We start from the raw sequence: 72,089 nt of genomic DNA, 5'->3' as shown, positions 1-72,089 counted from the left end.
TCGAGACGACCAAGCTCGATGCGCAAGCCGCATACGTCTGCTAGAGCTATATCCAGGCCCTATGATTTTTAGATCACTGGCACTATGGGTGCCAGGACCGGAGTCGCCCTCATCCACCAAGTGGATCAAGGAGGCCCACCACCTAGACTCTACATCGCAACATTTTGTGTTTTCCTATAAAAAGTAAAGAACCTTCTCTAATAAACGTAAATATAACCTTTTGGTTTTATAGTCTCAACTTTCCTACACTTCAATACCAGAAGGATTTCTTGGTTTTATTTAATGACCTTCTTGAATGTCATTCACTTAGAAAGGTAGTAATACAATCTGTGATATTAAGGCAAATTATTAGTCATATTAAAGTGCAAAAGGCCCTATAGGAGTCAAAGCATGACTTTTATGGTTATACTGTAATTTGCAAGATCTGAGATTTATGCAAGTGTACAATTAGAGAAGAGCCAATTAAATAGATTTTCACATTCAGAATAGTACGATTAGCAGTAGCACTTCAATTTTTTCATGTTTGATCAGCTTGCTAGGTGGTTATCACTAAGCATGTTGGAACGATGAGCATAACCTAACTTAGTTCAGTACGTGTTGCTGCAAATTAGTTCAGTACGTACGAAGCTGTTGCTAATTTCAATGCCTGGCTGTTGCAAGTTTCTAATGAAAAAGTATTTCAGGTCAAAGGTCAGGGAATATACACTTTTGTTATCATGGTTGTTTCCTTATAGTGAACAACTTTGATCACCACTTCAGCAGCTACTATCTATAAGAAGACATTAGCTAAGTAGATATAGGCAAAGAAAGCATGTAGGCAAAACCAGAATTAAAAACATCCTTCTCAATGGAGCTCGTGCAGTTCAGAAGACCCTAATCATCGATGAGGGACCCCTCCGATTATAGCATGGCGTGACAATTGCCGTCAATGACGACACCCAAAGTACCTTGCATAATCCATCGATCCAGTTTGGAACAATCAAGCACATACCTTGCAAAGTGATGTGGATCTGAAGCAGAGGTGGGAAGGTAAAGGCTCAGGTGAGGTGGAATGAGACGTTGATATAGACGTGCACGCATGAGAATAAGGCGGTGCCCAGGATGGATCTCCATCGGAGGAGGCCGGATCCGCTGGGGAGGAGGTCGCTGTAGTACCTGCCATCTGTGCGATGAATCACGGGGCTGGCAGGTAGGGGAAGGGGATAGGAGGGAGCGGGTGGGCTAGAGCGCAGATGGCGGGTGCCCCCGACGACGGCTGGGAAGGATGGTGGAGGAGGTGGATGAGGATGGCGGCGGCGGCGTCTGCGGTTGCGCCTCGTCCGCAGCCGTGCTGGTGGTGGTCGATGCGAGAGCCGGATGGCGTCGGCCAGAATCAGGCAGGGGCGACAAAGATTTAGAGGAGAGAGAGAATGGAGGCGATGAGCGATGGGAGGAAGGGCCACCGGCGATTGGGGTGGCCTCAGATCCGCCCTCCGTGGCCGCCTATTTCATGGGACGAACACCCGTGCTCACCGTCGGGCTCGCCTTCGGCCGCTGCCTCGCCGACATTCACGACGTAGAGCCCCTTCCTCCGATCCCATTTGCCAGGGAGGCAGCGCCATCCTTCATCGTAGAGAACGAGTCCACACTGAGATCCCAAACAGATCGTGATTGCGCCTCCCCAAACCGCAGCGGCACATCCCACTCCATCAACGACCAACCTATATGAGGCGGAGGGTCAGTGTAGGACGCGAGCGCCGTCACCATGGACGTGGGGGACGCCGTAGGTGGGAAGGAGGCGGCGACGGCGTCTGTGTCAAGAAGATCGCACGATGGTGGCGGCGTTTACTCGAGGGGATCGAGAGGAGCTGCGTTTGGTGCCGGGTGGATTCTTTGGTGCGTGTGTGGGGTTGGAGATTGTGATAGGTGATCAGGTGAGGGCGTGCCATACCTGAATCGATAGCCTTACCATACCTGGTGGTAATTTAAATTTATTATCATATTCGATATTTCCCGAGTTATGGCCTTACCATACCTGGGTTGATAGCCTTTGGGGTAATTTACATTTATTACCATATAATTACCATATTCAAAATTTCCTGAGTTATGACCTTACCATACCTGGATTGATTTATTACTATACGTGGATTAATTATGATTTATTACTATATGATTTATTACTATACGTGGATAGCCTTACCATACCTGGTGATAATTTAAATTTATTATCATATTCGATATTTCCTAATTTATGGCCTTACCATGCCTGGATTGATAGCCTTTGGGGTAATTTAAATTTATTACCATATAATTACCATATTCAAAATTTCCTGAGTTATGACCTTACCATACCTGGATTGATTTATTACTATACGTGGATTAATTATGATTGATTACCATAAATACGTTGGGTATTGCCGGTCAGACGAGAAAAGAGAAAAACCGGTGGGAGGGGCTGGTGGGAGGTGGGATGAAGAAAAACCGGTTGAAAATAAACCGGTTGAAAATAAACCGGTTGAAAATAAACCGGTTGAAAATAAACCGGTTGAAAGTGGGGGGGACTATTCAACCAATTCGTCCATTAAGAGTAGAGTTGACCAAAAAGCCCCCCCCCCCTCCCCCGCGCTTTATATATAACGGAACCATCACCACAACACTCGAGATGACGATACAAATGCACTCCACCACCACACTCAACACACACACCCAAGGCGAGATACAAAGGTGCCGAGCACCGAAACTCCACCCGACGACGACCAAACAACCTAATGATAAGCAAAGGAGAACTGCTTGGGACGACGAAGATCACCATAAAGATGAGCAATCCGCCGAGGAGCGGTGAGACGGTCACGGCCGGAGCGAGGACTCCAATACGATGCCTTCGGGAAGGATACGGCCAAAGGTAGCCGCCACCGTCTGATCTCGAAGGTCATGTTTTCACCCGGAGTGGCACCAAAGGAGTGGGAGCACCACGACGGAGCATACAAGGAGAAGAACGATGTCCATGGACGCCACCTCTGTCGGCCAGTACATAGACTGGGCAAGTGGTGTACCCCGGTGCTCCTACCCCTCCATCGCATCCCCTCCCTAACCACTTATCAGCGACCCACTCCTGCCTAACACGCCCAACACAGAGACAGAGCCACCGGGTGGTGTTTGAGGAGCCAAATGTACATCCTCGTATTTTCTTGCGCTGTGCCGCAGTCTTACCATGGACACAGGCCGGGTCCTATCGTGGCGGACGATGGGCAACATTCTGCTCGAGCGCGGCAAGGACGTGCTAGAAGCAGCCGTTCGGAGGAAGGCCTCGACGAGACGGCTGGCGTTGGCCTCGAGATGTTGACAACTGCCCCAGATCGATAATGTTGCCAACTGCATCTTCAAGGACTCACAGTAGGTCACCCTTTACGGAGGACATGGCGAGCGTTCTGCGCGTGTCTGCCAATCGATCGATCTCGTGGATCTGCAGGATGTTCATTACGTAACTTTGTGTACGTTACTTTTTTATGCTTTACCAATTGGTTGATGAAATGCATCAAATTTGGCTCTGTAGCAGAAAATAGAAAACAAAAGGAGCTAGCTTTCCTGATTGATTGTGAGCATTGGATTTGGCGCATGGCTGGTGTTTGCAGGATATGGGAGCATTGAATTTTGTGACAATTCAGCAAACACCAACAGAAAGTGCATTGAACGTCTCTATCATGGTGCTGTCCCACCCCGGTTTTGACCCTTCCGACTCAAATTTGCCTACCTTTTTCAAGTCCACGTAATATTTTGAAATTCGGTTACTTTTTTCTAATACGTGAAGCTTTTTAAAATTTGTGTACTTTTTTTAAATCTGCGTACTTTTTCCAAGTTCATGTACTTTTTCAAATATGCGTATTTTTTAATAGTTCATTTAGTTTTTTTAAGTTCATTTAATTTTTCAAAATTGATGTACCATTTCATATTCGAGTACATTTTTTTGAAAGAGTTCATGCATTTGAAAAATTTATGCGAACTTCAAAAAAACGTGGATATGGACTTCTTTTACGCAAAAATATGTGGATTTCAAAAATTATTTCAACCTGAAATAAGTACGTGAATTTCAAACAAAGTTCATGGATTATAAAAGGCACACGGATTTGAAAACAAATGTGGACTTTGAAAAGCATGTGGATTTGAAATAATTATGCGAATTTCAAAAACAGTTCAGGGCTTTGAAAAATACTTGGATTGATAAAATTACACAAACTTGGAAAAAATACGGGGATTTGGAATAAGTACGTAAATGTTAGAAAATCACGGATTTGAAAAAAGTATGCGAATTTCAGAATAGTTCGCTGATTTGAGAAAAGTATGTTTATTTATAGAAAAATACGTGACCTTGAAAAAACTATGCGGAGTTGAAAAGTGCATGTGAATTCCAAAAAGTTCATGGATATAAGAAAATTACAGGAATATGAGTGAGCACCGGTCAAAACAGGGGTGGGTCAACACCAAAACCGGTCAAAACTGAGTCCAGGGACGAATCTTGCCTGGTTTCGGTAGTTGGGGGTGCAAGTTGCCCGGTTTTGATGTTGAGGGACCAAATCTCGACTTCACCAAGAGTTGGGGGACGAAAAGCATACTTTTCTCTTTTGTCAATTTATTCAGTTTATGTGTACATTCCTGTAAGATAACGGTTGCATACAATATGTCACAAGGATATCTTTGCGCAAGATCATAATGAACACATCTTCTGGAGATGATCTTCATGTAAGTCATATACTACCACATGAGTGATTGATATTTTTTTGTAAGTTTGGTTAAATTAGAGGTACTTTAACTTCAGACAAAGCTTATATATAGATCAAAAAAGACTAGAGGGAGTATGTTAGAAAGGAATACTAGACTAGCAAAACAGGTATTTTTATTTGTCCGGTTCATCCGTAGGCTGTGCATAGGACGTCATATACTCTCGTACATCTCACTTGTGGGTAAAAGCAAGCAGAGGCTGCACCGGGTTCTGTTACCATGCGTTAGAACTTCCCATGTCCAACTCAGTGAAGTGAATAATTCTATGCATACACAGGAAATCACGTCAATGGGGCAAGGTTTTCTCTCAACTGATGACTTGGCTTCTCCTTTGAACGAAGGATTTTGTGTCGTACGATGTACCCTAAAAAGTCTCGGAAGAAGATACATGTAGGACCGGAGTTCATAGGCCCAGCAAATGCCCATAAGGCCTCAGATCCCCTGTTCCGGGCAACGACGACACCGCGATGGCGTTCTCCTTCCTGAAGTCGTTGCTTGGGCATGCTCGAGTGGTGGTGGAGTTGGCGGCGGTTCGATGACGGCATGAGTTGGCATGGCTTCATCTTCTGCAGCTTGCTCAGTCCAGGTGCAGATGGCCCCTGCCGCTAGTGTGTGGGTATCGGTGTTGTTCTCGATGCTGGTGGTATGCGTTGGGTTTTGGCGGCTCCTACCGTTGACCGATGTATGGTGCTGCCCTTTCCGGCCTTCTATGTGGTTCAGCGCCTTTGTTCGATATCTCAAGTCCGGCGTTCCGTCTCGTCGCTGTCGACGATGGTGCTTGGGTGGTCGGGCTCCCGTTGCTTGTGGGTCTACTCCTGTTGTCTCTCCTTGGGCAGCTTGGCATCTTGATTTGGGTTCTAAGGAACCACTCTGCCGCTCGCCGGTGCAACACCCATCGAGCCTTGGTGAAAGGATAGTGGTCCTTTACGGCGGCAGACACAAATCTTTGTTGCCCATGTTTGGTTCTTTGGTGTCAGTCAGCGACCACAATAGTTGCACGGTGGTGCCCTCCTCCCGTGGCTTTAGCAGGTTAGTTGGTGTAGGCGTGGTAGCGGTCGTTGGCAACGACGTGGTGTGCTCTTGGCCGCTGTTGGTCGCCTTGGAGTTGTTCTACTTAGCATCTTGTATCTCCTTCTTCCAGATTTCCCCTTTCTCTTGTATGCTCCTGCCATATAATCCTTGTCGGTTGATGGCTTTGTTAATTCAAAGTCCGACTAGGTTCGAGCTCTTCTCGGGCTCGGCCAGCGCCTTTTCTTCAAAAAAAAAAAGTTTTATAGCCTAATTCTATTGGAAGGTAGCATTAAATGGTTTATCTTCATTTTTTTCCATCTCAATAATTTACAAGTGGTATGGTAGGTCGTTGTAATTTCTGTGGTCATTTTACTCACTATATATATCAGTGTGAATTATTTTGGCCAGAAAGAATTGTAGGAAACCTCAAATAGCTTCCAAATATTTCCATATGCTTTTTATGAAGCCATGAATCTTTGGTCTTGTCCTAAATATTTGTTCACGTGTTATACTTGGTCGTGTTGACCATGTTTCTTTTGGAAGTACTTGGTGTCTGATGAAATTTTGCCAGGCCTTGGTATGGGATGTATTTTTATAATATCCCACCTAATTATATAGGAATACGTTTCATGGACTTGGAAGAGGAGATGAACATGGCAGTGTATGTGATAGTCACACATAGTAATCACTTCTCGATTGCACAAGGCAAACTGTACTGAGCTTAGTCACTGATACGCTGCGTACAACACGCATACGCATACAATTAATAGGCCATGTACATACTCGTACACGAGTCATGCTGCTGGCCGGATGTTAAAGGAGCCGGAACCTGGTGCGTGCTCTTGCAATTAATATCTTCTTTAGTTTTCTTTTTTTTGAAATTAATATCTTTTTTTTGAGATAAATTAATATCTTCTTTAGTTCAGAGCACGAGAAACCGAAGTCGACTAACGCCAGGAATCTCAAGGTGTGTGTATCTACGGCGTCCTGCAAGAGGCCGTACCTTGTGTTAATGGGCTAATTGTAACTGGGCCCTTCAATCCTTCGGCCTTTCTTTTAAACAAATAAATAGTACTGGCTAGCCAATGTGCGCGTTCAGTTCAGAACTTGAGATACACCGGGAGTCAGAGTAATTACGTTTGGCTTAGTCCCACACGGAAAGATTAACAGGATTGGCTCTCCAAAGATGAGTATATAGCTAGAGGGTAGGGCGACCTTTAAACATACTTACCTGGACGGGGTCTATGAGCGATCAAGAAGGCTCATGGCCTAGATCAATGGTTCACATTGCACATAGTGAGTGCGTTGATCTATCCTCTTTTTTGGGAGAGTGGATGTCATAATTTGTGATAGAGGGGGTACGCGTCTGCGCGGCCCCTGCCAAATTATGAAATTAAATATTATTGGCCAACTAAAAGAAATATTGTGTTGGATCTTTTTTCATTAAAAACTCTGGTCGTATTTAGTATTTATAACAGATAAAAGAGGGTAGAAAACGAGTACATAGTCTTTGAAAATGTTGATCTCCTAAGAATAAGAATATATTGATAGATTTGGCTTCATGCTAATGCCTAGACGAACAAGCAAGTAGATTGAAGATTTATGCCAAAGAAAATCAACATTTTGACTGGTCTGTGCATGAGATTGAGGGGTAAAAAGCAAGCCGCTAGATTAGTAGTTTTTTACCATAATGAGCAGAAATTTTTGTTAGAGAAAGAAGAGACATGGTGGCCCGGTCAATAAAAATCTTAGCCTGTTTGTAGATTACTATCATTCGCACCAGAAATTTACAGCCGACGGGGCTATGGTAAAAACAAGATACAGGTGAGTTCAGAGGCTTAGAGTTAGAGATTTGAGGTCTTACAAAAGACTAGTACACAGACATGTGCAGGTACCAGCAAAGTTTCAGCATGTTTGATTCATGAGAACCCATCCAAAAAATTACCAGAGTCCAGAGCAATGGCACCGTTTCATAGATCAGAGTGGCCAGCATTGGCAGATCTAATCATGAGCGAACTGTTGTGAGTTGGATGGTGACACAATAGGCAGTGTTAGTTTAACTGATGCATCATAAGTCTCGAAAATTGAGCATGGTCGACGCAGAATATTAGTATCAGTAGTGCTAACTCACCTTGGCTTAACCAGCTGGAAGGTTTCCATCCTGAAACATTTTGTGGGCATGGTAGATTTTCCTCTGAATGTCCTAGAAATATTTCAGCTGAATCTAGACGACAGTGGTCTCTCCAACAGTTCATACATGCATCAGGAAGTGTGACACATTACAGGATTAACACAGACAGCTAATGAGTTTACCCGCGTCGACCAAGAAATTTTTTAGGTCTCTCAAATTGTTTTGAGAGGTAGTGAAGACATGTAAAAGGCTCCATTGGAAGTTCCATATTATTTAAGGTACGGTCGACTGCCCAGATTGTTATCTTTGTTCACCGGGGCACGGTGCATGTCAGAACTAATGACCCCCAATTTCAACAATTTTCACTGAGAGATACATACAAAATATTTGAGCCGAACCTTGGTCATGTGTCCCTGGTGCTTTAGGATCCCCATGTAAAGTTTACCTTTTTTCGAGCTTCATTACTTGCTGAGTAAATCTGTGCTTTGTGCATATGAACGGTGTGGTTACTCTATGTCATGACACAGTGGCATGTCTATTCTATAAATAATGATACATTTTGTTAGCTGGTGTTTGTGACTGACAAATCACGTCTTGAAGAATCTCGTGTGCCCATCAACATCGCGCTTTCCATGACATACTCCATTGAACATGAGTGGTGTCCACAACACCCAACTCGTCAGTCTGAGCAAGGCTAAAGAAATCATGTTGCTAGTAGAACATGAAAGTAAAGCGGATGTGCGAATTCCGATGACTTCCAAGCCTAAGCAACAAATGTACATGTGTTGCAAACTCTGTTGCCTCAAGGTATTGATGACATATGTTCATAGTCTCTAGATGAACGAGAATTTGAAGGCTATGGAACTACGAACATACGCTTATAGTTTGCCCATTATGAGTGTGAGGGCATCTCACTGCTTACCATTTTATCGGCTGGTGAGTCTATGTGTGTCTTCAATTTCAGCACATGTACTCGCTCCTTGTCAACTAGAAGTGGTTGCATTTTACATAGTTCGGTGAGCATTGATTTTTCTTTTCAAGTATATTAGGGGTCTACTTCAGCACCCTCCCCCCCCCCTCCCCGCCCCGCCTGTTGATGTCTGAGCCACACTAGCAAGGCCTACAAACCCGTAACAAAGGGGAGCCTGGTGGCTGCGAAAGCTAGGGTTCCCATGTGTCGCTCGTGGAAGCGACGCAAGGGGGTGGGGGCATAGACTATTCAATAGTTTATAATGGCTATGGCACACATTGTCGGTTTTGTGATCATGGCATAGTATTGTTGTGAATTGTCTGTTCAAACAATAGGTGAAGAGTAGGAAAGGTATTCATACTAACTTCGGTGATCAGCTTCAATCTTTGTTCGAAAGAACTTCCATAGAAAATGTTTACTTCTTATGAAATGTTTCGATTCAGAGGACTGTAAGTCTTAATAGTTCGACCACGCCTTCCAGGTTGGGGACCAAGTTAATCCCTTGATGAAGAGGATGGTTCACAGTCCTAAGTCCGTGTTTGCGCATTGTGCTTTGTCATGCCGACGATGTTTCTTCCAGAAGTTTTTGTGTGAAAATTTGTCGCACCGAAATATCTATAGGTACGAAATATATTTTCACAATATGCTTCCTATAAGTTATATTATTTTATCATGGAATCAGAGGAGGAAATAAACGTGAAATTGTCTATGGCAGTCACAAAATAGTAATCACTTATTCACAAAAAAACACATAGTAAGGGCACCTCCAACGGCGACCCTCAAATTTTCTCCAACATCAGTTCACGGACAGGGGGACTAGTCAGCGGACATGGATGCGGGAGCGGGCCATGCAATGTTGCCCGCATATATTTCAACCATTCTTTGAACTAACCGGACGAAATACATGCAAACACGGCGGATTACATACAAAACGAATGACATTCATGCAAACATGGCGGATTTTCATTAGATTTCGAACATTTAGAACAAAAAACCGTTCCGACCCGATCCTAAACCTATCCTACGACGGCGTCCAGCGTCCAAGCCCTTGTCGTCCTCCATCCTCTGTCTCCATGAGCACTGGCGATAAGAGCCATGAAGTGAAGTTGCGGTCTCCGGCGAGGAACGGTAGAACACATGAGACGAACTGGCCCACATGGGACACAAGGCCCTGCCGCCTCCCGTGGCCTACTCATTCTCGGAGGAGTCCACGCCTTGTCCGTCATCGATGGACTTGAGGTCCACTATCGATATGGTGGCACCCCCACTGGGCCGCCTGATAGTTCATCGGCGGTGCATATGAGGCGCAGCTGGCAGTGTTCCCGTCCGCGATCGCTTGCAGCTGCGCCTCCGCGGCAGCCGCTTCTTGGAGAGCGGTGGCTTGAGCATAGACGTCCACGTAGATTGTAGGTTGCTCTGCGTCAAAGTGGGGTTCGCCTCAGCCACGGCCTCCTCGCTCGTGTGCTCACCGTCGATCTGGCCCTCCGCTAGCCAGTGCTGCTCCAGGAGGAACTGGTTGTACCATTGTTCCTCCCGCGCCTGCTGGAACCCCGACATAGGTGTTGGCGCAGACTGGTCCTCCGCCATGTCGACATTGTAGTGCACCTGCACTTGCTCCATGGTGAAGACAACGTGCATAGACACTGACTCTGGTGTGGTGTCGTCGAAGTCCATCTTCTTCGTGGGGTTGTCCTTGTCATCGGAGATCTCGGGCAAGTTGGTCGACGATCCGCCTGGCACGGCGGTTCTGCCAGGTGGCTGCAAGGGCGGCCACCTCGCGCTTCATCTCCACGAAAAGGCTCTCCCACAAAGCTTCGCCACCTACAGTCATAGCAGACGCGGTGCAAGGGAGGAGGATGTGGAGCGACTTGTGTTGTGGAGTGGAGCTAGCCGGGTGTGGCCGCCTTTAAATAGCGGATTCCGTTGAGTCCAGGCATTCGGGTGTGTCAATGTGCGGTGCCGAAGTGGGTTTCTAGGCCGGCGAGCCTTCTTAATGGTGGCGCACAGATGGACGGGGTATTGAACGGGTGTGGTAGATATCCGTCCCGTCATGTTCCGTCCAGTAGCGTGTCGCCCGCATTGACAGGCGCAAACACTGGGGACATGGTGTGGGTGGCGTCCTCAGTCAGCACACCGCTTTCGTGGCGGAGCTAGTGAGAGGTGGCGTCCGCTCTGGGCTGACTTCAATGTGAAGCGGCTGCTCTACAGCGGCATGAATGCGGGCAGCTGATGCCGGGTGGGAATGCGCGCGGGCGAGGGGGTGGTTTTGGGTGGGCTAGGGTGGTCAGAAGCGGGCATGTCTGTTGTCCGGATGCCGGCAAAGTCTTTTATGTTTGTGCCGGTTTGCGGGAGAAAGTGTGTCCGAACTACGTGCTGCGGACCGATGCAGGACCACATTGGATATCACAATACTTCCAAACCACATGGTTCAGACGTAAGCGGAGGGTTTGAGGTTCGACGTTGGAGATGCCCTAATCACCTAGTGAGTCCACAAGGCAAATCGTATTGAGCTTAGTCACTAATACATGACCTACTACTTGTGTACATACAATTACGAGGCCATGTGCAGTCATGCATGCTACTGGCCGGATGCCAAAGGAGCCACCACCTGGTGCGTGGTCTTGTGATGTTTTGATCCTATCGGAACAGCTTGATCCGGCAAGCAGACACAAGGATGGCTATCGATCAAGTTGAGCTAGCTAGCAAAGTTCAACATGACAAGACATTTGGACGTGATCAAAATTTTAGTTTTAATTTATATCATACCCCAGCGCATCTCGAAAACACCTGCAATGAGCAGCAACAGTTAACGACGCAGTTCAGAGCAACGACAAGGCTAGGAACCGTTGGGTGTCCCTACGACATCCTGCAAGAGGCTGCCTTTTTCTTTTGGAAAACATTTGGGTTAATTCGGATGATTTATTGTCTCTGTAAACTGCGTCCTGTGCGCACCACGTGTCCCCTGCGGGGCCACCACCACTCCATCCCAGCCTTATCTACTCGTTGTGTGTCTTTTGCATCTGTTTTCTTCTTTTCCCCTTTTCATCCTCACGTGAGACTGCCAGAGAAGAGAATAGGCCATCCATCCCATGGCGAGCACCACCAACAAATCTGGGAACCGGAAGTGGACGCCGTCGACGGCCTTATAATGCTACTCTGCTCCGACACCGTCCCTGTTGCAAACATTGGGTGAAGCAGCCATCCTACTGTCATGACTCGCAGGAATCGCAGCCGCTATTGATGCAAGCAGGCGAACACTACAAGAAATATGTCAACTAGTGCCCTTCTGTCAGTGACTCTGAAAGAATTGGTCATAGATCTATGATCATTTGAGACCAATTGGTTAAAAGCTGTTCGGGGGGCTCCAAACACTAAACCATTTGCGACCATTTTGGTTAGAAAGGTCGTAATTTCCTTACATGAAATGGTCATAAAGAAAATAACGCTGGTCCGCTGCCTTATCTCTAGTTGTTAACGACCAATATAGATGGTCATAGCCTTGTAAATTGTGGTGGGCTGTGATGACTAGGCGCCATCTCATCAGTTTTGCCTATGTGTCATGTCCATGTGCCAATTTTTGCCCCAGGTTGTGAAGCAACCTATATTTCTGTCATTCCCAAAATTCCAAAAAAAACTCATAAATTCTTTGGGCCATATCTTCATCAAATATGTAAAAAAATCTTCCCTGCCTAGTTCAAAAATAATTAAAAAATATTCATTTTCCTATTCTGTTCAGAAAAACACTTTGGGAAGGAAGTACCACTTTGGCATGTCCAAATGGTATCTATTTTCTACAGTGCTTTCCTATGCCCAAATAACTATCCTCAACCAAATGCCAGTTCAATCCATTCATTATTTTAAGCCCAGCTTCAACATTCGTATTTATGTCCAGTGTGGTACTTTGCAAAGCAAGTACCACAAAGGCTCCTCTTTTTGAGCTGAAAATTTGTGAAGAGGGTCTTCTTAGTAACTGATCATCCTCAGCCAAAACTCACACCCATTATCCATGTGCATTTCCCGTGCCGCTAATCAAACACTTGGCTGCTTATTCATGTTGGAGCATCGATCGGTCTCCTCGTGAGAATCTTATGTTGTGATTTTCTTCCTAGCACCTACCTGGGGAGTGCCCAACCCACTAGACATGCATAGGCCGCCCAGAACACATGGCAACGCCACGGTCATGCGGTGACCACGTGGCGGGCATGCGAGTTTACGCGCTCTAGAGTTGGGGCCCTCGGCCATCGTCTAAAACTCGACGTATCGCCACCAAACCATGTATTTATAATTAAATAGGTACTTATGTAACTAGAAATGGTTTTTGGAAAAAATAAAGAGCAAACTATGAGGCACCTACAGTTCAAATTTGACCCGCTTCCTACTGAATCGACGGAAATTTGTCTTTTTCACCAGAGGTGGATCAAAACTTTTGACACCCAACCATTTTTTCAATTGTGCATTAAATATGGCTTAGTATTTTATAAAATTGATTTGGTCCAATTTTACAACAAATATATGGTAGGTCCTTCACAAAAAAACTCATTTCGGGCACTCGGGAAATGGAAAATGAATTTTCCGTACAAAGAAAATGAAAACTCCCTTTGGCAACATTGTTTGGAATTCCAAGATGCACCCTTGTGCACAATATGAGATCATTTGAACAAAGTATGTCATGAATGTGGCCATAAGATTGATCATTTGGCTTGAAAGCCCTGAATCTTCACGCATGATAGCTCATTTCTGAGAACACCTTTTAAAATAATTGCTGTATTACAAGTTTATTATTTTTTCTGGAAACTTGGTCACATATGATGACACAATGCAAAGGTTTTCCAATTTTTTGAATTTTTTTGAATTTTTTATGCCCGTTTCAAAATGCGGTCAAAACGGCGGGCTTGACCGTTCCTAACTAGTGGTTGAATCTTGGAAAACTTTTGACGTTTCTATGATGAATAGATACTTATGTACCTAGAAATGATTTTTGGAAAAAATAAAGAGCAAACTATGAGGCAACTGCAGTTCAAATTTGACCCGCTTCCTACTAAATCGGCGGGAATTTGTCTTTTTCACCATAGGTGGATCAAATCTTTTGACACCCAACCATTTTATCTATTGTGCATTAAATATGGCCTAGTATTTTAGAAAATTGATTTGGTCCATTTTTGCCACAAATATATGGTAGGTCCTTCACAAAAAAAACTCATTTCGGGCACTCAGAAAATGGAAAATGGATTTTCCGTGCAAAGAAAATGAAAACTCCCTTAGGCAACATTATTTGGAATTCCAAGATGCACCCTTGTGCACAATATGAGATCATTTCTCTGAATTTTTCATGTGAAAAAGTAGAAGAAAAACAAAAGAATGCCGAGATAGATTCTTTTTTGAAACATAATTTGTCTTTTTGATAAGAGGTGGATCGAAAGCATTTTACATCTAAAGATTTGGTCAACTGTACATAAAATGATGTCTTATAGTTTTGGAAAATGGAGTGGTGCTGTAAACATTTTTGGCACTCCGAAAATAGAAAGCAATCCCCCCCTTAAAAACTCATTTCCCATAACAATTTTTAAAAGATATTTGTCTTATTCCAATTCCAAGTTTGTTAGTTTTCCTAAAAACTATGTCACATTTGGTGACACAATGAGAATGTTTCTTTTTGAATTTCTCATATCATAAAACTGTTTATACGATTCAACACCTTTTTTTGAAAAAATATGGTTCAACACCTTATTTTAAGTCGATTACGACCAATTTAGAAGGTCATAACGTGTACTGGGTTTCTGATTGGTCCATAGACATGTCACGCGGATCGTGCTCAAACGCCGTCGGATGCTCTCGGATCCGGCAGCCCTTTCTCCCTCACCCCCTCCCCCTCTTTGTCTCAAAAAAAAGAAAAAGGAAAAATAAAACTCCCTCACCCTCTCACCCCACGAACCCTAGCGCTCCAGATCCGCCACCCACCTCACGCGCCCACCCACCTCACTCTCCCCGCGCCGCCGCCCCCAACCCCACTCCCTCCCTCTGGATCTCGACGCGCCGCCGCTCCCACCCCACTCCTCCGGTGTTCCCCTCACACTCTCATCCGCCTCCCGTCCCCTCGGCGGCGGCGCCTTCCCCATCGTGCTCCCGATCCAGATCCCTCCTCTCCCCATCTCATATCCTCTCCCCTCTCCCCACTCTCAGATCCAACTGGCCCGAGACGGAGGCCGTCATGGACATGGTCGCCACCATCGACCGCGAGTGGGGGTCCTGGTCCTCTCCCTTGTCATCCTAGGCGGCGGCATCTGCGAGCGGTTCCTGGAGTGGCCGGTCATCGCGCTGGAGGCGCTGCTCCCGGCGCTATCCCTCGCGGGGCTCGCGGGGTCCCTCTGCCGTGTCTTCATCGTCTTCTCCTTCGTCGTCACCAACCGCGTCCGGACCTCCCCCAAAGCCACACTCCTCCTTCCTCGTCCCCATCTCCTCGCCACCAGCATCCAGTCCCAGGTCGCCAGCATCCAGTCCAACGACTTGTAGTGACATCAAGGCCAAAGCTGAGCGGAGATGGAAGGATACGACTTTGCCACCGGCGAGGCTTAGGGTCTTCGTCTCCGGACAACCTCACGCCCCCCCCCCCCCCCCCCCCCCCCCTCCCGGCGGTAAGTGAGGCGACAGTGCCTCCCTTCCTGGTGCCCCGGCCAAGTTCACCCTTTGCTCGCCGTGGCCGCCGCTAAGTAGACCCCCGGCGGCGACGACGAGGTAAGCCAAACTGTAGCCAAGTACAGTATGATTTATTCTCCGCGTACATGAGATTAATCCTCAATTAAGCATTGCCATCTTGAGATTATGGCTTTGAAATTGTCTGATTTGATCTGATGCTTGGATCTACTGACGGATGTGAAGTGTGGCACTGCCCATACAGATTCTGTTGTGCCTAGCAGCTAAATTAGAAGACATTTGTGTGATTTGGTCTGCAGTAACATACTGTATTAGTTATGCTTGGATCTACTGACGGATGTTCCCTATTCCCTGTTCTTCATTGTTTTGACAAAATATCTGGAATTAATTTGCATTGTAGTTGTTGGTAATCTTGTTAATGGGCATATGCTCTTGCATAGAAGTTACAATAATGTAGGAAGTCAACATTCCTTTTGTGTGAGGATCTCCTGAAGTGAACATGACACCTTTTAATTACAACATTTTCTTGACCGTGGATACATCTAGTTGCAGCTTAATCAACAACACTGCCTATCTGTTTCTCCATACATCTGGGATGCAATTAGATCGACTAGGAAAGTTGGGGTCATTTTTTGATCCCTCTGATACCCTTATACGGCAGCAGAGTATGTATGTTCAGTTTGGTTCAGGCCACTTGTTCTTATCAGTTAATACTTAATACCACTTAATTGACAGAGTTGGCTATAGCAGTCACAAGTGTTCTGAACTTTGTACTTTACCATTGTGTTTGGAGAGTTTTCAAGTGTTTCGGTAGGTGCTTACTGCTAGCTGAGTGGACTAACAGTTTAACTAATACATCAGAAAGGTTGCTACTGCATTTACGTTGGTGGCAGTTGCATTGATCGATGGTGCAGCCATATACCCCTGCCAGTACCTGATTGTTCTCATTCATTATTGTGCAGTAGCGCCTTCTTGTTCATATCCATTTTTTTCAATTAATGCCAACATGTACAAAATACCCCTGCCAGAAACTAAGAATGTTCATAGTAATTTGAAAAGTATCTCATGCTTGATTCTTATACACTTGCATACACATCCCTCCTCCTCCTCTTCTCTTCTTCTTCCTCCTCTCGTCTCCCCCAATCCGATGTGTGCGTGCATTTATTTTTGTAGGTTCGTGAAGAGGCCAATCTGGTGTTGTGAAAGAAGGGGGCTGGCCATGGAGAAGATCCCACGGCGAGCTCCTCAGGGTAGGTTATCCCACAGACCTCCTCAATTGGGATGTGAAGATGCAGAACTTCTGTTTGTTCGGGAGCTACTTTATTATGTCAAATGCACCAGATACGTACAATTTCTTTTAGGATCTTGTGGCTGGGCTAGAGCAAAAAACAGAGTTGCATATGATTTCTAGGTACTAGTAGTCTAAAATGTTGGCATATCTAGTGTACTGCAGGAACCTGTTGTAATCCCCCCCCCTAGATGGGGGATTAGTTCAGCTGTTATGCAACCAAGAACCCTTCATATATACTGCATGTTGTTGTTTACTGAAACCAAATAAATTATCCACATGAAACAGAGCTTAAAATTTGCGCCGAAGATCACCATACTAGTATGAGGTGCCTTTTGCATTTCTCTATTTGTGCTGGTATTAATATGGCATGCATTGTCTGTGTTTAAATTTTGTGCTGCTGCTTCAGATCACCAAGGATTGCTCGTACCTTTTTATGTCTTGTGTACTAGCGTTAAAATCTTACAGCAAAATACATCTTTATTTTGAATAACAGTATATGAGATTAGCAAGAAATTATATGGTTTGAAATATTTTGGCACTGACCTTGTTCTCAATTATTTTGTAGACTGCTTTCAATGGGGGGAGAAGCTTAGAGAACTTCAATTAAATAGAAGAACTATCCATGATTTCATTGCTGTGAAGGTGATTGAGTTGGTGTTCTATACGAGTTCCTTATTTACTTTGATGGTTCTTGATACGTGAACTGTTTCATAGGGCATAGTTATCCATGTTGCATTCCAATTACTTATTTGACTAGATGCTTCAAATGATGAGGCTAGTTGATTATCCATGTTGCATGTGAATGGGTTGAGTAGATAGAATTGGAGTGAGCAGATCACTGTAGGACTAAGGAAAAGTCAGAAAGTATGTGTAGGGAAATATAATCGTTCTTGCTCACTTTGCAAACATGACGAGTACTAGAAATTGTCCCCTTTCACTAATATTTGCTATATGCTGATGTTTATATGTCTTTTGCTTGATCTATTATGATTCATGCACACAGGTTGGCTAGAAATAGCCCTGGTTATAGATATTTTTTATTATGTTATACATTAATGTATGCTGTTATTATTTGTATGTGTGATGCTTTCAGCCTGTTTTACTGTTTCCTCCTCGATTGATCTATTCATGTAATGTTCTGTTCTTGTAGGAATTCAAGTTGTCGCACCTGGAGAACTTGCCCATCAGAGGGAGCAATGAAGACATTGTTAAAATAGTACCATATGTGCTCCTACGTGTTGAACAATGTTATGTAGTAGTGAGATAAGGCAAATTATGTAGACATTGTATTCCTGTGTAATGAAATTTTGTATTCCCTGTGTACATGTTGCTTTAATGCCTGATTGTGAAAATTACTCAATTGCCATGATAGTACCGGGCCTGAATAGGCCACGAGACATACCAAGGTGGTACAAACGTGGTTTGGGGTGAAAAGGCCATGGACCAAACAATATTTTTTTGGAAGGACGAAAACTAATAAGAAATGCATTATAAGAGGCCATGGCCTAGAAATAAAAAGGCTAAAATGTGGGCTTGGCCCATGTAGTTGACCAAATTAATAAGGAAAAATATTCTAAAAAGGCTAAATTGTTGGGCTCGGCCCATGTAAAACACCGAATCAGACCGGGCTGATTCTTGTGCCACATCAGCTTGCCACGCTGGATGCCTACGTGTTCTGGGAAGGTTGCTAGTGACCAAAATTTTGGTCGAAGAACCAACGACCTTTTACAGAAAGTCGTTAATTTCAATTTACGACCGCCAGGCTTTGACCTTCTGTTTTTGGTCACAAAAAGGTCACAAATGAACAAATATGACCTTTCAGCGGCCAATAGTGAGGGTCACAAGTTGACATATTTCTTGTAGTGGAAGGTCGACACCGGCAACACTACGGCGCGGTTGCAGCAAGGTCGGCAGGAGGGCATCTCTGGCCAGCACGGCTGTAAGGTTCCCGCTCGCCACTGCCACACCATGCCGCAATCCATGTGTTTTGCAGCAGCACCATTGCTGTGACGGACCATCTCCCTCAACTCCGGCCGTCGTCACCGGCGGTGTTGCGTTGCAACGCGACTGGCGCTACCAGTGAAAGAGGCTCCGGTGAGCATGCCTGACGCTGCAGCTTTTTTACAAACACACCACTGCTACTCTAAGGGTGGTCGTGCGGCTGGTCGGAACGGTGCGTTGGGCCATCTCCCTCAACTCCGGCGGAAGCATAGACGACGCTGCAATGGAGCTTCACCAGACTCCATCGGTGCTGCGTTGGAGCTCTACCGGGTTGCAATGGAGCTTCGCCGGAGGCTGGACTCTGTCGGTGCTGCACCGGAGCTTTGCCGGACTCTGTCAGTGCTCCATTGGAGCTTCGCTGGGGCAGCAATGGAACTTCGCCGGACTCCGTCGATGCTGCGTTGGAGCTATAACACGCTGCACTGTGCTGCAGTGGAGCTTTACTGGGGTTGCTAGTAGCGCTGCGTTGAAGCTGGTCTGCTGTCGTGGCGTTGGTGCATCGAATGGCCATCAACACGTTGATCTGACAGCTGGGTAGACGGACGATTTCATAGACAAATCATCCGGCTGATTCGTATCATGCGCCTTCTCTTTTTCCGAGAAGATCGTGTAAGAGGCTGGCTTTGTATTAATGGGCTAGATGCAACCCAAGCCTGAATCCGTCGGCCAATGTGTTCGGTTGAGAACTTAAGATAGACCAGGACCGCAGATCAATTAAGTTTGTTTTAGTCCCACACGGAAAGATTAAAAATATTGGCTTGGGGAAGACGATTATATAACTGGAGGCTAGGGCTACTTTTGAGCATACTTACCTGGACGGGGTCCATGGGTGATCAATAAGGCTCATGGCCTACATCAATCGTTCACATTGCACCTAGTGAGCACGTTGATCTACCAATCTCCTCTTCATGGAAGAGTAGACGTTGTAATTTGTGTTAGAGGGGGTATGCGTCTGCGCGGCCCCTACCAATATAAATGAAATTATAACTTTGTGTTGAATCTTCTAGTTATCAAATTCAGCTTTTGTGTTTCATTTTGTTTATCCTCGGTACAATCTTTGTTTTGAATACAATCTAAGCCATTAAACTTAGTTATATGAAATTTTATGATGAGGTAGCAGATAGCCTGCGCAGGTACCATGAATTTTCAGCCTGTTTGGTTCATGAATTCCGGAGAATTATCAAATTCCAGAGCATCGTTCATGAAACCGAGGAGCCAACATTGGAGGTTTATGTTGAGCGAACTGTTGTGAGTTGGGCCCTGAAAATTTTAGGAGAGTACGGCCACACAATAAGAGATGTTTGTTAATTTTTCAGAGTTGATGCATGATAAGTCTCTAAAAATTAGCATAGTTAAATGCCTGCTCGCCGAAACACAACTATCAATGGTGCTAACTTAGAAAATGGCCCTGGCTTATATAACTAGAAAGGATTCATTGGGCCTGAAACATTTTGTGGGCGTACTATATTTTCCTCTGACTGTCTTGTAAATATTTCAGCTAACCTGAGGCAGATGAGTCCCTCAAGCAATTCATACATGCAGTAGCTGATGCTTCATATCAGGGTCAGCACCAAGAAGAGTTCAACTCTGGAAATGTTGGGTGGCATAGACATGTAAAAGGCTCCATTAGAAGTTTCATACTCCCTCCGTCTTGAATTACTTGTCATAGAAATGGATGTATCTAGACGAATTTTCTAGATACATCCATTTCTACGACAAGTAATTTGGGACGAAGAAAGTATTATTGAAGGCACAATTGATTGCCTGAATTATTATCCTTGTTCACTGGGCTGACGAATTTTCACCAAATGACACAAAGAAAATCTTTGAGCCAAACTTTGGTCACGCGCCCCGCTGCTTTCGAGCCTCCTGTAAGGTTTACCTTATTCCTAGCATCAATAGTTGCTGAGCAAACGTGTGCTTTGAGCTTATGAACAGTGTAGCTGCTCTGCATCATGACACATTGACATGTCTAGTCTATAAATCATGATACAATTTCTTTGCCGGTGTTTTGCTCTCCACAATTCGTGTCGGGAAGAATATTGTGTGTCCACCAACATCGTGTATTCCTTCATTTTGGACAAGAATGTCGTCTACAATACCCAACTTGGTCATTCTGAACAAGGCTAAATGTACCAAGTTGCTCGTGGTACATAAAAATGAAGCTGAATAGTGGATCACTATGCCTTCCAACTCTAAGAAACAAACCTCATGTGGTCCAATCTCCCACCCCTCAACGTAGTGATGATGTATGTTCATGATCTCTAGAGGATATAAATGTGTGGCCTGGCGATTGTGAGCGTGAAGGCACCTCAATGCTTTTTTTATTGTTTTTACAAAAGGAGGATGACCCCCGACCTCTGCATCTGGACGGTGCATGCAACTACTTTATTAATTGTTCACACAAGACCTTACAAAGTAATACAACAGTAAGACTAAAGCCACCATCTAGGCGACATTTGTCGCTACTCCTATCCAATTGGTAAAGGGATGTTGATAGTCTGGGCCCAATACCAAACAGACCTCGCAGTCAAACCTAACATCTCGCACTGCTGTGAAAATCAATGGTGAGATCGGCCCTTACTTCCCCACCCTCTGTGGGGTTAGACAAGGCGACCCCTTCTCCCCATTCTTATTCAATATGGTGGTGGACGCGCTTGCCACCATCTTGGATAAGGCTAAGACTGCGGGGCATATTTGTGGGATCACCCCCCACCTGGCCGGCGGCTCCGGGATCTCCCTCCTCTAGTACGCCGACGACACCATTATCATAGTCGAAGGCCCGGATTCGGACATCTCTAACCTTAAGTTCCTCCTCTGCTTCCAACAAATGTCTGGACTCAAGATCAACTTCGACAAGAGCGATGTGATGGTGATGGGCTACTCTCCTGCCGAGTCTCTGAACATTGCCAACCGGCTCAACTGCCGCTTGGGCTCCTTCCCCACGACCTACTTGGGAATTAGCAACGCTCGGCTTACCGTCGCTGACCTGTGTTCGACTGTTGCCAAGTTGCAATCGTGCATTGAGCCATGACAGGGTAGGTGGCTGTCTAAGGCGGCCTGGACAAGCCTCATCAACTCCTCCCTCCCAAGCCTCCTCTTGTTTCTCATGAGCTTCTACAGCCTTCACGAGACTCTGCACCATGAGATCGCCAAGATCCAATCCCGCTTCTATTGGGTAGGCGACAATAATAAACAGAAATACCATATGGTCAGCTGGCCTGACATCTGCAAGCCTCGAGAACAAGGTGCCCTCGGTATCATGTGCTCTAAACGCATGAATATTGCTCTCCTATCCCGCTGGCTCTAGCGCATCTCGCAAGGTCACGGTGGCCTCTGGTTAGACATCATCTGAAACAAGTACCTGCGTGGGCAACCCCTAGCCTTCTGTCAGCGCACTAGCAGTTGCTAGTTCTGGCAGTCGGTCGTCCAACTTCTCCAAGTCCTCTGCATTGGGACCTCCCTCTCGGTTGGATCTGGGGCTGCAACTTTGTTCTGGTTTGACCGGTGGGCCGGTGACACCCCCTTCGCGACGCGCTCCCCCGACCTCTTCTCCATCCCTGCCGACCCCCAGATCTCGGTTCAGAGGGCCCTTATTGACTTAGGGTGCCTCACATTCCGTAGGCCATTTGGGCCTATGGATACTGCCGCTTGGCGTGAGTTGCTTGATTGCGTCACTCTCCATGAGCCGACATTGGACGCTGGCCCGGATTAGGTGAGGTGGCGCCTTGAGCCGTCAGGCCAATTCTCCACCAAGTCCCTGTACCAGGCCATTGCCCCCTCCACCGCGCCTCCCCACTTACGGCGGTGTGGTCCATCCGCCTTCCACTAAAAGTTCTGATCTTCATGTGGCAGTGGATTCACGGACGGACCCGTCCGGGTCGAGGTCCGCAAGCGCAATGGCCCGGGTTCTGGCCTATGCCCTCTTTGCCGTGTCCCCGAAGACTCGAATCACATCTTCTTCTCATGTGTGTCCGTTCAACTTGTCTGGAGCTGCTTTAGGGAGGTGGTGGGTGGGAATTGGTGCCACACTAACTTCCCCGACCTATTTGCCGAACTCCAGAACTCCCCTACCCTCTCGCCACATTAGGTGGCTTGAGATTGGGGCTATCGCGTGGACTCTCTAGATGATCCACAACAAGCTTGTGATCCAGCGCACTCCTCTTCGACAGGCTACTGACGCTCTTTTCAAACTGTCTGGTTACTTGCAGCTTTGGCGGTCGCTTAACCGCCCTCAGGACCGGGACACCATCTCCGCCTTCATCGCCGACCTTCACTCGATGGTCGCCCGTCTGTCGCCGCCGCCCCCTCCGCCACCCCCGGAGCCAGACTAGACGCCCGCTGTGCGCTCCGGCGCGCTCCGTCGCCCTCTTTTTTTTCCTTTTATTTGGGCTTGTTGAGCTGTGCCCTCAGCAGAACCTTCTGTACTTCCTCTTGTGTAACTTGGGTGTGTGTGTGTGTGTGTGTGTGAACTAGTCCATGTTTGTGCGCTCCCTAGCAGTTTGCTTTATTTATAAAGTGGGGCGGAAGCCTTTTTTGATAAACTAACATCTAAGACCTAAGGTCCCATCCAGGACGCCTGCCGGGTATGGGTCATCCACCGGTCCGGCGCACTCCTCAACCAGGACGCGTGCCGGGTATGAGGCCGCCGCAGCCACCTGCCACCAATCCATCTTCAGAGTTGTACTGCTGCATCTACCTTGCCCGGTCTAGCTGCCGTCGATGCCACCACGACGCCAGACCACGTCACTCTCCTACGCGAGTCCATCTCCGTGCATCGGACGCCGAGTCATTAGAGCGCCATGCCGCCGAGACCCGCCGCCATAAATGAGTGAGATGACTGATACGTCTTCGTCGTATCTACTTTTTCAAACACTTTTGCCCTTGTTTTGGACTCTAACTTGCATGATTTGAATGGAACTAACCCGGACTGACGCTGTTTTCAGCAGAATTGCCATGGTGTTATTTATGTGCAGAAAAAAAGTTCTCGGAATAGCCTGAAACTCCACGGAGATTATTTTTGGAAATAATAAAAAATACTGGCAAAAGAATCAAGGCCAAGGGGCCCACACCCTAGCCACGAGGGTGGGGGAAGCGCCTGCCGCCCTGGGCGCGCCCCCTGCCTCGTCGGCCCCTGGAGTTCCACCGACCTCAACTCCAACTCCACATATTCGTGTCCGGGGAGAAAAAAATAAAGGAGAAAGATTCATCATGTTTTACGATACGGAGCCGCCGCCAAGCCCTAAAGTCTCTCGGGGGGGGGGGGGGGGCTGATCTGGAGTCCGTTCGGGGCTCCGGAGAGGGGAATTCGTCGCCATTGTCATCATCAACCATCCTCCATCCCCAATTTCATGATGCTCACCGCCGTGCGTGAGTAATTCTATCGTAGGCTTGCTGGACGATGATGGGTTGGATGAGATTTATCATGTAACCGAGTTAGTTTTGTTAGGGTTTGATCACTAGTATCCACCATGTTCTGAGATTGATGTTGCTATGACTTTGCTATGCTTAATGCTTGTCACTTGGGCCCGAGTGCTATGATTTCAGATCTGAACCTATTATATTTTCATGAATACATGTGAGTTCTTGATCCTATTTTGCAAGTCTATAGTCACCTGCTATGTGTTATGATCCGGCAACCCCGAAGTGACAATAATCAGGACCACTCCCAGGGATGACCGTAGTTTGAGGAGTTCATGTATTCACTATGTGTTAATGCTTTGGTCCGTTACTCTATTAAAAGGAGGCCTTAATATCCCTTAGTTTCCAATAGGACCCCGCTGCCACGGGAGGGTAGGACAAAAGATGTCATGCAAGTTCTTTTCCATAAGCACGTATGACTATATTCGGAATACATGCCTACATTACATTGATGAATTGGAGCTAGTTCTGTGTCACCCTATGTTATGACTGTTATATGATGAACCACATCCGGCATAATTCTCTATCACCGATCCATTGCCTACGAGCTTTTCACATATTGTTCTTCGCTTATTTACTTTTCTGTTGCTATTGTTACAATCACTATAAAACACCAAAAATATTACTTTTGCTACTGTTACCTTTTGCCACCGTTACCACTACTATCATATTACTTTGCTACTAAATACTTTGCTGCAGATATTAAGTTATCCAGGTGTGGTTGAATTGATAACTCAGCTGCTAATACTTGAGAATATTCTTTGGCTCCCCTTGTGTCGAATCAATAAATTTGGGTTGAATACTCTACCCTCGAAAACTGTTGCGATCCCCTATACTTGTGGGTTATCCAGACTATTTTCTGGCGTCGTTGCCGGGGAGCATAGCTCTATTCTTTGAGTCACTTTGGATTTATATCTATATGGTCACTATGAAGAACTTCAAAGACGCGAAAACAAAAATTTATCCCTCAACTATGAGGGGAGGTAAGGAACTGCCATCTAACTCTGCACTTGATTCACCTTCTATTTTGAGTAAGCTTGCGACACCTAAATCTGCTTCTGCTATTAATTCTGATATGTCGCATATTATTGATGATGCCACTTCTGCTATGCATGATACTTATGATGAACCTACTTCTATGCTTGATACTACTGTGCCACTTGGTGAATTTCTTGATGAACAACTTGCTAAGGCTAGAGAGAATGAAATTATTGAAACTGATAATATTGATGAAAGTGATGATGAAGGCTCTCCTAATAAATATGAATTGCCTGTTGTGCTTGAGGGCTATGTTATTGATGAAGAAACTAAAAGAGACTTTCTTGCATGCAATGATAGAAGTGATCTTAAGAAATTATTAGCTAAGCTTAAACAAAAAACTTTGAATGCTAGAATGAAATATGATCATGCTTATGCTACTTCACCTATCTTTGTTGCTGATAGGGATTATGAATTCTCTATTGATCCTGATATAATTACTTTGCTTGAATCTGATCCTTTCCATGGCTAAGAATCTGAAATATTGTGGGCAAGGTTGGAAAAAGCGGTAGGCGTAAGCGAGGCGGCTGGCCTTCGCCTAGTGCCTAGGCGGTGCCTAAGCGTCGTAGGCATGGCCTAGGCGGTAATATAGTTTTTACTCATAGTGTATTTTGTGATTATTATATGGGTGTTGATATTAGTTTAGGGCATATAAATAAATTAATTACTATCTAATGTCATTATAATATAACCCGTTTGGCATATCAATGCAGCATGTGGCATGATTTCTTGCTTGGGTAGGTAATTCCTTGCTTGCCCTGCCTAGACCTCCATTTATGCCCTAGGCGAGGCGTTTGGCCATTGCCTAGCGCCTAGGCATGCCTAAGCGCCTCCTAGGCACCGCCTTTTCCAACAGAGATCGTGTCACATCTTACTAAATTAAATGATATAGCCACCCGGTTCACTAATGATGAGAGAACTCGCTACTTTTATATCCTTAAAATATTTCCGTTCTCATCAAAGGGTGATGCTAAGATATGGTTTAATTATCTTGATCCTGGTTGTGTGCGTAGTCCCCTGGATATGATTTATTACTTCTCTGCTAAATGTTTTCCTCCTCATAAGAAATAAGCTGCCTTAAGGGATATATATAATTTTATGCAAATTGAAGAAGAGAGTCTCCCACAAGCTTGGGGGAGGCTTCTCCAACTACTTAATGCTTTGCCTGATCATCCTCTTAAGAAAAATGAAATACTTGATATCTTTTATAATGGACTAACCGATGCTTCCAGAGACCACCTGGATAGTTGTGTTGGTTCTGTTTTCAGGGAAAGAACACCGGATGAAGCTGAAATTCTATTGAATAGTATGTTGACAAATGAAAATAATTCGACACTTCCTGAGCCAGCTCCTGAGCCTATTCCTAAACCAACTCCAAAGAAAAGGGGTGTTCTATTTCTCAGTCCTGAAGACATGCAAGAGGCAAAGAAATCCATGAAAGAAAAGGGTATTAAAGCTGAAGATGTTAAGAATTTACCTCCTATTGAAGAAATACATGATCTTAATTTATCGCCTATTGAAGAAATATATGGTTTTAATCCATCACCTATTGAAGAAACACATGGTCTTGATAACTTGACACTGGTAGTAAAGATAAATTCTCTCTATAGATATGATAAAGCTGAAATCCCTCCTACTAAGTTTGCTAGCCAATGTTTTGATGAGTTTGATAACTTTATGGTTAAGCAAGAAGACTTCAATGGTTATTTTGGTAGACAATTGAAACAAAATGCTTATATGATTGAACACTTGGGTGATTATATGTCTAGAGTTAAAGGTGAACTTAAACTCATTAGTAAACATGCTTCTATGGTTACCACTCAAGTAGAACAAGTACTTAATGCTCAGAATGATTTTCTCAATGAATTAAATAGTAAGAAAAATGATAATGATGTTAGAATTATGACTAGAGGTGGTAAAATGACTCAGGAACCTTTGTATCCTGAGGGCCATCCTAAGATAATTGAGCAAGATTCTCAGAGAAATGATATTGGTGCACCTAGTCCTTCTAAGAGGAAGAAAAAGAAAAATGATAGGACTTTGCATGCTTCTAGTGAACCTGTTATTGACACACCTGAGAATCCCAATGATATCTCTATTTCTGATGCTGAAACACAATCTGGTAATGAACATGAAACTAGTGATAATGTTAAAGATAATGTTCATGTTGATGCTCAAGCTAGCAATGATAATGATGTAGAAGCTGAACCTGCTGTTGATCTTGATAACCCACAATCAAAGAATCAATGTTATGATAAGAGAGACTTTGTTGGTAGGAAGCACGGTAAGGAAACAGAGCCTTGGGTTCAGAAACCCATGCCTTTTCCTCCTAAGACATCCAAGAAAAAGGATGATGAGGATTTTGAGCGCTTTGCTGAAATGATTAGACCTATCTTTTTGCGTATGCGTTTGACTGATATGCTTAAAATGAATCCTTATGCTAAGTGCATGAAAGATATTGTTACTTATAAAAGAAAGATACCGGAAGCTGAAATTTCCACCATGCTTGCTAATTACACTTTTAAGGGAGGAATACCAAAGAAACTTGGAGATCCCGGAGTACCAACTATACCATACTCCATTAAAAGAAACTATGTTAAAACTGCTTTATGTGATCTTGGAGCCGGTGTTAGTGTTATGCCTCTCTCTTTATATCGTAGACTTGATTTGAATAAGTTGACACCTACTAAAATATCTTTGCAAATGGCTAATAAATCAACTGCTATACCTGTCGGTATTTGTGAGGATGTGCCTGTTGTGATTGCAAACATTACTATTTTAACGGACTTTGTTATTCTTGATATTCCCAAGGACGACAGTATGTCTATTATTCTTGGAAGACCCTTTTTGAATACTGCAGGGGCTGTTATTGATTGCACCAAAGGCAATGTCACTTTTCGTGTTCATGGTAATGAGCATACGGTACACTTTCTGAGGAAACAACCTCAAGTCCACAGTATAAATTCTATTGCAAAATTTTCAACAATCATTATTGGAGGTTTTGAATTTCCTCTTCCTACTGTCAAGAAGAAATATGATATTCTTATTGTTGGGGATGTGCATATCCCCGTTGAGGTAACCTAGTGTTATTCGAAAATTCTTCGGTTCCATGTTATTCGGAATGAGTTTGTTAACAAGACCTGATCAACCTTGTTAGTTGATTCCTTTTGATGATCATGAGATGGATGAACTTAGAAAACACAACTCTCTGTACCCTCTTTTTACTTTCTATTATTTATATTAAATAAAGAAAAAATAGTAATTTCCGTCTGTTTTCTGAATTATCCATGCAATAAAAAAATACCCCGAAAATAAAAGTTCTCCAAATGCCCTAAAATTTAAATATGATTTTTTCTAGAATATTTGAGAATATCTGGCACTGAGAACACAACAGGGGGAGCAAGCACCTAGCCACGAGGGTCCAGGGCGCGCCCCCCTGCCTCGTGGGCCCATGGTGGCTCCCCTCCACTTATTCCTGCACCCACACACTTCTTCTTCCTCCCAAAAAAATCACAGCCCAGCTCAAGCACGAGTTCTAGCTCATTTTGGGGGATTGTTCCTTGGTATGTGACTCCTCCATTGGTCCAAATAGTTTTTGTTCTAATGCTTTATTCGTTGCAAATTTGTGCTTCCTAGGTGACCATGTTCTTGAGCTTGCATGTCAAATTTATATGGTCAAAAGTAGTTTTAATGCATGATATATCCTCTAGGCACTTGTGGGAGTAGTTGCTATCAATTTTCTTGAGTTTGGTTCACTTTTATTTTGAAGTTACTAAAAATTTCTGAAATTTTTCAGAGGAAGAAATATGTTTAGGAAAATGTACCAAGGTGGTCCTTCAAGGAAGCAAGGACCCAGGCTCGCAATACGCGATGCCGATGATGAACCACCGAGGGAAGCTCAGGTGCGGGCTTGTGAATGGCTGTCACAGGACTTTATGGATCGAGCAGGAAACAAGGAAGAATTTAACGTGTATGTGCGTAATGCCGATCTTGAGAGCTTCGAGGCAGATAAGTGCCACCAATACCACTATCCCACTGATTCCTTTGTGAGAAGGTTTGAATTTTCATCATCACGCAATTCGCAAACCGTCCTATTTGATCATTATGAAAATTCTTATACTATGGACTTAGAGGATTTTAATACTGCTTGCAAACTTCCACAATGGGGTAGCACTAGTGAGCCTGGCAAATATGAGTTTAGAGATTTTCTTGCTAGTATAACTGTGGGGGAATCTAGAGATATAACACAAGCTATCATAGGGAGCATTCATTTTCCTGCTATACATTATTTTGCTCCCTTCATAGGTAGGTGCATAAATGGTAAGGATGAAGCATGTCACATGTGTGTCCCTGACCTCGGTGTTCTCAGGAGTGCTGTATTATGAGATAAACATTATAATTTGGGAGCCATTGTTGCACGTAGGTTGCATAATAATAGATTTAATGGAGATTTCTTTGGTGGAATTTATGCAACCCGTCTAGCTAATTTTCTTGACATATCCATACGTGGGTACGATATTGAGTTGCCTCCTGCTTATTTAGATTATGAGGCTATGGTTCATCATCAATTTGTTGAGAGGAATGATTAGTTTCTCCAGTACTGACTAATCTTTGACAGACGACGCACCTATCACGTCGCTCTCCCTGCTCCTACTTTCTTTAACTTTCAGGCAAAAGGGAGATATGTCATAACCAGGGAAGAGGCGAACGAGTATGAGAGGAGGACTGAGACAGCTCGCCTCCACGCTGCAGCCCAAGATGCAATAGCCGTTGTATCTCAGTACGACCCCAACTACAACTTTAGATATCCGCCAGGCCAGCCGTGGCCATAGACCAACTTAGGCCAAAAGCCTAAGCTTGGGGGAGTATGTATTTCTCACCGACATTACATCAATGTTTACACACTCATGCTAGTTGTCGATGCTCATACTTTTTCATTGTATCATGCATGCTAGTTTATTTTCCTTTTTATGCTTTCTTCTTGTGTGTTCGATAAACCTTAAGAAAAAAATTGTTGTAGCTTTTTAGCTACTTTACTTTTCATGCATGTAGTAGTAGTAACTAAAAAGAAAACCCAAAAAGGTTTCTCGTTCTTCTTTTGCTTGTTGGGAGCTTTCCCGTGTAAATAGTTTTATTTCTTTTCTTGTTCTTTGGGGGTCGAGGGGAGAAGACCATGATTAAAATGATTGAGTGGCTCTCATATGCATTATTGTTGATCTAACAAAGAGCCCATATTACCTTGTCTTCTCTCTTGAATTGAATGCTTGCAGATTCCAGCTTAGTCCAATGCACGTGCACTATTATTATTATCCACACTATTCGGTCGTGCAAATGAAAGGCAATTATGACGATATATGATGGACTGATTGAGATGGGAGAAGCTGGTATGAACTCGACCTCTCTTGTTTTTGTAAATATGATTAGTTCATCGTTCCTGATTCAGCCTATTATGAATAAACATGTTTGCAATGACAATTGGAGATTATAGTTGCTCATGCCATGCTTAATTAGCTAGGACCTTATAATGGTTGTGATGTGGTATGATAGGGTGGTATCCTCTTTTGAACGATTCGAGTGGCTTGACTTGACACATGTTCACGCATGTAGTTGAAACAAAATCAACATAGCCTCTACGATATTTATGTTCATCGTGCATTATATCCTACTCATGCTTGCATTCGGTGTTGATTAATTTTAATGCATGTTCATGACCGTTGTCGCTCTCTAGCTGGTCGCTTCCCAGTCTTTTCCTAGCCGTCACCTGTATTAAGCGGAAATACTGCTTGTGCATCCAATCCCATAAACCCCAAAGTTATTCCATATGAGTCCACCATACCTACCTATATACGGTATCTACCTACCGTTCCAAGTAAATTTGTATGTGCCAAACTCTAAACCTTCAAATGAAATTCTATTTTGTATGCTCGAATAGCACATGTATCAACTAGGGCTGTCCGTATCTTCCATGTTAGGCGGGTTATTCTCAAGAGGAGTGAACTCCGCTCCTCATTCACGAGAAAATGGCTGGTCACCGGGATGCCTAGTCCCATGCGTTATGCAAATCAAATCAAAATAGTTGCAAACAAAACTCCCCCTGGGACTGTTGTTAGTTGGAGGCACTCGTTGTTTTGAGCAAGCCATGGATTGATGCTTGTTGGTGGAGGGGGAGTATAAACTTTACCATTCTGTTTGGGAACCGCCTATACTGTGTGTAGCATGGAAGATATCGAGATCTCTTGGTTGTTATGTTGACAATGAAAGTATACCGCTCAAAATATTATTCATATCTATTTCAAAACCGAGCTTTGGCACCTCTACAAATCCATGCTTCCCTCTGCGAATGGCCTATCTATTTACTTTTATGTTGAGTCATCATCCTCTTATTAAAAAGCACCAGTTGGAGAGTACCGCTGTCATTTGCATCCATTACTGTTAGTTTACATTGAGTATGACTTGACTGGATCTTTTTTACCATGAATTACAGTGTCTAGTCAGTCCTTGATCTTTAAAGGTGCTATGCATTTATGTTTTGCGGTCTTAGAAAGGGCTAGCGAGATACCATCTTGTCATATCATATCATGATTGTTTTGAGAAAGTGTTGTCATCTGAGATTTATTATTATTGCTCGCTAGTTGATTATGCCATTGATATGAGTAAACATGAGACCTAAATATTATTGTGAATATGGCTAGTTCATAATCCTTGCTGAAAACTTGAATGCTGGCTTTACATATTTACAACAACAAGAGAAAACAGAGTTTGTTAAAGTTTTTCTTTATCACTTTCAGTTTGTCAACTGAATTGCTTGAGGACAAGCAAAGTTTTAAGCTTGGGGGAGTTGATACGTCTCCGTCGTATCTACTTTTCCAAACACTTTTGCCCTTGTTTTGGACTCTAACTTGCATGATTTGAATGGAACTAACCCGGACTGACGTTGTTTTCAGCAGAATTGCCATGGTGTTATTTATGTGCAGAAACAAAAGTTCTCGGAATGACCTGAAACTCCACGGAGATTATTTTTGGAAATAATAAAAAATACTGGCGAAAGAATCAAGGCCAGGGGGCCCACACCCTAGCCACGAGGGTGGGGGCGCGCCCCCTGCCTCGTGGGCCCCCTGGAGCTCCACCGACCTCAACTCCAACTCCATATATTCGTGTTCGGGGAGAAAAAATAAAGGAGAAAGATTCATCGCGTTTTACGATACGGAGCCGCCACCAAGCCCTAAACTCTCTCGGGAGGGCTGATCTGGAGTCCGTTCGGCGCTCCGGAAAGGGGAATCCGTCACCGTCATCATCATCAACCATCCTCCATCACCAATATCATGATGCTCACCGCCGTGCGTGAGTAATTCCATCGTAGGCTTGCCGGACGATGATGGGTTGGATGAGATTTATCATGTAATCGAGTTAGTATTTTTAGGGTTTGATCCCTAGTATCCACTATGTTCTGAGATTGATGTTGCTATGACTTTGCTATGCTTAATGCTTGTCACTAGGGCCCGAGTGCCATGATTTCAGATCTGAACCTATTATGTTTTCATGAATATATGTGAGTTCTTGATCCTATCTTGCAAGTCTATAGTCACCTACTATGTGTTATGATCCGGCAACACCGAAGTGACAATAATCGGGACCACTCCCGGTGATGACCGTAGTTTGAGGAGTTCATATATTCACTATGTGTTAATGCTTTGGTCAGGTACTCTATTAAAAGGAAGCCATAATATCCCTTAGTTTCCAATAGGACCCCGCTGCCACGGGAGGGTAGGACAAAAGATGTCATGCAAGTTCTTTTCCATAAGCACGCATGACTATATTCGGAATACATGCCTACATTACATTGATGAATTGGAGCTAGTTCTGTGTCACCCTATGTTATGACTGTTATATGATGAACCACATCCGGCATAATTCTCTATCACCGATCCATTGCCTATGAGCTTTTCACATATTGTTCTTCGCTTATTTACTTTTCTGTTGCTATTGTTACAATCACTATAAAACACCAAAAATATTACTTTTGCTACCTTACCTTTTGCCACCGTTACCACTACTATCATATTACTTTGCTACTAAATACTTTGCTGCAGATATTAAGTTATCCAGGTGTGGTTGAATTGACAACTCAGCTGCTACTACTTGAGAATATTCTTTGGCTCCCCTTGTGTCGAATCAATAAATTTGGATTGAATACCCTACCCTTGAAAACTGTTACGATCCCCTATACTTGTTGGTTATCAATGACGCACCACTCCACCAAAGAATCCGTCCTCTGGTCCCTCGATCACGTGCGTACCTCCAAGAAAGATGCCCCAAGGGGTGAACAACACCAGAGCGTCGCCGTCATTCGATCATCTGATCTAGGGTTCCTCCCAGAGGTAGCAGAGAGTGGCCTTGAACTTTTCCACGGTGATGCCTTCAAGAAGGGAACGATGCATATAGCGCCGCCACCGTCGGCCTTGGCAGTAGCCGAAGGCAAGTTTTCACCCAGATCTGTTCGAAGGAATCCAACTCCTATGCACGGCCGCCACCACCACCAGGCTGTGCACATGATGCTGCCGCCGGCACCTCCACCTATGCGGAGCCTGACCACTAGATGCACCACCACCGCCATCCCGCAGGGCCACCGGCCACTCCCATCTCCAAAGCCTCCATCCCCGATCCAATCTGGGAGTACTCAGATCCGCCGCCAGGAGGTGATACGTCTCCATCGTATCTATAATTTTTGATTGTTCCACGCCAATATTCTACAACTTTCATATAATTTTGGCAACTTTTTATACTATTTTTAGGACTAACATATTGATCTAGTGCCCAATGCCAGTTCCTGTTTGTTGCATGTTTTTTGTTTCACAAAAACTCCATATCAAACGGAATAAAAACGGACGGAGAATATTTTTGGAATATTTGTGAAATATGGGAAGAAGAATCAACGCGAGAAGGTGCCCGAGGGGGCCACGAGGTATGGGAACGCGCCCCTGACCCTCGTGGGGCCCCCGTAAGGCGGTTGCTACTCTTCTTTGGCCGCAAGAAAGCTAATTTTAGGAGAAAAATCTGGGTGAAGGTTTCAATCCAATCAGAGTTACGGATCTTCAGATATATAAGAAACGGTGAAAGGGCAGAATCACAGAACGCAAAAACAGAGGGAGACAGAGAGACAGATCCAATCTCGGAGGGGCTCTCGCCCCTCCCATGCCATGGAGGCCATGGACCAGAGGGGAAACCCTTCTCCCACCTAGGGAGAAGGTCAAGGAAGAAGAAGAAGAAGAAGAAGAAGGGGGGCTCTCTCCCCCTCACTTTCGGTGGCGCCGGAATGCCGCCGGGGGCCATCATCGTCACCGCAATCTACACCAACACCCACGCCATATTCACCAACATCTCCATCACCTTCCCCCCTCTATCTACAGCGGTCCACTCTCCCGCAACCTGCTGTACCCTCTACTTGAACATGGTGCTTTATGCTTCATATTATTATCCAATGATGTGTTGCCATCCTATGATGTCTGAGTAGATTTTCGTTGTCCTATCGGTGATTGGTGAATTACTATGATTGATTTAATTTTCTTGTGGTTATGTTGTTGTCCTTTGGTGCCCATCATATGAGCGCGCGCGTGGATCACACCATAGGGTTAGTTGTATGTTGATAAGACTATGTATTGGAGGGCAAGAGTGACAGAAGCTTCAACCTAGCATAGAAATTGATGCATACGGGATTGAAGGGGGACCAATATATTTTAATGCTATGGTTGGGTTTTACCTTAATGAACGTTAGTAGTTGCGGATGCTTGCTAATAGTTCCAATCATAAGTGCATAGAATTCCAAGTCAGAGATGATATGCTAGCAGTGGCCTCTCCCATATAAAACTTGCTATCAGTCTAGTAAAGTAGTAAATTGCTTAGGGACAATTTTGCAACTCCTACCACCACTTTTCCACACTCGCTATACTAACTTTATTGCTTCTTTACCTAAAATATCCCCTAGTTTTTATTTACGTGCTCTTTATATTCTTGCAAACCTATCCCGTCACACCTACAAAGTAATTCTAGTTTCATACTTGTTCTAGGTAAAGCGAACGTTAAGCGTGCGTAGAGTTGTATCGGTGGTCGATAGAACTTGAGCGAATATATGTTCTACCTTTAGCTCCTAGTTGGGTTCGACACTCTTATTTATCGAAAGAGGCTATAATTGATCCCTTATTCTTGTGGGTTATCAGGAGGCAGCGCCCATGCCAGGGACGCCGGACCACCAGAGGGGTGCCACTCCGTCGAGCTAGCAGGGCGTCAGGGGAAGGCACTAGGGACGGAAGTGATCTGCTGCCCTACGGCGCTATTGAGGAGAAGGAGCCCCGCATCCCACCTCGCAGAGCAGGTGACGAGCAGCCCCGCCGCCGCCAACGCCACAAGGGCTTTGCTCGGTGTCGCCCGTCGACGGCGGCGAGGGGAAGGGCAGCGGGGAAGGGAACCCCTAGGTTGCGGCGGCGCCCTCCCGGGTCGCCCACCGGGGGGGGGGGGGGGGGAGGGGGCGCCACAGGAGTCATGGGGCACATCCCATCACCTCAATGCTTACCTATTTATTGGCTCATGGGTCCATGTGTTTCCTCAATATCAGCACATGTACTTGTTCCTAGTCAACTAAAAGTGGCCTGCATTGTGCACTGTTAGGTGAGTATTGATTTTTTAAACACATTTAGGACAGTAAAACTAAACCTAATCCCATCCCGCTTACGTCTCCACTTATGGTTCATCGATTTAACGTCCATATCTTTCCTAGCTCTCAGATGAAACTTAGGGCCAAAGGCATCCAGGCGGGTGGATCGTAACGGGATCCCTGAGGCGGCTGGGGCGCCTCTTGCAGAGCTTCCGTGGGCAGCAGATCGGACGACGCCCCTGATATGTGTGGTGGGCCCGGCGTTCCATGGCTGGAGGGGTGGACTGTCCTGCTGGAGATGGGTGGCGGAGGTGGCCGGCGCTCCTAGGCCGGTGAGGTGGGCTACTCGGCTTGGAGGTGGGTGGTGACGGTGGCCGCAGATCTGGCATCCTAGCTAGATCTGTCACGGACTAGCCTTGACCGTCTGACGCCTTATGGAGGGACTAGTGAGGGGCAGCTGGAGGCTCTCTTCTGGCATGTCTGCGGTAGCGCTCGTCCTCATGCAGAGGCTTCACATGGATCTAGTCAGCTGCGAGATTGGGGCAATGCGACTTTCGGTGAAAATTGCGCCGTCTACGGTGATGGCAGACGATGGCGGCGGGTCTGACATCGTTTCCTTCTCGAGGCATCGTCGTTGCAGCTTGCCTCACCGCGCTTGGGATGTTCTAAGGGAAACCCAAGATCTAGATCTCCCGGATCGGACGATGATGGCACCTTCAGTGTCGTTCTCCCTCATGTGAGCATCATTTTGAGTAGGAGCTGACTAGAGGGGACAACATGAGGAGTGGTGTTACATCTACATCAAGGCCGACGACAGGTCTGAACGGCATGGTGCAGCGCAATTTTGCGAAGGGTGCGTGTGGACGGACAAGCACAAGATGGAGGCGTTGTCTGGTGTCACGGTAACGTCAACAGTAGAATGGCCTGGCAAGGTGAATGTGTTGATCACTCCTGAAGGGAGGTTGGTGGAAGATGGCGGCAGCTGATCCTAGGGCGTGTGCATGCATTGGGCCAGGAGTAATCCTCCTTTTCGAAAAGAAAAAAAGATGAAACTTAGGTCACGAACTAGGGTAGCTTTCCTTACTACTCCCGTGGAAACAACTAAATCATCTGGTTTTTTGATTGGGCCTAGAAATGTCACTGGCCCGCTAAGCTCCACGTCCTCCCTCAACCCATCATCTGCACCCGCGACTGCGAGGGCCAAAATCATTGTTTTAGCCTTTCAAAAGATTAGCACGAGTAAAGTCTACTTTGAAAGTCTTGCACGATCTGACCCTCTTTTAGGGGTGCCACCCATAGTGGCATTTGCGATACACGAGAGACGCCGAGGTCAATGGCGTTTGGACCTTGCTCATGCCTTGGTTGCCACTCATGGGCCGTCCGACGTGGCATGGCCGAAACGCTGAGCTTCGCCCCCCGACAGTGGTGTCTCAACCCCGACGAAGACACCATAGACCGCAACATATCATGCCGAAGAGGTAATAACCCATGGGGGACGCATGTGGAGCCCACCCGCATCACAGCCCTCAATTGGCTGCCTCCCCAAGCAACAAAGAACAGAGGAGAGGAACCCCGTCAAATCCCCATCAAATTGAGCTCCTTTTTGTGGATCTTTCCCTCCCCCTATTTCTTGAGGCAATCTCCCCGGATCCACTAATTTTTATGCTAAAATCTTGTTAATTCGGTGGCATTTTTTACCCTAAGGTGGAACCCTAGTTGATAGTTTCCCCATAGCATAGTGAATTGAATTTCTTCCAAGTGATAATCTACGAGGCCAGAAATTATTCATACATTTCTAACTAATGAGGCACACATCCATTGTTCGTCACCGACAGGGCTAAGCATTCAGCTTGAGACTATATAATGAACTCTGTCAGACGAGGCTTGGTTATGTCACCATATGGCCACTATTACGACATACCCTATTGGCGAACAGTTGAAGTTTCAAGGTGATGACCATCAATGCAACTTAGTCCGATGTAATCTGCAGGATTAAAAAGGAATGTAATTAATCGGGTCATTTTATGAAGCCTCGGTAACCTGCAACCTGCAACTACACAATCACCGATTTAAGGAAATTTTGCATGGAAGTTCTTTCGATCAAGAATTGAAGTTGATCACAAAAGTTAGTATGAATACCTTTCCTACTCTTCACCTATTGTGTGGCCAGAACAATTCACAACAACACTATTCCATGATCACAAAACTGACAATGACCCCGACCTGGTCTAAAAAAACGTATGACTAGTTCCTTTAATTCTTTTAAGTATTTAATTATCCCGGTTACAGTAATCACCACGTCAGGCATCCAGTGCTACCAAGGTGCAAAATCAAACAGAAACTATCTCAAGAACACACTTTCTAGCCAAACAAATCAGATGCTTCACCTCAAGAACACACATGGTCTATGATCATTAGTGTTTATTTCTCACAGCCGCTCGTCGCTGTTTGACATCAACCAAACGTACACCCCTCATGGTGTCTGACGTTGCTGACATTGATCATCGGTTACCGTTTCCTCCCCCCCCCCCCCCCCCTACAAAAAATACAATATTAAAGGTATACGGGGTGTGGTGGGTCAGAGATGAGGTCGCGCCTCGATGGTATACGCATGGATGGAACAGAACATATCATTGTTCTGCTACCGATTGATTGTATATAAGAGGTATTTGTGCTAGGTGATGCATTCTCGGGGGTACTATTGAATGATTGGTCTTCATTTTTGTGATGTCAATATTCATAAAGGGTATGTTAGGTCACTGGGAGTTATGATCATGTCATTACAATTGGCATTGGTTGTTTAAGAACTTGAACAAGAACTGTAGGAAAGGTATTCATACCAATTTTGTGATCTCCTTTCTATGATCCAAATAATTATGTACTCCACATTTGGTACTCATGAAATCCTTCCATTCAAAGATCTTTTGCAAAGTCTGTGTCTGCGCACTAATTGCTATCTTGTTGGCGATCTTTCATTTAGAAGCATACACATGTTGTATTTGCTATATCGACCTTGAGACCACAAGGTGGCTCAAGGTTTGTTTGGGAGAACCCTAGTCGTAGTTTATTCCACACTAATTTCTTGATGGCTTCTAAAATAAAACTTGGCAGAGTCTTGTTGGTGTTTGTGACACACAGGCTGCAGATCAGAATGCTACGTACCTACTAATAACATGTATTCCTTGACATTGCACGTAGATGGTGTCTGAAATACCCGTCTGCCTATCCTCTACAAGGTTGATTGAACCAAGTAGCTCGTTAAACAATGGCAATATGCGGAATAATAAATCCCAATGTCTTCCAAGCCTAAGAAACAAAACTAGATGCGGTGCAAGATCCACTCACTCCAAATGATGTATTTTCATCATTTCTAGAGGAATCCAAATTTAGAGGCTATAGAAACCAAGACCCGACATGTACATGTATAGTTCGGGCATTGTGAGTAGGAGACATCACCCCTTGGCTTTTTATCGTTTTGTGTGTGTTTGTGTGTGTGTTTCGCTTTCAACACATGTAATTGCTCCTTGTCAACTTTTAGTGGCCCACCTTGTACATAGTTGGGTGAGTATTAATTTGCTGAATACACCTAACTATAAGACATACAAGAAGACTGTTTTTCGGGAAGAAGGATGTGTAAATAATGATTTAGAAAAATAAACAAACCTTTTTTTATGGAATAATCAAACCTTGTTTACATGAAAATAAACTAGCCATTTTTTCAACTGAAAATAAATTAACATCTACCATGAGAAAAACGGTTTTAAAATGGAGTAAACCATTTTTTTTAACATAGTACAGACGCAAGCACACACATATACACATATACAATCACTCCTATGAACGCACACATGCACATCCTACAGCTATGAGCACCTTCGAGAAACTGAGCCGGCATATATTCTTGAGACTGACGAAGACACCATAGGCGCATCTAGTCGACGGAAACGTCTACTCCCACTAAACACACATCATTGGAAATCGTGAAATAAATTCAGGAAAATGCGAGGACCAGGACTTGAACCCTCATGGGCTGAGAATACCATTGTTCTCCTAACCGTCCAATCACAGGTTGGTTCATAGTGGAGTAAATTTTACAACACATGAGTGACTCCCTGCTCACCTTATTCCGGAGAAGTAATGAGATATTAAATCAGAGCCTATATATAAATCAGAGTATATAGGTGCTATAATTTACAATTTAGGGCCATTTTACGCCCAACTTATGATAATCCTACATCCACTTAAAGCTACAAAACTTTTTACGTGAACTTCCCTAATAATTCTCTACCCCGTGAATTTCAGACGGAGTAGGGGCCCTTCCTCCCCTTCTCTAATCCTGGTCATCCACGTTGGTTGATACGTACGTAAAACATGTAACTTACTCTATGTTGGTGTAGAGTTACTCTCCAACCTATGACTAGTTTGTGTGACTTTTTAAAATTTAAATCCTGCTTCCAGCGATAATCATCAAGTCAGGCAGCGGTGCCCAACAATCCAAAGAAAACAAAAACTCACCTTCGCGTCCGCTCGTCGCCGTTGGCCCCATTCGGCACCCACCAAACTCTGATGCTCCTGTCCAGCCGGCCGCTGTACTGTTAGAACTAATCTTGATGTTTTGTATCTGCATATTTGTTTTAAGTTTTGCATATAGTGTAGATGGTCTAGAGTAGCTAGTCCGGTGTTGCTTCGACAAAGGCGTGGCAAGAAGGAGATATGCCGAACTGCCGTGCGATGCGGCGAGCACGGCGAGATGCCGACGGCAGTGTGAAACTGCAGTGTTGCGTGAGGCAGCAAAGTCGTGTGATGCGACAAGCGCATGGGCCGCAAAGCGAACCGGCTGGCTGAATGGATTAGTTAGATGCATGCAAGTGGTTAGCCAACTTCGTGGGTAAGTAGTGGCCGCATAGAGGTTGTTAGCTGGTCAAGGGGTGTGCATGTAGTTAGCTGTTGATTACTTTGCATGCATAAGTTAGTTAGCGCACAAGCTGTGAAGCCACCGATCGTGCAGATCCTGGAGCGATTCTAGGTGAGAGAGAGGGGGTCATGTGTGAGTATGTGACTTAGTGGCCTGGCTGTGTTTAGTGCCTGCGTGAGTCACTTGTGTATATATATGTCATATTCAGTAATGAGAAGGGAGGCCGTGAGGGTTGAGCACCAAAGATGTAGCCAATGTATTCATCAAGGAGAGAGCGCCCTGGCAAAGCTAGAGGCTTGTCTTCTCCTTGGGGGGTGTGTGTGTGTGTGTGTATGTGTGTGTGTTGAGTTCTTCTCACCAGTGTGAGTTCTTGTGTGAGACAAAACCATGAGAGGGAGATATTGTGAGGAAGAAGAGGCGGCGCTGGGAGGAGGCTGCGCCAACATGTACTACCATATAGCCATTGCTGGCGCCGACCTTGGCGAGGCCGCCTCACAACTGACGGCGCCACAGGCCGCTGGTCTTGTCGGTGGAGCGAGCCCACACTAGGTCGCTGGCCAGGCACAGGCACAGGCGCACACTAGGTCGCTCGCGAGCGCCTTCACGTCACGCACGAGGCTCCACCTGCCGCCGTGCCGGTCGCACCCGAGGACGTGCCCGTCAGAGCCGGCCGCGTACGTAGTGCTCCAGGACAGGCCGTCACGGGCGACGAGGACGGCCAAGCGGGTGTGCGCGCCGGCTCAGGAGGCCCCGGCCTTGCCCCTATCCCACACCTTGAGGCGGCCGTCGGTTCCAGAAGCCTTAGTACACCTTGAGCCATGCATATAAGTTCGTCAGTTCAGAGCAATGAGAAGCCGAAGACGACGGCAGGAATCGCAGGGTATCCCTACCCCTACGACCTCGTCAAGCAAGATACTGCCTTTTTCTTGTTCTTCATTTTGAGAAGAGAAAAGTATGCTTTTGGTCCCTCAAGTTCCCACAATGTATAGACTTGGTCCCTCAAGATTTTTTTGGTATACATTTGGTCCCTCAAATCTCAAAACCGGATAAGTTTGGTCCTAAACCAGATTTTGAGCACATTGACCGGTTTTGACCGCCACAAATCCGCCCGATGAACAGTAAATTTGAAAAAAGAACATAAAACAAACCTTAAATTTTTTGGGGTCGAATATGCTTACATGCGCAATATGCAAACAAAATTTCGGGCTCTTTCGGCACTCGAGGAGCTCGTGGCAAAAGAAAAAAAATCTGGCTGATGAATAGTACAATAAAAAATAATCAAAAAATTCTGAAAAATTTTGGGGTCCAATATGCTTACGTGCGCAAGGTGCGACCAAAATTTTGTCATGAAATGACATTGGATGGGCTCTAGCAAAATTTTTGTCATTTTTTCGAAGTTCTTTTTCATATTTATTGTTTATCGGGCGGTTTTGTGGCGGTCAAACCCGGTCAACGTGCTCAAAATCTGGTTTAGGACCAAACTTATCCGGTTTTGATACTTAAGGGACCAAATGCATACCAAAAAATCTTGAGGGACCAAGTCTATACTTTGTGGGAACTTGAGGGACCAAAAACATACTTTTCTCTTTTGAAAAAAACTGCCTTTTTTCCCCTTGAGATCATGCAAGAGGCTGGCTCTGTGTTAATGGGCTAGACGCAACTGGGCCCTTGAAGCGTTCGTCCTAAGCCTACGACCGATGATGTTCGGTTGAGATAGACCATGCCACCAGCTAATTAAGTTTGGTTTAGTCCCACACGGAAACATTAACAAGATTGACACAGTAAATACGAGTATATTACTAGAGGATAGGGCAACCTTCAAACATACTTACCTGGACGGAGTCTATGGGCAATCAAGAAGGCTCATGGCCTAGATCAATGGTTCACATTGCACATAGTGAATGTGTTGATCTACCATCTCCTTTTGGAGAGTGGACGTCAAAATTTGTGTTAGAGTGGGGAACGCGTTCGCGCGGCCCCTGCCAAGTTATAAAAATAAACTTTGTGTTGATCATCCACTTTAGAAAAAACGTGATGAATGTGTTTTTTTTGCTTTGAAAAGAGAATACCTATTAATTTATTTATTTTTATTGATGAGAGAAGGAGCGCGGCGAGGAGCTCCACACGACGGACACGAGCCGGCACTTGGTCGTGTTCTTCCAATGTTTTGATCGGATCGGAGACACAAGCATACAAAAGGGTGGCGATCGATCAAGTTGAGCAGCAATAGTTTTTTTTTTGAGACAAAAGAATAGTTAAACTACAGGAGCAATTGGGCCCTTGAATCCTTTGCCCTACGTTTGGTTTAGTCCCACACGGAAAGATTAACAAGATTCCCTCGGAAAAGAACAGTATATAACTACAGGAGTTCGATCTTTGAACATACTTACCTGGACGGGGTTTATGGGTGATCAAAAAGGCTCATGACCTAGATTAATGGCTCACATTGCACATAGTGACTGTGTTCATCTACCATCTTCCTTGGGAGAGTGGACGTCAAAATTTATGTAAGAGGGGGTACGCGTTCGCGCGGCCCCTGCCAAGTTATAAAATGAAAAATAATATTGACTAACTTTATAGAAAAACTTTTATGGATATCTTTTTGCTTTGAAGATGATGAAGAGAATACCTATTATATTAAAAATTAAACCAGCATAGGATCAGCATGTTTGATTCAGGTGTCCAGAGCAAGGCACCGTTTCACGAAAGTGGCCAACGCTGGCAGATTAACCATGAGTAAATTCTTGTGACTTGGGCCCTGGAAAAAGTCTTTCAATATTAGCATAGTCGACTGCCTACTTGCAGAACCACGACATCAGTAGTGCTAACTTAGAAAATAACCTTAGCTTAACACGGAAGGATTCAGGCCTGAAACATTTTAGGGCCATAGTACATTTTCACTGAATGCTCTGTACATATTTCAGTTAAATAATCCTTACATCCAGCGGGTAGTGCTCCACATTGTAAGGTCAGCACAGATGAAATAATAAAATTAGCCTGCATCTACCAAGAAGAGTTTAGCTCTGAAAATGTAATGAAGGGTAGTAGTCTAGTAGAGACATGTAAAAGGCTCCATTATAAGTTCTACTATATCATTTGAAGAACAGCTCGATGTCCTGCATTATTATGTTTGTTCACATGGCCACGGTGCGCGTCAGAATGATACAAAAAATATATTTGAGCCGAACTTTGGTAACATGACCCCAGTGCTATTGGGAGCTTCCTACAAAGTTTTAACTTATTTTGAGCATCAATACTTGTTGAGTGTTCCCTCAAAAAAAAAACTTGCTGAGTGAAATTTATGGTTTCTGTGTATGAGTAGTGTGCCTACTCAACATCATGACATATTGATATATCTACTCTATAAATCATGATACATTTTTCCGCGATCATCATCACCATGATTCATTGTTGTGTCATAACTCAACTCTTTTTTCATGACCGATGGTATTTGAATCATTCATTAATCATGACCGAAAGTACTAGACTTTTTTCTACCTTCATTGACGAAGGTAGGAGATCATCGCCTTTATTGTGACCGGGGAGGCCAAAAGTTATTCGCTCATTCTGATTGTGAGGCTAGACATCCATTGTTACTTATGAAATCCTTCAGTTCAAAGGATTGTATGTCTTAAGTCTTATGTTAAGTCTGTGTTCATGCACTGGTCTCTATCTTGTATACGATGTTTCTTTTAGAAGCATACACATGTTGTATTTGCTATGCCAACCGTGAAATCTCTAGGTTGCTCAAGGTTTACATGGGAGCCCTAGTCATGGTTTATTCCACGTCGAGTTCTTGGTGGTCTCGAGGACAACAGTTTCACAATGTTGCTGGTGTTTGTGACTCACATATTTTATTTTTCCAAACCATGTAGGAGGACTGCCTGCCATATATTAAGATAGAAATAAGAAGGAAACAGTACATGTGCTAGTACAAGGCAGGAACAACCAGTCATGACAATGAACAACCATGGTCAACCAGAAACTACATAGGGTGGAGGGTGCCTAGATGCTTAGCACCAGCACGCACCCACAAGACACGATCAGATCTAATTAAATTAATTAGCGTCTGCCGCGGAAGTTGAGTGTTGTTGAATAGTCTGTTATTCCGCTTGTTCCAGATAGACCAAACGACCAAGGCGAGCAAGGAGTTTAAACCCTTTTCTTGTTAGTCTTCAAGGTTGACGTAGAGAGGGACCACCATTCCTTAGAGGTGGAGTTGGCTATTGGCTGGAGATGTGGGAGGCCAACCCAGCTCAGCATGGCACTCCAAACCATGCCGGTGATCGCACAGCGGGAGAATAAGTGGTCAACATCCTCGCCGTGCCCATTACTGAAAGAGCAACTAGCATTGTGCGGAAGGTCTCTCCTTGCAAGACGGTCGGATGTCCAAACACGCTTGCGGATTAGCAGCCAAAGAAAAATATTGCACCGGAGAGGAGCCCATGCGTCAGCGCACAGAAAACTAATAGCAGGGGTAAATAAAGCCTGATATACCGACATGGAAGATAAGTGCCTGATGATTCCCACGACCATGACCAAGAGTCTGTGTGACTCCGCGTAAGGATGACCTCCTGAATGGCATCCCACGGTTTAAGGAGTTGGATGAATGCGCTGATACTTGCGAGTTCATGTGTTTCTTCAGTTTTGACCGACGTACTTGTTCCACATCAAATAGTAAGGGCCCACATTGGGACGCGGAGTTTCTGCACCCGAGCTCAAATGAGCTCGGGTGAACAGTAAAATCAAAACTAAATCATTTTTTTAAGAAAAAATCCAAATTTTTTTGGGAGAAACATTGACAAAAGTTCTAAGTGCTTGCAAAAATTCGCCATGAAATCACATTTCTAGAAGGCGTGGCCAAAAAAAAGAAAATCAGTACTCTGAAAAAGCTACTTTCAAAAGCATTTTGGAGCACTGAATTTGTTTTTTTTGCGACGCTTTACAGGAATGTGATTTCATGACGAATTTTTGCAAGCAGTTAGAACTTTTGTCAATGTTTCTCCCAAAAAAAATTTGGAATTTTTTGAATTTTTTTTAATTGTTTTCGATTTTACTGTTCACCGAGCTCAAATGAGCTCGGGAGCAGAAAGGCACTTTCGCCCACATTGTGCATAGTCTGGTGAGTATTTATTTGTTAAATACACTAAATGCATAAGATATAATTAAAATATTGTTTCTAGAAAAGGATGGGGTAAACAATCTTATAAATCATGACTTAAAAAAATAACCTTCGTACAAGAAGAAGAACCGGCTCTTTTAATACACGTGAGAGACTCTTGTCCCCCTTGTTTCAGAATATTGAACTCATAGAGAGGGAACAAAACAACACACCAAAAAGAAATCCAATTCGGCTCTTAGGAGCATATCGGCCGATTTATCGGTATATCGGCCGATATTTTGAACAGTGGTACCTTGTATCCCATCTCAGCTTGATGTGCGGGCAGAGATGATTATGTACCTTGTATGTCATGAAGGCTAATCAATAAATAGGAGAATGCATGCTTTTTTTCTTCCAACATATGTTATTGTTCTTCACAATTCGTGGGTGCGGTTAATCTAGATGTGAAGGTTATGGTTTGAAATCATTAGACAAAATCTGAACCATTAAGTTCATCTTCGTTCTAAAGGGCTTAGCCGAAGTTCTCTGTTTTGTAAATAATTATACTATGAACTACATTGTATTGTATGGAGTCATCCATTTTGATATATTTAATTAGTCCTCTCACGTGCTTACAAACTTGATTTTTGTTGTACTTGATGAATATGAAATGATTTGTCCATCAATTGTTTTAAAATGATGTTGACCTAACTATGTTTGGATGATAAATTGTCTCATTTATAGAACAATTTTTTAACTTGTAACTAGCATTCTTTTTTACAGCGTGTGCTGTCCACATTTTCATGGTACCTTAATATAATAGTGGTGTGTCCATATGATGATTTCTTCGAAAATCAACTATGCACTCTTATTACTCTCCAGATTCATTTGGAAGCTGGTTATAAATTATTATAATTTTGTATGTGTTTTGGATTCAATGCAGGTTTGGCAGTTAGTACGTGTTATTGGAGATGGAAGCTTTTTCACATGGATTACTTTGGTCCAATTAGCTGCCTGGAAGCAGTTTTACAGTGTTGGAGATTAAAATAAGCTACTAGTGCATTTTTTCATGGAAGTCATATTACTCAAAATTAGAAAAATAATCATCTTATAGCACCTTCTAGATGTGCTTGGGATGTTTTGATATTAAGTTTTTTTTTGGAAATCAGATTAAGATTGTTGTATCTCTGTATTGTTATGTGAACCAATGATATTTTTGAATGAATAAAATTTGGTTGTTGTAAATTGTGCTGCATCCAGAAAACGTGAAAACAGATTGGATGAAAAATGGCGTAATGGGTTGGACTAAATAAACAAGCTACTGGACATAAGCAAAATAAATTATTGGCCCAAAATCCTAACTAGGCTGGTTTCTTCATGGGCCATGTTGGCCTCCACGTCAGATCCATGTAGACGCCATGTTAGGTGTGTGTTGCTTCCACATCAGCTAAATCGATGACGGTTTGTTCAAACATATTGTATTTACTTTTTTTTCAAACATATTGTTCATCCGAGAGCATATGCAACCTAGTGCCAAAATAGCCGTCCCCACACCAAGAATTATTAACCTTTTTATTGTATTCAAAAGCTATAATAGCCCAATTCGTCTCTTGGTTTTGTCGATGGCATGCAGGAGGGTGGGGCGTGGTGTGGTTAGCTTCCTACGGGCGCAGTCGATCTAGTGGTTCCAGGTGTCGACGTCGAGGCGGGGATGGCGCTGGTGCAATGGAGTTTTGTCCGATGGCTCCTTTGTTGCAACGGAGCTTGCCAACTTTGCAGAGTTCCTTGGGGTCTTGCGTAGGTGGTAGTTGACGGTGTCCCAGACTAGGGTGTGCACGCCACGTCGGCCCACTGTTCATGGGCTGGGCCGAGGGCAGTGGTAGAGCCTGAATTTTTGTGGAGCCTGGGCAAGTTGAGCCTAAGTGTATAATCTAGAAATCAATAGCCAGGTATTCGGATACCGCGGCATATAATATACTAGCACCAAACTTCCAAACAACAAATCCATATTAATAACTAAGTGAGAACATAATCATAATAGTGTCACAAAAATGAAGGTTCGTTGACCAAATAAACTTGAAACTTGACAAACACAAGACATATAACTAGCCTCACCTAGAGGAAAACACGCCATGTTGCCAAAAAAGTAAAGCTATCCATACCAGATGTCATTTTTGTGCAATTTCTTTCACCACGGTCAAAAGCATCTCTCACTTGTACATTTTTTGCCAAAAGAAAGACATATAACCAGCCTTGCATAGAGGCAAACTCGCCATGTTACCAAAGTCCTAGTAGACACAGTAGGATAAAAATGGATTTGTAATTCAAATAAATTTAGTTGTGAGATGTGAATATATTCTAAATAGAAAGCAAAATAGATATGGTCACATGGAACGTACCAATAGTGCGCTAAAGAAAATCACAAGGCAAATGCCCTTTCCGAGACTTTATTGCAGTAAATGGTTCTCATTTGGATTAAATTCATCGGCTATGTGAAGTTTTGTCTATTCATCATCTTGTATTTCCAGTTACGCACCATTCACATTTTCAGTGCTTGCTCTATTAACCGAAGAACCCCTCGTCTCTGAAATTTAATGATAAGACTTGAATTTAGTTCACTAGTAGAAAACGGAGCTTTAAAACCGGTTCGTAAGGGCCTTTAGTGCCGGTTCCATAACCGGCACTAATTGGTGGGCACTAAAGCCCCCCCCCCCCTTAGTACCGGTTCGGCATGAACCAGCGCTAAAGTGGCACCACGTGGCGTGAGCTCGCGCCCTGGTATGGGGGACCTTTAGTACCGGTTGGTGCTAAAGGTTTTTTTTGAAAATTTTGGAAATTTTTTTTGATTATTTTTTTCCAATTTTTAGTTTTCCTGAATTATTTGATGATTTAGTCTCTAATCACCTCTCTTAACTGCTCAAGTGTGGATCACTCATTCCAAATCATCTAACTTCCCGACCGGTCACCCATCCCTCTCACTACTGCAACCCGAGCACGCTTAACTTTCGAGTTCTATTCTCCTTCATTTCCAAGTCTGCACTTGTTGTTTTCCTGACAATAGTAAGATGCCAATCCTATTAACCCTCAGGAGTTTAGCTTGAGCATGAAGTCACACATTTCACTGTTTGAGTTTGAAACTATTATTCTAAAAAACAGTAATTATTTAGTAATACTAACATTTCTTGAATAAGTTTGACCATAGTTTGACCACAGTTTGACCATAATTTGACCACAGTTTGACCATAGTTTGACCAGATTTGACCAAAATTCAAAAAATTGAAATGATTATTTAGTAACACTAATATTCTTGAATAATTATGTAGTAACATTAATACTTCTTGAATTTGACCATATCTTTTTTTCCTTTTGGAATTTGAGGATTCTAAAAAATTGCAAATAGGCCGTAGGTTGTGACATTTGGTAGCACACAAGCTGTTCCTCCGGCAAACGGGAGTTGCATAATCTCATAGTCATAGAAACATGTATAAGTCATGAAGAAAGCAATAGCAACATACTAAACGATCGGGTGCTAAGCTAATGGAATGGGTCATGTCAATCACATCATTCTCCTAATGATGTGATCCCGTTAATCAAATGACAACACATGTCTATGGTTAGGAAACATAACCATCTTTGATTAACGAGCTAGTCAAGTAGAGGCACACTAGTGAAGTTTAGTTTCTCTATGTATTCACACAAGTATTATGTTTCCGTATAATACAATTCTAGCATGAATAATAAACATTTATCATGATATAAGGAAATAAATAATAACTTTATTATTGCCTCTAGGGCATATTTCCTTCACCACCTTCCCAAACATGCCTTCCTTATTTTTAAATTTGGGCAAGTCAATGTTAAGCACTTTGTTTTGCTTCTCATCATCATCGAGATAAAATTGCTCAATAACTTCCATCAAGCCGGACATGACTTCCACATCGGTAAAGATGCTTGTGGTAGCATAACTATAATATGGATTCAAGGCATATGCAGCCATGTGCAATGGGGTATCTAGCCTCCCATTCATCTTGCTCTCCATGGCCGTTGTGATCGCCTTATAGTCCTTGTCCGAATTATCAACCGCAACCAATATTGCCTTCTTGGCCTCTATTATTTCTCCATACATACAGGCCATGGACTGTCCATCGCCATCAGCCAACCAAAGTATCTTCACCAATGGCTCAAAAACCTTTCCAAGTTTCCAACATACCCAAGCACAAGTGCACAACATTAGTATTTAACATATACACATGCATTCCAACATACACAAGCACAATTCGAAGTTTAGTAAAAAATACCTTAATGCAAAGAGACACATTTTTCCAAAATGGCCTACTCATTATTGCGGCATGAGCCACCTTCCCTTTCTTTGTTCTCGTGTGCTTGCATCCTTCCCAAGTATCACTACAACACATTTCCTTTAGTTGCTTCCTCTTAGCATCAAGACTTTGCAAGGTAAGAAATGCCCAAGCAAATATAGTCACCCCCGGTCTAACAATGTCTCTCTTTTTTGTATAGGACCTCATCAAGGCCAATGTAGTATGATGTGCATAAAGGAAAGTAGCCATTTCTTTGGCTTTGGTTATTGTAGAACCAAAATGCTTCAACTTTGCAACCGCTTCTACCATCAAGTTGATGGTGTGAGTTGCACATGAGGTCCAAAATAACTTGGGCCTTTTATCTTTCAACATCACCTTTGCTCCCATGTTGTTTGAAGCATTATCCGTGACTACTTGCACAACATTTTCAGCACCTACAAAACACAATAAGTAATTTTCAGCAAGTAATAAGCAAGTACTAAAATTCAGCAAGTAATAAACTTGAAAAGAAACGAATGAGAGGAAGTTGAAGATGATTCATACCTATTTTGTCAATGCATTCATCCACATAATTGAAAATGTATAGACTTGTATGTGCATCGGCCGATGCCTCCTTTGATCTAAGATAGACGGTCCCCAACTTGCAATGCACGCACAAGTTCATGATGCTCCTCTTTTTCTTGTCTGTCCAAGCATCAGTCATGACAGAGCACCCCGTATCCGCCCTCTCGACCTCATGTGGCTTCAACAAATGCCTAGTCCTTTCCACCTCCTGAACCAACATCTTCTCCCTGATCATATATTGCAAGGGTTGCTTCCAATTAGGACCATAGCGACCAAGAGCCTCACAAAACTGTTTGAAATCATCATCATTGATAGCATTGAAGGGTACATTTTTCTTGTACATCCATCTAGCCAAATATTGCCCAACTTTGTAGCTTCTTTCCTTATCAACACTATCATTTATAGTCTGCTGTTTTTTAGATTTCAACGGGATCAAAGGATCAATTGGTGCAAGATATTGATCCATTGCCCCCTTCTTTGGAGTACCTTCACCAACTTCATTCAGTTGTTCTTGATCATCCTCGTTGACCTCTATGGTGACTGCAGCTTTAAGTTCTTCTTCACGCTTTTGCTTTGCCAATTTCTTCCTCTTTGGTGCCTCATGTGATGCAAAAGCTCGAGTAATCTGATCTTGTGTAGCTTTCATATAGCTGGTCACAGCGCCTTTGATCTGCCCAATGTGCTCCTTCATCCTAGTGACCCCTCCCGACATAACTTTTCCACAAAGCTTGCACTTGAGCCTTTGCGGATCACTAGGATCAATCAACTCGGCAAACTCCCAAGCCATGTCATCCGACTTCCTCTTAAGTGATGAACTTGCAACTTGAGATGAACCTGAACCAGCCATCTACATAAATAAAAGGAAACAACCATGCATCAGCATCTACATAAATAAAGGAAACAACCATGTATCAGCCATCTACATAGTTTACTAATGAAGCAATAATTGACTAATATAATTAAAATCTGCCTAATACAATCAGCCATCTACATAACTCAACTCAACCAAAATAAATCAACAAGCATGCATCACTACTTCTCCAGAGAATAGAATCGGGAATGAGAAGAATCCATGCCGTGGCGTGTGGAGCTTCTGCTTCTCTCGATCGTGGACGAAGGGTTGGCGGGGGGTTGAGGCACGCCGCTGCTGGATCCTGGGGAGGGGAGCTGCTCCAGACGTCCTGCTCCTAGGCGCCGCCGTGTGGAAGCCTCAAGGATGGGGCGCCTCTGTGTGGAATCCTCAAGGACTGGGCGCGGCCGGCCGGTGCTGGAGACGGGGATGAGATGAGGGACGAGGTGCGGGGCGGTGCTGGAGACGGGGACGAGCCGACGAGGTGCGGGGCGGTGCTGGACAGGGGGACGAGGTGAGGGGCGGGCGAGCTAGGTCCGGCCGCCGGAGGAGACCATGGTGGCAGCGGCGTGGTGAATCGCGGGGAGCGGCTGCTGGCGAAGCCCAAACGCCAAACCCTATCGGGACTCGGGAGGGATGTGTCCCGCGCGAGGGTTATGGGGAAGGCGGTGCGCTACAGGAGATTTTTTTGTGATTTCGGACAGGTGGGCCCCCTGGATTTACCGGCCAAAATCGCTCTAACTGCCGATAAATCGCTCTGGCAGCCGATAAATTGGCCAGACCGATAAACTCAGGGGATATGTGTTTATCTTACTGGTCAGACCCCGATAAGCGATAAATCGGCCGATTTATCGGTATATCGGCTTATATTTTGAACAGTGGTACCTTGTATCCCATCTCAGCTTGATGTGCGGGCAGAGATGATTATGTACCTTGTATGTCATGAAGGCTAATCAATAAATGGGAGAATGCATGCTTTTTTTCTTCCAACATATGTTATTGTTCTTCACAATTCGTGGGTGCGGTTAATCTAGATGTGAAGGTTATGGTTTGAAATCATTAGACAAAATCTGAACCATTAAGTTCATCTTCGTTCTAAAGGGCTTAGCCGAAGTTCTCTGTTTTGTAAATACTTATACTATGAACTACATTGTATTGTATGGAGTCATCCATTTTGATATATTTAATTAGTCCTCTCACGTGCTTACAAACTTGATTTTTGTTGTACTTGATGAATATGAAATGATTTGTCCATCAATTGTTTTAAAATGATGTTGACCTAACTATGTTTGGATGGTAAATTGTCTCATTTATAGAACAATTTTTTAACTTGTAACTAGCATTCTTTTTTATAGCGTGTGCTGTCCACATTTTCATGGTACCTTAATATAATAGTGGTGTGTCCATATGATGATTTCTGGGAAAATCAACTATGCACTCTTATTACTCTCCAGATTCATTTGGAAGCTGGTTATAACTTATTATAATTTTGTATGTGTTTTGGATTCAATGCAGGTTTGGTAGTTAGTACGTGTTATTGGAGATGGAAGCTTTTTCATATGGATTACTTTGGTCCGATTAGCTGCCTGGAAGCAGTTTTACAGTGTTGGAGATTAAAATAAGCTACTAGTGCATTTTTTCATGGAAGTCATATTACTCAAAATTAGAAAAATAATCATCTTATAGCACCTTCTAGATGTGCTTGTGATGTTTTGATATTAAGTTTTTTTTGGAAATCAGATTAAGATTGTTGTATCTCTGTATTGTTATGTGAACCAATGATATTTTTGAATGAATAAAATTTGGTTGTTGTAAATTGTGCTGCATCCAGAAAATGTGAAAATAGATTGGATGAAAAATGGCGTAATGGGTTGGACTAAATAAACAAGCTACTGGACATGAGCAAAATAAATTATCGGCCCAAAATCCTAACTAGGCTGGTTTCTTCATGGGCCATGTTGGCCTCCACGTCAGATCCATGTAGACGCCATGTTAGGTGTGTGCTGCTTCCATGTCAGCTAAATCGATGACGGTTTGTTCAAACATATTGTATTTACTTTTTTTCAAACATATTGTTCATCCGAGAGCATATGCAACCTAGTGCCAAAATAGCCGTCCCCACACCAAGCATTATTAACCTTTTTTATTGTATTCAAAATCTATAATAGCCCAATTCTTCTCTTGGTTTTGTCGATGGCATGGAGGAGGGTGGGGCGTGGTGTGGTTAGCTTCCTGCGGGCGCAGTCGATCTAGTGGTTCCAGGTGTCGACGTCGAGGCGGGGGTGGCGCTGGTGCAATGGAGTTTTATCCGATGGCTCCTTCTTTGTTGCAACGGAGCTTTCCATCTTTGCAGAGTTCCTTGGGGTCTTGCGTAGGTGGTAGTTGACGGTGTCCCAGACTAGGGTGTGCACGCCACGTCGGCCCACTGTTCATGGGCTGGGCCGAGGGCAGTGGCAGAGCCTGAATTTTTGTGGAGCCTGGGCAAGTTGAGCCTAAGTGTATAATCTAGAAATCAATAGCCAGGTATTCGGATACCGCGGCATATAATATACTAGCACCAAACTTCCAAACAACAAATCCATATTAATAACTAAGTGAAAACATAATCATAATAGTGTCACAAAATGAAGATTCGTTGACCAAATAAACTTGAAACTTGACAAACACAAGACATATAACTAGCCTCGCCTAGAGGAAAACACGCCATGTTGCCAAAAAAGTAAAGCTATCCATACCAGATGTCATTTTTGTGCAATTTCTTTCACCACGGTCAAAAGCATCTCTCACTTGTACATTTTTTGCCAAAAGAAAGACATATAACCAGCCTTGCATAGAGGCAAACTCGCCATGTTACCAAAGTCCTAGTAGACACAGTAGGATAAAAATGGATTTCTAATTCAAATAAATTTAGTTGTGAGATGTGAATATATTCTAAATAGAAAGCAAAATAGATATGGTCACATGGAACGTACCAATAGTGCGCTAAAGAAAATCACAAGGCAAATGCCCTTTCCGAGACTTTATTGCAGTAAATGGTTCTCATTTGGATTAAATTCATCGGCTATGTGAAGTTTTGTCTATTCATCATCTTGTATTTCCAGTTACGCACCATTCACCTTTTCAGTGCTTGCTCTATTAACCGAAGAACCCCTCGTCTCTGAAATTTAATGATAAGACTTGAAGTTAGTTCACTAGTATAAAACGGAGCTTTAAAACCAGTTCGTAAGGGCCTTTAGTGCCGGTTCCATAACCGGCACTAATTGTGGGCACTAAAGCCCCCCCCCTTTAGTACCGGTTCGGCACGAACCGACGCTAAAGTGCCACCACGTGGCGTGAGCTCGCGCCCTGGTATGGGGGACCTTTAGTACCGGTTGGTGTTACCAACCGGTACTAATTTTTTTTGAATTTTTTTTGAAAATTTTGGAATTTTTTTTGATTTTTTTTTGATGTTTAATTTTTCTGAATTATTTGATGATTTAGTCTCTAATCACCTCTCTTAACTGCTCAAGTGTGAATCACTCATTCCAAATCATCTAACTTCCCAACCGGTCACCCATCCCTCACACTACTTCAGCCCGAGCATGCTTAACTTTTGGGTTCTATTCTCCTTCGTTTGCAAGTCTGCACTTGTTGTTTTCCTGACAATAGTAAGATTCCAATCCTATTAACCCTCAGGAGTTTAGCTTGAGCATGAAGTCACACATTTCACTGTTTGAGTTTCAAACTATTATTTTTAAAAACAGTAATTATTTAGTAACACTAATATTTCTTGAATAAGTTTGACCAGATTTGACCAAAATTCAAAAAATTGCAATATTTATTTAGTAACACTAATATTCTTGAATAATTATGTAGTAACATTAATACTTCTTGAATAAGTAGTTTGACCAGATTTAACAAAAAAATTAAAAAAACTTAAATTTTACCATATCTTTTTTCCTTTTGGAATTTGAGGATTCTAAAAAATTGCAAACAGGCCATAGGCCATCTCCATCGGATGCGGATTTTCGTGCTGAATTTTTTGATATATTATACATTTTTTCCCGACATCGTATGCAAAAGTTATAGCCGTTTTACATTTTCCCTGTACTTTTTGCAAAACATGTCCAAATTTAAGTTTTCAAATTTTTCTAACTAGTAGATGTAGTAATATAACTACCTCCCGAAGGATTTTATTTTTTGAAGTTTTTATCATTTTCTTTTGATTTTTTCAGAACTGAAATGGCGACACACGGGGGGGGGGGGGGGGGGGGGGGTAGAGTTTGAAAATTGCCCTATAGTGCCGGTTTGTGTCACAAACCGGTACTATAGGTCAGACCCCTTTAGTACCGGTTCGTGCCACGAACCGGTACTGAAGGTGATCGTGGGGCCCCAGCCTGACGCCAGCCTGCCATCACCCCTTTAGTACCGGTTCGTGGCACGAACCGGTACTAAAGGTTCAACACGAACCGGCATTAATGCGTAGTCGTTCGAACCGACACTAATGGTACCATTAGTGCCGGCTCAAATTCAAACCGGCACTAATGTGCTTCACGTTTGACCCTTTTTCTACTAGTGGTTGTTACATAAGTAAATAAAAAATGAGCTACAAGTAACAAGTTCATAGTAAGATCAACTACATATATTTTACACACTTTGATTTTGTAGTTTACAGCATCCAACAAAAATATTTTTTCTCCAGCCATCAACATACCCAATGAAACATTCTCTAAATTTAAGCCCTAAATCTATTGGTTCATTGCCAAATGACTTTTTCAGATGTAAAAAAAATCATCAAACACTTCCATATGAAGATTGTTTCTTTGAAAGGCATGTAGTAGTAATTAACAATTTAATAACATCATAGCATAGAGTAGCGCAGCGCTGCTGCTCTTTTGAGGTTGTACTTGAGGTCTTGGGTGTGCTTCAATCCCTAGCCCTAATTTCCATGGCGGATTCTTACCGAAGGAACTGCTGAAGCCGAATGCGAGGAAGGAGGGGATGAGGGACGATTAGATTTGCCCAAGCGCCGTGCGTCTAGCCGTCTGGGGCTCAAGGCCAGCCGGCAGCCACCAGCCATTCCACTCGCCGCCTGAGAGACGAGAACAGAGACAGGAAGTAGGAGACATCGATCTTTTTTTTGAGCGGCTGGAGGGATTGATCTGTTAATTCCCTCGCGTCAATTGTTCGGCCTGGGCTGTGAACTATGCGAAACAAAGGCCCAAATATTTTTTGCCCGGGTAAAGGACGAAACCGAACAGGTTTGGCCCATTACATTTTTGTCGATTGCTGATGTCGTCGTTCCATCGAGCCCGGGCAAGTTCCCACCAGTAATTCTCCATCTTTCCCCCATGGAGATCCCAAGAGAGGCTTGTCCATTCGGTCAAATATACCAAAGAAACCAACCCAAAACATATTTAACATATATTCATGACCATCTATTAAAAACCAGGAAATTTCTATTATCCCACAATCCTGTGGGGATTGTGGATGATGCAATGTACAAATGTAGATTTTTCTCATTAATTACATAAACAAATATAGCTAAAGATTCAAAATCAACAATCTAGCAGGCAAAAATCTTGTTGAAATCATTCCATACTACTTTAGAAACAATACATACAAAAAAGATGATAAACGATCTCGAAGCACATAATTCATTATAGGGGTTTAAGAAGACCTCTTTCTCTCAAATTGTCACAAGTGCTAATTTTGTTTTGGGAGAGCAACCACAACAAACCCTCGATATTTCGAGGCTCCTTGATTTTCCAAGTTGCGGGTAGATAAACTGGTTGTATCCCTCTAAAATTACTAATCGCATATAAAGATCTAGAGTAAATGTAATTTGATTCAAATTGCCATATCAGATAATTAACCACATCAGCAAAGGAATTTGATACATCACCACTTAAAAGATCATACTACTGTAACATAAGGACTCCAAAGAAATCTTCTAAAGGAAACCTTAAGAAATTGACCATCCTACACCTCAGCAACAATTTTATTCTTTTCATTGAGTATGTAAAATAAATCCCAAAGTGGGCAGCTAAAGCAACATTACCAAACCAACAATATTCCCAAAACATTGCTAACTTACCATTACCAACCCGACATTGATATCCTAATCTAATTGCCTGGATGGACCACATTCCCTTCCATAATTGGGAAGGATGTGGATCATGATAACACAACATGTTTGGAGATTCGGTGTTATATTTAGCATCTACTAGTTTCCTCCATAAAGACTCCCCATCAAGATATCTTATAACACAAGAACCGATGACACAAATATTCAAATCCTGGAGGTTAGGGATTCCCATACCACCATATTCTTTTTTCATGGAAATAGAAGGCCAATTAGCTAACTAGATCTTATCTTTTCTTTCACTACCATTCCAAAAAAAGGAGATAGCCCACTTAGAGAACTTGAAGAACAAACACAAGGAAATTGGAATACTAGCTTAGCAGGATCTAATTAAAGTAATGTCCCAGGATAAGATAGCATCTTCCCTCTCCAACCAGTAACCTTGACCAGCATCTTGTCTAACATAGGTTGTAGATCCTCCCTACATAACTTCTCAAAATGAAATGGTAAACCTAGATACTTAATGGGGAAACTACCAGCATACATTGAAAATTTTCTAGAAAGGATTCAAGCTCATCTTCCTAAAAATTAATGGGAACTAGTCCACTTTTATGATAATTAATATTCATCCCAAAAATCAATTCAAAGCAAGATAAGAGCATCATTTTTCTACCGGTTGATGATGTATAAAGTGATTTTGTTGTAGGTGATCCATTTCGGAGTGGTTTTTTTTGAGACATTGCATTCCGGAGTGGTGATATGACATTATGTTGGTGTGAGTTGTTTTGGCCCAAAAAGAAGTGAACGAAAGGTATTGATACAAATTTTCGTGATTTCCTTCCGTTGATCTGAATAATATCGTCCAACACATTTGCTGCTTGTGAAATCCTTCAATTCCAAGCATTGTATGTCTTAGGTCTTGTGCTAAGTCTATATCTATGCGACGGTCTCTATCTTGCCGGCGATGTTTCTTTTAGAAGCATTGACATGTTGTGTTTGGTACGTCAACCTTGAGATCTCTAGGTTGCTCAAGGTTTACGTGAGCCCTAGGGAAGGTTTATTGCACGCCGCATTCTTGATTATCGCTAGGACAACTGTTTCACCATGTTGCTGGTAATTGTGATCCACATATTCCAGAGTAGAAGGCTAGGTATCCATTAACATCATGTGTCCCTTGACAGTGGACATAGATGATGTGTGAAACACCCAGCTGGTCATGCTCTACAAGATTGAATGAACCAAGTGTTTTCAACAAGATTGAATGAACCAAGTAGCACCCGCAACATTGTCGTGGTGTGGAAGAGTAAATCCAGATGCCTCCCAAGCCTAAGGAACAGATCTAGGTGTGGTGCACAATATCCACTTCCTCAATGTATGAAAGATGTATTCTCATAATTTCAAAGGGAATCAAAACTTGCAGGCTATAAAACGAATGACCTTTTTATTGGCTTGCGGGTGAGGGGCACTTCACTGCTGGCCTTTTTATTGGCTTGCGAGTGAGAGGGCACCTCACTGCTCCTCTTTTCTTGGCTTGCGAGTCCATGTATTCCTTCAGTTTCGACACATTTACTTGTTCCTCGTCAAATAGTAGCGGCCCACATGGTGCGTAATTTGGTGAGTATTACTTTGTTAAGTAAACTAAATGCACAAGATGTAATAAAAAAATCTCAGAAAGGAGCGGGTATACAAGATCAAATCATGATTTTATTTTCTTTGAATAATCTAACTTTTTGTACATAATACGGATCCCCAGGAGAGAAAACATAACAACACACCAAGCACTATTTAGCCTTTTTCATTGTATTCGAAACCTATAATAGTCTTCTTTCTTTGCGGGTAGAAACCTATAATAGTCATGCCTCAAAATAAATAAAATTCAATCAAAACCTATAATAGTTAACGGCGCAGGCAATACCATTGGCAAATTAAATCGACGCCTCCGGCCGGCTAGCCACTCCAGCTCTTGAGTTCAGAAATCGTGCAAGAGGTGTGCCTCTGCACTCTGCAGGACACTGCTTTCTTCTTGTTTTTTTTGAGGGGTTAAACCAAACTTTATTGATCAAACTCCACATGATGTGGGATACAAATTGGATCATGGGGTTCGACCAACCATGTGTATCGCCCCGGATCCAGAGAATGCGAAAACTTGGCTAACCTATCTGCATCACCGTTAGATGCTCTACCTTCAAACTTGAAATTACAATTCAAAAAAGAAGCTCTATGTCTAATTTCACTAATGATAGCTCCATAAACACCACTACAGTTTCTCTGAATGTCGTTGATAACTTGTTTGGAGTCTGAAGCAATAATCACATTTTGGATCAATAGATCGTGCTAGCGGTTGGCTCTGTGTTAATGGGCTAGAACAATTGGGCCCTTGAATCCTTTGGCCTTTTTTTTAAACCGTGGGGAAGGACATACTGTACTGGCTAGCCAGTGGGTGTTCGGTTGGGGTAGACTGCCACCAGGGTAATTACGTTTGGTTTAGTCCCACACGGAAATATTAACAAGATTCGCTTGGTAAAGATGAGTATATATATTAATGGAGGATAGTTCGGCCTTTGGACATATTGACGTGCACGACTACAAGCGCTGAAGCGAGACAAAAACGCGTCGCTGTCATTAAGTTATAGTAAAATGATATGTACCCAACAACATCATGTGCTCCTTGACGTTGGATATAGACGGTGTCTCAAACTCCCATCAGGAACAAGGTATCTCGTGCAATAATGGCATCACACAGAAAACTAGATCTTGATGCCTTCCAAGCCTAAGAAGCAAATCTAGATGTGGTGCAACATCCACTCTCTCGATGCAAGAATGATCTATGTTCCGCATCTTTAGCAGAATCATCAAAATATAATGGCCTGAAATGTACGAGTATAGTTTGGGCATAGTGAGCGGGAGGGCACCTCACCGCTTGCCTTTTTATGGGCTTGTGTTGTGTGTCTGTTCACTTTCAACACATGTACTTGTTTCCCTTCAACTAGTAGTGGCCCACATTATGCACAGTCTGGTTAGTATTAAACTGTTGAATACACTTGACGTACAAGAAGTTTGTTTCTCGGAAAGAAGTGTGTATAAAACATGGCTCTCAAAAAAGCAAACTAACATTTACCAAGAGAAGAATGGGCTTTAAAGCAAAGTAAACATTTTTATTAACACGAGCGACTCCCTATCCACCTTCTTTAAGAAGTAATGACATATCGATCGCACAGAGAAAATGGAATAACACACCTAACACTGTTAACCTTTTACATTGTATTCAAAATGCATAATGGTCAAGCCTCAAAGTGAATTAAATAAAACCAGAAGCTATGTAAAAACCAGAGTAGGTGCAACCTATGACTAGTTTGTGTGACCCTATCAAATTTAAATCCTCCTCTCTACGATAATCACCAAGTCAGGCATCCAATGACACATATCAAGCTTCACCTCAAGAACACGTAGGTCATGTCATCCTTCGCGTCTGTTTCTCGTGGCCGCTCGTCGTCGTTGGTCCCATTCGGCACGCACAATACTCTGATGCTCTTGTCGAGGCCGTTGATGCACACCATATAGCCATTGCTGGCCCTAAACAGGGATGTCTGGGTGCATTTCATGGGGCCCTCTTGGCCCCCAACGGCGCCGACCTTGGCGAGGCCGTCGCACGGCTGACGGCACCATAGGCCGATGGTCTTGTCGATGGAGCTGGTGCATACTAGATCGCCGGCCTTGCACATGCACGATACGCCCATGGCCTGCGCCTTCACTTCGCGCGGGAGCCTCCACCACGCGATGTGCCGGTCCCACGCAAGGACGTGCCCGTCTGAGCTGCCCGAATTAAACATTGTTCTTCTACCGGCTTATGATATATAAGGAGAATTTGTGTTAGGTGATGCATTATGCCAGGTAGTATTGAATGATTGATCCTTGTTTTTGTGACTTCTCAATATTCATAAAGGGTATGTTAGGTAATTGGGAGTTATGTTCACGTTGTTACGATTGGTGTGAGTTGTATTAACAAAAAAAACTTATACAAGAAGTGTACGAAAGGTATTCATACGTATTTTGGGGATCTCCTTCCTATGATCCAAATCATTCCGTACCCCAAATTTGCTAGTCATGAGACCCTTCCATTCAAAGGACTATACCTTAGATCTTATGCTAAGTATGTGTCCGCGCACTAATTCCGATATTGTCGGTGATTTTTCTTTTAGAAGCACATAACATGTTGTATTTGCAACAACGGCCTCGAGATCGATGACACAGCTTGATCGGATCGAAGACACAAGCAGACACAAAGGGTGGCGATTGATCAAGTTGAGCAGCAATAGTTAACGAGAAGCCAATTAAATCGACACCTCCGGCCGGCTAGCTCTTGAGTTCAGAAATCGTGAAATAGGTGTGCCTCCTACCCCTAGGACGTCGTCGTGAAGGAGACTGCTTTTTTCTTCTTGTTTTTGGAGATCGTGCAAGCGGTTGGCTCTTTGTTAATGGGCTAGACGCAACTGGGCCTTGAATGCTTCGGCCTTTTGTGAGACCGATGGGTGACAAAATATCGGCTAGCCAGTGTGTGTGTTGGTAGCTAGATGATGCTACCAGGGTAATTACATTTGATTTAGTCCCACACAGAAAGATTAACAAGAATGGCACAGTAAATACAAGTATATAACTAGAGGGTAGCTCGACCTTTGAACATAATTACCTGGACGGGGTCTATGTGCGATCAAGAAGGCTCATGGCCTATATCAATGGTTCACATTGCACATAGTGAATGTGTTGATCTATCATCTCCCTTGGGAGAGTGGACATCAAAATTTGTGTTAGAGGAGGTACGCGTTCGCGCGGCCGCAGCCAAGTTATAAATCTGAACCTTGTGTTGTTTTAACTTTAGAAATATTAGAAAAACTTGATGGATATCTTTTTGCTTTCAAGACAATACCTACTATATTTAGTTTTACTATGACAGTAAAGGAGGACAAATGTCGTCTATTAAAATATGCTGCAAGATTCGGCTTGATGCTTGTGCTCCAAAAATCTGACATGTGTGCATGGGTAATAGCCGCTGGATTAGTAGTTTTCATCCATGAAAAGCAGCAATTTTAGTGAGAGAATGAAAATGCACGTGGCCAAATGTATGAAAATGTCAGCCTGTTTGGTTCCCGGAAGTACATGAAACAATTGGATAGATCAGCAATTGTCGCGCCAGAAATTTACACCGAAAGATTCTACGCAGCCACCAGCAAAGATTCAGCATGTTTCATTCATGAGTCCAGAACAAGGCGCCGTTTCATGAACCAAAAGTGGCCAACGTTGGCTGATTAACCATGAGCGAATTGTTGTAAGTTGGCCCCTGGAAATTTCATCTGAGGACGGTGACACATTAATGGATCTACGGTAAAATGTTCAACTCAACTGATGCATTAATAGTCTCTCAGTATTAGCATAGTTGACTGCCTACTTGCAGAACCACATCATTAGTCATCAGTAGTGCTATAACTTAGGTAATCACCCTGGCTTAACAAGGAAGGCTTCAAGCCTGAATCATTTTGTGGCCATCATAGATTTTCACCGAATGTTCTGTAAAGATTTCAGTTAAACGAGACATCAGAGGCCGCCACTCAAACAATCTAGATATCCAGCAGATAGTGCTACAACCAAGAAGAGTTTAGCTCGGAAATTGTAATGAGGGGTAGTAGAGACATGTAAAAGACTCATTTATAAGTTACACATCATCTGAAGCACAACTCGATTGCGTGAATTATTATGCTTGTTCACAGGGCTGCAGTGCGTGTCAGAGGTACTGCACCCAGCTTCGGCAATTTTGGCCGAATCATACAAGGAAAATATTTAAGCCGAACTTTGGTGACATGACCCCAGGAAAATATTTTGGCGCGTCAGAGGTACATGCAACACTTTGACTAATTAATTTTGGCCGAATGATACAAGGAAAATATTTTTCTGTGATCCTCGTCGCCATGATTCGTTGTTGTGTCATAACTCAACCCTTTTCTCATGATCGATGATATTGGAACCATTCATTAATTAGTCATGACCAATGCTACTAGACATTTTCTTACCTTGATTGACGAGGCTAGGACATCATCAACTTTTTCGTGACCGATAAGGCCGAATATTATTCACGCATTCAGAATTTCTGATTGACGAGGCTAAACATCCACTATTTACGATTGACAGGACCCAAGATTTACCTTCAGCCTATTCAATGAATTTCGTGACTAACAACACTTGGTTATGTCACAATGGCCACTTTTGCCACCTACCCTTTGGGCGAACATTTCAAGTTTCAAGACAACGAGTATCAACACAGCTAAATCAAGATGTTTTGCAGGATTAACAAGCAGATGTTATTAATTGGGTTGTTTTGCGAGGCCATGGTAACCTGCAACTACATAGTCACCGAGTCAAGTCAGATTTCAATGATGGCACAGTATATTGTAATCATGTGGGAAAGTTGTACTTCGTAATACTATAATTATAAAACAAAATTTCCCATATGTGTGGTTGCCCTTTTTATTTCATCTATATAAAAATGTATAATGGCATGTCCATCATTTTATTTATCATTACACCATTAGCAGAACCCCTTCATGTTAGCAAAACAGGAAGCATAAACATTTTATTTTTGCTACGCTGACATTGTAATCCCTAGGTTCCGGTGGTTTTACATGGGAGCGCACCAATCATGCCTTGTTCCATGTTGAATTCTTCGTGGTCTCTAGGACAACGGTTGCCACAATGTCACTGGTGTTTGTGCCGCATCCGCATCGTGTCTGGAAGAATGCTACTATGCTATGTACCCGCCAACATCATGTGTTCCTCGGTTTGGACATGAATGGTGTCTCCAACACCCAACTGGTCATTCTGAACAAGGTTGAGGAGAACCACATTGCTCATGGAATATTAGCATGATGCGAAAGAGTAAATTCCGATGCCCTCCAAACTTAAGCAACAAATCTAGATGTGGTGCAATCTCCACTGATTCAAAGTACGAATAGTGTGTATTCATAATCTCTAGAGAAATGAGAACATGTAGACTTTGCGGTTTGTAACATACATATGCATGTATAGTTTGGGCTTTGAGAGTGTGTGGTCAGTGGTCATGTCACTGCGTGCCTTTTTATATGCTTGTGTGTCCATGTGTTTCTTTAATTTTAGCCCATGTACCCATTCATAGTCAACTAGCAGTAGCTTCATATGTTCAAAAAAAGCAGTAGCTTCATTGTGTACTGTTAGGCGAGTATTTCTTTTATAATACATTAACATACAAGGTGTACGAGAATATTGTATTTTCCAAAGGATAAATTGTACTAAGGACAACTCATGATTTTATTTTAGGAAAATAAACAACCTTTGTTTCTAGATGGATGTGCACACAAACTTTAGAAGATGGATTTGTTTCAGAAGAAGCAAAAGGCATATCGATTGCTAAAAGAGATAAATAACATAACAAGGCAGCAACCACCGACACTCACATACATGCACACACACTCACTCATATGAACACATGTACGCATTCCCTACACTTATGAGCATCTTCGAGAGACTGAGTCGACTGCTCTTGAGATTGGCAAAGTCGCCATTGATGGCTTGAGTTGACGGGCACGCCATACCGCTGAAAGAATAGCAGAAGAACCTGAAATAAATCTGGAAAATATGCAAGCACACATGTCAAGTCTAGAACTTGAACCCAGATGGGCTGATTTCAACACAAGAAACTTAACCACCTAAGTATGTTTTGTTCGCAAAAAAAACTATATGGTTATGCCTAAAAATAAATTTAAATAAAATCAAAACCTATATAGAAATAAAGGTATATGTGACATACTTTACCGTTTACAACCATTTTGTAGCCAAAGTATGGCTAGTTTCAGTGATTCTTTGGATCCGAATTACTATACTCAAAACCAATCACGATGTCTGGTATCCAGTGGCGCCGGATAATCAAAACGAAAAAAAACAATCTCAAAGCCCTTTAATCTGGTAAAAACAAACTCAAGAATCTTCCTGTAGTAAAATGTACATAGTTCCTGTTGACCATAAATTAATGGGGTTTTACATGGTAATGTCCATGTTGTGGTTTGTTCCACGACAAATTATTGGTAGTCTCTTGGACAACAATTGCCACAATGTAGTTTGTGCTCCGCAGATCGTATTGGGAAGTGTGCAATGTACCCATCAACTTTATGTGTTCCTTGGGGTTGCACTTGAATGGTGTCTCCAACACCCAACTGGTTATTTTGAACAAGGTTTGAGGAACCAAGTTGCTCGTGGAAGGGAACAATGATGTGGAAGAGAAAATCATGATGCCTTCCAAGACTTAAGGCAGATCTGGATATGGTGAAATATACACTCCCTCACTGTATGAACAATGCATGTTTAAAATCTCTAGAGGAATCAAAACTCGGAGGCTACGAAATTGAGGACCTACGTGAACAGTTTGGGTACGGTGAGTATGATGGCACCTCACTGCTTGCCTTTATATGGGCATGTGGGTCTGTGTTTCTTAAATTTTCCTTTCTATCAGCTTGTGGGTCCATGTATTTCTTCAGTTTCAGAACATGTGCTCGTTCTATTCAACTAGGGGTGGCCCGCATTGTCCACGGCCTTGTGACTATTAATTTCTAAAATATATTTAGGTGTAAAAGAAGATTATTTTCTTAAAAGAAGAGGTTAAATGATGAATAATCTTTAGTTTGTATTCACAAAAATATGACATGTCGAAGTACGATGTTTTACTATGTCTAACTAACCAAGATGACATGTAAAAGTACTATGTTTCATTTAACTCACAAATGTGTTCATGTCATGAGTGAGAATTAGGGAATTTGGGTGAGTGACTATAAACATGGTGTTCATGTATATATATACTTATGTGACATCTCAATAGTCCATAAAGGGTGTGGAACATCACCAGGAGACCATATTTATGACCATGTCGCCATGTTTTTTTTGGGGGGGGGGGGGGGGGGGGGGGAGGTTGTGCATATTTTCTGACTAAAAAGAATCGTACACCATACTATGGGAAATGTATTAGTGATCTCCTTCCGTTGATCCAAATATTTCCATACAAAGCATTTTATTTGCATGAAAATATTTCAATTCAAAGTAACTTAAGGCTTAAATCTTATGCCATGCATGTGTTCCTGGCAATGATGTTTTAATTGTTGCTACACCAAACTCCTGATTTGCGATTCCTGTGGTTTTACATAGGAATGCCCTTACTGTGGGTTTTCTCACATCTAGTTCTTGCTAGTTCCTAGAAAAATAATTGGCACAATGTTGTCAATGTTTGTGCTCCATGATGCTAGTGGAAAGAATGTTATATACCCACCAACATCATGTGCTCCTGGACATTGGACATGAATGGTGTCTCAAACACCCAACCAATCCCTAAGTAGAAGGTTGAAGTAACCAAGAGTGAATCCCGATGACTTCCAAGCCTAAGCAATGTATGATTCTTGTATGTTCGTAATCTCTAGAAGAATCAAAAATTGGAGACTATGACATTAAGCATATGCGTGTATATGTATAGTTTTGGTATAGTGAGTGTTAGGCACTTCACTACTTGCCCTTTTATCTGTTTTGTGAGTCTACGTGTTTCTTCAATTTCCCTTTTTATTGGCTTGTGAATACATGTGTTTGTTCACTTTAAGCACATGCCCTCGTTCTATTCAAGTATGGGTGGCCCACACAAGAGTAGTAATTTCTAAAGTATGTTACGTGTAAAAGAAGATTCTTTTCTTAAAAGAGGATGTGTACATGATTATAACTCACAAATTTATTTTGAAATAAACCCATGACATAAATATTGTATCAATTTCATAAACATGGGCGAGTCCTCACTAAAAAAAGAACACGAGAATGGCTTTGTTTCAGAAGTAGTACATGAAGGGGTAGGAGGCAGATCACAAAAGAGTGAGAGAATATAAGAAAGAGATAAGCAATATTAAACCTTTTCATTCATAACGAACCTTTCTGGTCATGTCTAAACCACCGGCGGAGCTCCAGCGGCTCAGTCATCTCCCCTTCTTCCCACCGTTGAGATCCACTATCTACTGGTCGGATCCGCAGCACCAACAACCGAAGGCAGGGAGGCCTCGCCCCTCTCTCCCTCGATCTCACACACGCCGTCAGCATCCACCATGTGACCCCCTTCCCGTCGACGGCAAGCTCGACCATAGGATGAGGGCGAAGGCAAGCCACAATGCCCCTTCTTATGTGTCGTGCTCACCTCCCACCCCGGAATTTGGCTCCTGTGCCACCGCCCATACATTGCTCCCTTCCCATGGTCACCGGCACAGCAGGCCCAGCGAGCTGCCCCCAACGAGCCTCCACTCCCCTCTGCTGCATCGGGAAGCGGCCTCCTCGGACCTAACCATCTGCTCTCCCGTGGACGAGGTCACACCCGTCGCGCATCGTGGTCTGATGAGGTGGTGTTCGGTGGCCCGTCCTGGCCGGTGACACCACATTGCCTCGGATCTCCCTGCAGCAAGCCAGCGGCGACCAAATGGGTATAGGCATGACGACTTCGACCGCGATCTCTGCGCCCGCTGCCTCCCAGCTAGGAGATGCTCACCCGTGAACTGCAAGTTCAAGCGAGAGGTGAGACCAGATACAGCAGAGGAAGGCAGTGGCGGAGCCAGGATTGGAGCATGCCCCGGGCCCAATTTTTTTTTTTTTTTTGCCACGAGGGAAAACCTTAACATTCATAAGGCGTGTAGCTACCTCAAAAGAAACCCCATACAAAATATGGCTCAATTGGATGAAAACTTCAGAATTTAAACTCAATGCTTAACAATACAACAAAATAAATTTCAAAAATGACAAAAACTACAAAGAACAATACGTGATAAGAAAGAGTACCGAATCAATAGTTTGCTTTGCTTCATCAGTGCCTCGCGTAACATCATGGACGATGAGAGAAGAGTCCACACCTTCAAGACATCAAAAGAAACTTTTTCATAAAAAAGAGGCATAAACATCATGTGAAACAATTATCATTGATAAAAAAATAAAAAATATACCACTTCGAGGAGTTAAAAGCCCTTTGCGAGACCTATATGATTGAAAGTGATACACAATATCATCATCATCGGTACTTGCAAATACATCTCGTTCAACATAGCAAATCATTCTTTAATTCAGCCAATCATCACTCATTCTATTCCTCAACTCATTCTTGATTATACTGATAAGCTCTTTCCACTGATGTGGTTGCAACAGGCAAAATCTCTTCATGCTCTTTTTCTACAATGTAAAATGAAATTGGCAATTACATTAATTTGAGTTCAACAATGCCCTAGATATCTGACTAGATACAACATGGTATAAATTTCAGTTCAAAGCATCTTGTACAATGATACAACTCATACAAATAGAACATGGTTTAAGTAGAAAGCATCAAGGAGGAAACAGGGGAAGCATCAAGGAGGAACATGGTTTAATGAATCAGCGTCACACGGGCGAACGACGAACAGGACGGCGGCGGCCTACAGCCTGGGAGCAGGGGGGAAGTGGGTGGGCCGGGACGGAGCCACGACGGACGGTGGCGCGGGCGTTGGAGTCCCTGCTGCCGCTGGAGGTCGACCGGCGGCCGCGTGAGCGTTTCATCCAATAGCGTTGCGTTATCCTATGCCCGCGCGCATGCTAGATCGTGGGGGACGTTGCCTCCTGCTTGCGTGGGTTTCTCTCTTCTTCTTTTTTTTTGAGACAAACGTGGATTTCTCATAAGACAGCCCATCTAGACTTTGGGTCTTCTTCTTTTGACTGGTTGCGCCATGGGCCTGCAAAAAAAGCCTATATACTCATAGCCTATTAATTTTTCCACGCCCCGGGCCCAGTTCCGCCCCTGAAGGAAGGGCCCCCGGTCAAGTCGACGACGACACAATCAGGATAAAGAGAGAGGAGGCGGAATGTAAGGCATTAGTTTGACCAAAGAGTGTCCTAGGTGGCTTTCAAAAAAAAAAGAGTGTCCTAGGTGGAAGTGGGCTGTTTTGCACTTAAATCTAGTTTTGAACAAAATTTGCCAGGATTTGAGACTTGAGGGACCAAGTGTCTACTTTCGGTGAATTTGAGGGACCAAAACATACTTTTTCCATTAAGAAAACCTATATAGAAAACAAAGTATACTTTACAGTCTACAACTATTTTACACCCAACAACCTATGACTAGTTTGTGTGTCCCTTAAAAATTTAAATCTAGAAAACCAAACCCAAAACAATCTGAACAACACCCTTCCTCTGGTAAATTTTACAGACCCAAGAATCCTCTCGAAAAAAATGTACACTCTTCTAGGCAAGCCGGACAAATCACACGCTTCACCTCAAGAACACGCAGGGACTCTGATGGCACCATTCGTTTCTCGCGGCCGCTCATCGCCGTTGGCACCATTCGGCACCCACCAGACTCTGATGCTCTTGTCCAACCCGCCGCTGTACACCATGTAGCCATTGCTGGCCCTGCACAGGGAGGCCTGGATGCATTTCACAGGGCCCTCGTGGCCTCCGACGGCGCCCACCTTGGCGAGGCCGCCGCATGGCTGCCGGCGCCATAAGCCGATGGTCTTGTCCGCGGAGCCGGTGCACACCAGGTCGCCGGCCATGCACATGCACAACACGGCCATGGCGTGTGCCTTCACGTCGCACGCGAGGCTCCACCGCGTGCCGTGCCGGTGCCAGGCAAGGACGTGCCCGTCCGAGCCAGCCGCATACACGCGCCGCCCCGCGGCCCCAGCGTCGCCGCTCGCCGCGACGGCGTTCCAGGACACGCCGTCACGGGCGACGAGGACGGCCAGGAGGGTGTGCGCGCCGGCGCCGGCCTTGCCCCTCTCCCACGCCTTGACGCGGCCGTCGGCGGAAGCCGAGTACACGACGCCGCAGTCGGCGGCGACGGCGTTGATGGCGTCGTCGTGGGCGCGCACGGACTCGAGGCACCGGAGGTCGGACATGCGCCACACCTTGAGCGTCCGGTCCCATGATCCGGAGTACACGACGCCGTCCTGCGCGGCGACGGCGAGGCAGGAGATGCTGTCGGCGTGCTCGATCCAGAGCCGACGCCCGCCGCGCCGGCCGCGGCGGGGCCCGGCCTGCACGTAGCTGGCCTGGCGGAACACCCGGCCCAGGTAGTCCCTGGTGGTGGGCAGCGCGGCGACGAGCTTGAACGCGTTCTCGGAGCGGCGCGACACGCGCCAGACGCGCACGCGGCCGTCCTGGTGCGCGGAGAACACCCGCCCGCCGGCCGCCGCCAGCGCCTTGACGGCGCCCTCGCCACCATGCCCGAAGCGCGCGAAGAGGCGGAGGTCCGGCTGCTGCCAGGCCACGATGTCGGCGCCCGTGGAGGCGCTGAGCAGGAACTCGCCGCAGAGCGAGAGGCAGGACACGGAGCCGGCGCCCGGGCTGTGCGCGTCCCGCAGCACGGCCAGCGCCTTCCACGCCGCCGACGGCTCTCCGCGCGCCGGCGCCGCGTCGGCCGGGGAGGAGGACGCCGAGAAGGAGTGGGAGGACGCCGACGCCGAGAAGGAGGAGGAGGCGGAGGAGGGGAGGGAGGCCGGCCAGGGGAGCAGGGGCTCGGACATGGCGGCGCGTTGTTGGTCCGGCGGCATTGTCGCCATGGCTGGTTCTCTGGACGCACGCCGGGCACGCGAGGTAGGGAGAGAGAGAGAGAGACGTTGGGCTGGGGAAGGAGGAGTGGCCTGGCTATAATTGCAGAGGAGGAGTGGAGGCGCGGTGGGCGACAGAGTGGCGGGGCTCGGTTTTAAGACGACGACCACCGTCCACCGGCTGCCGTTTCTTTCCAGAAAAAAAAAAGTTTAAAGGCGAGCGGAGCGTGGGTGGGTCGGGGACGAAGGCGCGGTTCAACGGCTACTTGGCGCGGGCGGAGCTGGATCTAGCACAGCAGAGAACCGTCAGCTAGCTGCTTCGTGGCCAAGGCTCCCGTTTTCTAGCAACCATTTACTTGCTTCTATTTAATTTCTTTGGAACCAGACAAGTATTAAAAATCTTTCTTCAGCCTTCTGATCTAAAAAACAACGCCATAAACAGTTTCTAAATGCATCCTGCACATAAGTCTTCTAGGAATCATTTACCCTCTTCTTCTTCTTTTTTTGCGAGGGCTAGCAACCATTTACTTGTTTTCTTTTTTTGAACCAGCACATTGCCGTCTTAACCGACTACTATTTAATACTCCCTCCGTATCAAATATATAAGACGTTTTTTAACATTGTGATAGTGTAAAAACTTCTTGTATTTTGACACAGAGGGGGTATTTAATACTTCATATTTACACATAAGTATTTTTCAGTCTTCTGATCTAAAATATACCACTTTACATATTCCTAGAAACATTTGCTTATAT

The 72,089-nt window shown here is 43.9% G+C and overlaps 1 protein-coding gene, 1 long non-coding RNA gene and 5 other non-coding genes across 7 annotated transcripts; 6 read left to right on the top strand and 1 right to left on the bottom strand.

Moving 5' to 3' along the window:
- Positions 1–6,989: 6,989 nt before the first annotated feature.
- Positions 6,990–7,147, top strand: LOC123063936 (U1 spliceosomal RNA). Its single transcript, XR_006430632.1, has one exon. It is a non-coding gene; the product is annotated as a U1 spliceosomal RNA (small nuclear RNA).
- Positions 7,148–14,782: 7,635 nt separating this feature from the next.
- On the top strand, positions 14,783–18,132 carry LOC123063432 (uncharacterized). The gene is made up of 4 exons (XR_006430327.1): positions 14,783–15,599; positions 16,692–16,768; positions 17,375–17,451; positions 17,960–18,132. It is a non-coding gene; the product is annotated as an uncharacterized lncRNA (long non-coding RNA).
- A 1,482-nt stretch (positions 18,133–19,614) lies between these two features.
- LOC123063937 (U1 spliceosomal RNA) lies at positions 19,615–19,777 on the top strand. Its single transcript, XR_006430633.1, has one exon. It is a non-coding gene; the product is annotated as a U1 spliceosomal RNA (small nuclear RNA).
- A 22,879-nt stretch (positions 19,778–42,656) lies between these two features.
- LOC123063935 (U1 spliceosomal RNA) lies at positions 42,657–42,815 on the top strand. Its single transcript, XR_006430631.1, has one exon. It is a non-coding gene; the product is annotated as a U1 spliceosomal RNA (small nuclear RNA).
- A 399-nt stretch (positions 42,816–43,214) lies between these two features.
- LOC123063934 (U1 spliceosomal RNA) lies at positions 43,215–43,372 on the top strand. Its single transcript, XR_006430630.1, has one exon. It is a non-coding gene; the product is annotated as a U1 spliceosomal RNA (small nuclear RNA).
- Positions 43,373–62,409: 19,037 nt separating this feature from the next.
- Positions 62,410–62,567, top strand: LOC123063938 (U1 spliceosomal RNA). The gene has a single exon (XR_006430634.1). It is a non-coding gene; the product is annotated as a U1 spliceosomal RNA (small nuclear RNA).
- Positions 62,568–69,812: 7,245 nt separating this feature from the next.
- Positions 69,813–71,570, bottom strand: LOC123059378 (protein JINGUBANG-like). The gene has a single exon (XM_044481960.1). The coding sequence runs from the start codon at positions 71,344–71,346 to the stop codon at positions 70,060–70,062; it is 1,287 nt and encodes a 428-aa protein (XP_044337895.1). The 5' UTR covers positions 71,347–71,570; the 3' UTR covers positions 69,813–70,059.
- Positions 71,571–72,089: the final 519 nt, after the last annotated feature.

Source organism: Triticum aestivum, chromosome 3A, assembly GCF_018294505.1.
Source record: "Triticum aestivum cultivar Chinese Spring chromosome 3A, IWGSC CS RefSeq v2.1, whole genome shotgun sequence".
NCBI lineage: Eukaryota > Viridiplantae > Streptophyta > Magnoliopsida > Poales > Poaceae > Triticum > Triticum aestivum.
Note: the sequence above shows the minus strand (reverse complement) of the source record. Positions and strands in the feature narration are given on the sequence as shown.

What these genes read in the sequence shown, in the direction of transcription:
- LOC123059378 (XM_044481960.1), bottom strand. Translation starts at nt 71,346, where the DNA reads ATGGCGACAATGCCGCCGGACCAACAACGCGCCGCCATGTCCGAGCCC.